The sequence below is a fragment of the Anas acuta genome, chromosome 21 (assembly GCF_963932015.1).
Source record: "Anas acuta chromosome 21, bAnaAcu1.1, whole genome shotgun sequence".
Taxonomy (NCBI): domain Eukaryota; kingdom Metazoa; phylum Chordata; class Aves; order Anseriformes; family Anatidae; genus Anas; species Anas acuta.
Genome location: NC_088999.1, coordinates 3,764,062 through 3,825,009, shown reverse-complemented (window position 1 = coordinate 3,825,009; position 60,948 = coordinate 3,764,062). Strand labels below are relative to the sequence as shown.

The following is a 60,948-nucleotide window of genomic DNA, read 5'->3' as shown; positions in this document are numbered from 1 at the left end:
GCCCCCCCCTTGCAACCAGCGACCTCCCCCAAAGTGCACCCCCCTGCAACTGGGACCCCCCCCAAACTACACCCCTGCACCCCCCACCCCTATTGCAACCTTGCACCCCCTGCAACTCGGGACCCCCCCAAACCCAAACCGTGCCCCCCCCCTTCACCCCCCTTCTCCCCCCCCCCTCCTCATCGGGGGCGGGGCCGCGCCCCCCCTCCCGCCGCCAGGGGGCGCCCCCCCCTTGCCCGCAGGTCCCGGAGGCGGAACGGCGGAGCTGGAGGGGGGGTGTAGGGGGGGGGGGGGGCAGGCTTTGTTGGGGGGGGGGGGGCGGTGGCGAAAGAGGGGGGGGGGGCCCGCTGGTGACGTCAGAGCGGCGCGGGGCCGCCGCTATTTGAGGCGCGGGGCGGGCGCCGGGGCCCCGCTGCGCCGCCCGCAGCATCCGCGGGGCCCGCAGGCGGCGGTGGCCGCCCCCCCCCGCCCCCCCCTCCCCGGGCCCCCCTCCCTCTCTAACCCTCCCCCCCCACCCCTTTACCCCCCCCCCTTCCCCAAAGCTCGCACCATGCGCAGCGCCCGGGCGCTGCTGCTCGCCCTCGCCCTGCGGGTCTGCGCCCTGGACACCGAGACGCCCTCCGGTGAGGGGGTTTTTGGGGACGGGGAGGGGGGAAGAGGGGAAGGGGGGGGTCGCTTTCGGTCGCCCCCGATCGCTTTCGGTCGCCCCCGGTTGTTTTCGGTCGTCCCCGAGCGCTTTCGGTTGCTTTTGCTCGGTCCCGGTTGCTTTGGCTCGCTCCCGGCTGCTCCAGCCGCTGCCTTGTGCGCGCCCCTCCGGAGCCCCGCGTTCCTCTGGGGGGGTTTTTGGGGGGGCTCCGGTCCCGGTGCACGGCTCTGCCCCCCCCCCCAGCCCGTCCCCGGTCCCGTCCCGGTGCCCCCGCAGCCTCCGCTCCCGTCCCCGTCGGGGCTCCGCCGGGTTGCGCAGCCTGGCAGCGGGGTCGGTGCCGCTTTGGGGAGGGGGTCCCCGGCGTCTGCGGGGGGTTTGGGGGGGGTGAAGGGGTCCGGGGTCCCCCCCGTTGTCCCCTCCGGTCCCCAGCACGGCTCCAGGAGCGCTGCGGAACAGGTGGCGGCTGGCAGCGCGCTCCGCTCGCAGCCCGGCGCTGCGCTGCGGGGTTATAATTAGAGCTTCCCCAAAGAATGTGTTAGTGTTTCTCATTATTTTTCCCAATTTCGACGTTTTCCCTCCTCCGGGCTTCCCTGCCTGGCCCCCAGCCTCTCTGCTGGGCTCGGAGAACAGCTCCTGGGGTGCAGCAGCCCCACTGTCACCCTCCCCAACTGGGGTACCCGTGGGGTCTGTGGGTTTGGGGCCGTGCTGGGTGCGGGTCTGGGGAGGTGCGGGCACGGGGGAAACTGAGGCACGGGGCAGAAGGGACTCGGTGCTGCAGCTGCCGGCTGCTGGGAGCCGCTCCCTGCTTCGGGGCTTGGCTTTGCCTCGCTCTTTCCTGTTTTCCTTTCACTTTGGGGCGCAGCGGCTCACCTGCGTGCAGCCCCGGGGTTTGGTGGTGGCCCCGCTCCAAAAATCATAAATAGTGCCGGGCAGCTGCGGGGAGCTCCGTCGGGCTGACCTGTGCGATGGGGAAACTGAGGCACGGGGCTTTGCAGGGTCCATTGCTGGAGAAAGGGGATTCTGCCCCCACCCGTGGTGCTGGGGGGTCCGGGGCTGTGCTGCTTCCCAGCCCCGTGTGGGTTTTTTTCCCCTCGTAGCATCCCAGTGTTGTCACGTCTGGTCTGCAGCAGCCTGTGTGGGGTGGTGGTAGCGGGGTCTGTGTCTGGAGCATCACGGCTTGTGGAGGGGATCTGTGCTGGGCAGTTTTGGGGAATCGTGGTGGTTTTCCCCAAAGGGGGGCTGCAGGGGAGCAGCGGGATGGGGCTGGGTTTGGATGGGGAAGGGGCTCGGGATGGGGTTTGCGTGCTCCCAGGCGAACCTCTTCCTTCCCGTGGGCCTCGGCATCCTGCCCCCGAGCTGAAATTTGCTGAGGATCGGCTCCAGCTCCAGCCGTGGGCAGCTGCGAGCCGGAGCCGCGCAGCCCCGAGTGCCTCCGCTCAGCGCTTCCCCTGCTACAGGCAGCGCCCGACCTGCCTCCAGCCCGCTGGGTCTCTCGCCCTCGCTGCAGCCGGCGGTTTTCCCTAAATCCCATCGTAAATCCCAGTGTCTGGGACTCAGTGACCCAGCTCCGTGAACCCGGACGGGTGCCCAGTGCCCTGGCCGCAGCCTGCCCCGTCCCCCTGGGATGCTCCTGGCTCCTCTCCGGAGCCCTTGAACTTTGGTGATTTGTTACGGATTTGTTAAAATTTCCCAGTGGCTGTATCATGCATATCAGAGTGTTTTTTTTTTTTTTTTTTTTTTTTTTATAGGGGAGGGTCCCTTTGGTGGCACCCCTGGGTGCTGTGGTAGGGGCTGCTCTCGAGGGGTGCCCCGGTTTGGGCTGCCCGTGCCCCCCAGCACCAGCTCGGGGTGCTTTCCAGCAGCGCCTGGGGCGCACGGCAGCAATTAGCAGCAATTAAGCAAATAAAATATTTGGGGTTGTAGCTTTCCCTTAGGAGGAGGTTCAGGGGGGAGCCCAGATCTGAGGTTTGGGGCTCCTCTGGTGGCACCAGGACGATGGTTTTGGGGTGGGCAGTGGAGGGGTCGGCACGGGTGAACTTGACCTCTCCCCTGACCCCGTGGCCGTGCTGTCGGGACTGGGTGAGCGCGAGCGGCCGCGTTCCCCTGGGTCAGGGATTGGGGTCGGGGAGCGGAACAAATCTGGCGGCGTCCCCCCGGCCGTTAACGGCCGCGTCTTTGTCAGCAGAGGCTGTGGGGACAATGGGGGATGCTGGGGACAATGGGGGATGCTGCAGCTCAGCGTCCCCACGCAGGGGTCAGGACCCCAGGGGCCGGTGCGGATCTGGGGGGCTCTTGTCGCCGGCAGCCCCCTCGCTGGTGCTGGGCATGGGATGGTTCCTCCTCCCTGCCTGTTCTGCTGTGTTGGGAAGAATTTTGCTTGCTGTTTTTGCTGCATTTTGAGGCTTTTTAAGCTGCGCTCCGTGCTGCTGTCGGGCACTGGGGTGAGGGCTGGCTGTGGGGTGCTGGATCCTGCAGCACCCGGCTGGTGCGGGCACACCGTGTCCCTCCTGGGGTGCTCTGAAAAATCCTGCTCATGGCAATGTCCCTGAGTGTGCCTGGGGCTGAGCTTTTCTGCTCCCGTGCTCCCTTATTTTTGGCTCTCCCGTGTGGTCCCCTCTCTGTAGGATCCGGACTGCACTGGGCTTCGCTGTCCGTGGGGGTGAAGCAGAATTTGGGGATGCTCGGTGGTGTCAGAGCCCATGGATGGAGCTGGAGCTGTGGCTCCATACCCGTGGTGGAGGGCTGCAGTGCTGCTTCTCTCCCCCAAAGGCTCGTGGATGCGTTTGCTTTGCTTTCACCCTTTTTCTCCCCTCTCCGGAGCTGGTGCTGCTCTCCCTGGGTCGTGTTTTCCCCGGCCGCGGGCGGGTGCTTGGACCTGCCCCGGGATCCTGGTGAGTCACCTCTTGGCCCGAGCTGAGCATATTTTCCTTTCTTATCCAAACTAAGACAAACCATCCAAATCCCAGCTTCCTGGGGACTTTTCCCTGCATGAAGCCAGCGGGATCAGCAGGATCTGGCCCCTGGAAGACAAAGGTGGCCGCTTGCTGGTGGCTCCAACCCCTGCCTCCCCACTGCCAGCTGCTGGGGATGATGTACCCCCGAATGCAAGGGAAGGAAGCTTTTTTTTTGCTCACAACCACTTCTTGGCATGGTGCATGAAGCCCTGAGCCCCCTGTCGCCCTGCTCACCCCCTGCTTGCTAGGGGACACCCCCCAAAAATCCCCTCCTGTCCATGACCCCCCAGGTGTTGGCTGCTTACTGCCAGCAGCCGTGCAGGGGTTAAGCGTGCGGGGCTGGAGGCAGGGGCAGGTAAATCCCTTCCGCATGCTCAGAGCTGGGAGGTGGCAGGGCTCGGGAGAGCCTTATCAACACAGCCCTGCCATCTGCCTGCTTAAACCTCCATAAATAAGCTTTTTAATAATCTATTATTAACATGCACTATAATTGTCTTATTAGACATGTCTGGGAACCTTTCGTTACTGCGTGATTAAATGTCAGATTCCCAAACCTCCTCCTCTCCCCGATGGCAGCCGGGGGGGTGCTTTGCAGCTGGCTTTGGGCACCGCTCCCGTGGCCGTGGGGTCCCCACTGTGCCCCGTCCACTGGGAGCCTCATGCAGGCCACGCTTCCACCCCGTGTGGGTTTGGAGGGGGTCTCGTGCCGTGGCCCTTGCCCATCCCAAAGGCTCGCCGTGCCCTTCCAGGCTGCACAGCCTGGGGAAACCGAGGTTTTTCCCTCCAGGCTGGAGCTGCGGCCCGGGGAGACCTGGGCGAGGAGGATTCCCAGTGCATTTCCCCCCCCCCCGCCCCGGGCTGATTGCCTCCTTGTTGGCAGCCTTAAAATAAATCCGTCCTGGAGACGGAGCGCTCTCTTTCCGCCGCAGATGGCCTCTTCAAACCCCGCTCCCTGGCAGAGGCTGCTGTTGATTTTTAGCGTGGGGACGCATCCGGGTGGGTGCCCGGACCTGGCACGGCCGTGGGACATCCTGAGGACACGGGGACCCGCTCGTCCTTGCTCTCACCCCCGCAGGGCAGCCCTGGGGAGGAAGAGGAGGAGGAGGAGGGACGGTGGGAGCTGGCAGGCGCCGCAGGGACTTCCCTCTTGCTGCCTGAGCTGCGCTGGGTGTTTGTCGAGCTCTTTCCTTTCCTGGCGCTGGGAGCGGCTTTTGCTACACCCTCTGCGTGGATCCAAAGTCCAGCACTGCTCCAGAGCTTGGGGACAGCCCTGTCCCCTCCCCAAGCTGGTGCTGGGGGAACACAGGCTGGTTGGGATCTTGCAGTCAGCAGCACTGCCCTCATCTGCGTGCTGTGGGCTGCGAGGTGCTGGCAGGGCAGTTGTTGGCTCCCTCCTGTCCCCAGCAGCTCCCCGGCTTCACCCGAGGTCCTGGGCTGGGCGTGATGTCCCGGGGACACACACACACACACAGGTCCGGGGGGCTCCGGCTTTGCTGCGCCCCAGTTCCTCCTCCCCAAAGCAGAGCCCATGGGGCTGCACCCCCTGGGGACCATCCCCATGCCCCCGACCCCAAATCTGGGGGTGCCGAGGGCTCTGCTGCGGCTTGGTGGCCGGGGCTGCGCCGTGCGGTGCCACTGCCACCAGAGGGAGCGGGGACACGGAGCTGCTGCAGCAGCCAGGTCCCCACGGCTGGGGACACCGCGTGCACCCCTCGGTGCTGGAGGGACCCCTTCTTTTGGGGTGGGGGGTACAGAGGTGCAGTAATGCAGCTGGAAGACAAATGTATTGTGGCTGGAGAAACACGGAGTTTATTTTATTTTGTGATTTGGCTTTACAAATACTGGGGAATCGCCCATAGCTGGGTGGTTGCAGCGGTGCAAAATTCCACTGCGGGGAGCCCCTTGCTCTGGGAGCCCCCCCCGGTGTGAGCCAGCAACTGCTTTGATTGCTTGGACACCCCCCTACATGGATCAGCTCTTGCTTGGCTTCGTTAAGTTAATGAGGGCTGTGGCTCGCTGGAGCTGCCATCCCAGCCCTCCCCGGACAGCACGAGGGGGCTGCGGTGACCTGATGTGCCGTAATGAGGCCGTGGTCGTGCTCGGTGCTGGTGGCCTCAACTGGGGCAGGAGAGAGGAGCCCTGGGGTGTCCGAGCCGTGCGTGCATCCCTGTGCATCAGCCGTCCAGCACAATTAGCCCAATTAGCCCAGCCGGGGAGCGAGCCTCGCTCCAGCCCAGTGCACTTCATCTATGATGGCACCGCGGGGACAAAAGGGCTGCTCCCACCCAGCTGCTCCCCACTGAGGGGCTTTGTCTTTGGGGTAGTGCCTGGGGTCTTCATGTCATTGGGGGGAGCCGGTGTTCCTGGGATGAAGGCTGTGCAGCATCACAACTGCTTGCCCGTGGAGATGGAGGCAGGCTGGACGGATGGACGGAGCATGGACAAACGGCATTTCCTTGCTTGGATGGACCTGGAGGTGCCCACAGAGCTGCTGCAGCTATAGGGGATGCTCTGCGGGGTGCCACTGGCCGTGTGCTCAGTGCCACCTCCCTGCGTGGTGCTGGTGCCCCCGGTTGGATGTCTGAGGGTGTCCCACGTGTCTCGTGTGCCCTTACGCCGAGCTGGTGGAGCCTGGGGGGTTTTGGGGTCGCTGGGAACCTCTGAAGACTGTGCTTTTCGTGGGAAGGAGAAGCCTGAGCTGTGACAGCAGGGCTTCAACAGCAAACTGCAACGTGTGCCCTGGTCCCGAGTCATGCAGAGAGCAAAGCCCTGCTCTGAGCTGGGCAGGGTGGCAGCGGGTGGCACCGTGGGGCTACGGCCATCGGCGGTGCTGCAGGGACCTGTTAGACTCATTAATGCTCCGTGTAATTAGCTGAATAAATGCTTCTCACATAATCATCAGCTGCAATTTGCCTGATGGTGGTAGCGGAGCAGGGAGGGCCCCTGGGGACTTTGCACCGGTGGTGGTGCTGCACGTGGGGGGCTGCAGGGCTCTCACCAGCCCTGCCTCTTCCCAAGGACTCTCCTGGTGCTGTTCATTTTTTTTTTTTTCTGTATTTTCAGCCTCACGGTCGCTGTCTGCCTCCTTGCTGAGTGATAAAGTCCCATCGATTTTTTTTTTTTTTTTGTTTCCATGACCAACAACCGGCCTGCTTTACTTTTGCATTAACAGCCTCAAACTAAAGCAGCGCATCTCTGCGTGGGGAGGAAGTGTTTCTCTTTATCACTTATTTGGTAACTCTCACCCGGGCTCTTGCTCATTTGCTGCTGCTTGCCTGGGGTGCGTGGGGCCCTATCCTGCCTGCTGGGTTCATCCCCCGGGCTCTCCAAAATCCCAGCCCTGATGAGCAGGTCCCTGCGTGGGAGAAGCTGGAGCGATGCAACAGACGGAGGAGAAAAGGGAGGCACGAGGCTGTGCAACGGCCAGGACGCAGAGCAAACCCAGCACCCAGCGCTGGGCTCGTGTTTTTATCCTGTTTGCAGCAGATCTCGGGGTTTTGAAAGCTCGGCGTTTTGCTTTCAAGGCGCTGGGTTCACTGAACCTCGTGGTTCGGTGCAGCGAGTTGGCCAGACCTCAGCCCAGCACCCGGGCACCTCGCTGCTGCCTTTTCAGAGGCCTTGGAAACAAAGTGGGGGAGCTCTGAGCTCGGCAGAGCCCTCCGGAGAGCTTGTTTGTATTCCGGAGGAAAGGGAAATTCAATTTTTTGACAAATGACACAGGCCATTTGCAGAGCAAACCTGGCTTTGCAGACAGCGCTGCGAGCGACGGAGGGGAGGTATTAAAAGCAATAAATAAGCTGTTGAGGGAAGGCAGTGGAGGGCTCTCGCGGCTCTGGATTTACGATGTGCTGGCCCCCAGCGACGGCTGCTCAGGAGCCAGCACCTGCACGGGGACCTGGAGCTGTTACCTGATGCACAAAGGGGCACGGGGGTGTGGGGCTGGGGGCTCGCTGTCCACCCCTGGCAGCACAGAGGGGGCATGGAGACCCCAAGAGTGCACTGCAGGTGGATGGGGTCCTGCTGAAACCCCCCACTGATTTTTTTTTTTTTTGGCTCAGCTGTATTGTGCACCTTTTCCTTGTTTTCCCTGCCGTGGGGGATTCTGCAGGGGGGACAAGCAGGCAGGGGGCTTGCTCACATCAGCCCCGTTGCCACCTTTAAGCCTGCGTATCGCTCTCCCCTCCTTGTTTTTCACGGCTCAGCCCAGCCAGGGAGGGTGATGCTGACCTGGATTTTGCAATGGGATGTGCTCCTGGTCTGCCCTGACCTTCCTCCCCTCTCCTTCCCCTCCTGCCCACTTCACTTACAGGGGCAGGATGCTTTTCTCCCCTTCGGGGCTGCAGCATGGGGTTGTTTTAGGGCTGCTGCAGGGAACTGAGCTCCTTGAAGCCAGTGGCACATGGTGACCATTTCACAAGGGTTGTCCTGTTGCAGCCCCCATCATGCTGCAGGTTCACGGCTCTTCCAAACCAGGAGTGGCCCTGCTCAGGGTGTTCTGAGGCCATAAATAACGGGGCTGAGCCCCCCTGGCACCACCATGTGCTCCATCACTGGAGGCTTTGCCCCCTGGTGTGCTGCTCCCCTCTGCAGCAAGGAGGTACCCGGAGGGCGAGAGGCTGCATCCCTCCTTCTAGAGGGGGATTTATTCCAGAAACCCTTTTTCTCCTTTGTTTTCCTGGCATGTTTTTTGCAGCTCAGGCTGCTAATGGAGCCCCACAAGACTGTGGTGCTGATACTGCTCCTGTGCCTGTCCCAGGGCTGCTCATTTCACCGCCCTGACCCATACTGGGGAGCATCTCCATGTGCTCAGGGCTTCCCATGTGCTTGTTGCTTCCCTAAAATCAGCATTTTGCCCATGTGCAGCCTTCACCACAGCCACGGGCCCCTGATGATAACGGGTAGGAAAGAGGCTTGAGCACCATTTTTTTTTTGCCATTTTTTTTTTACCCCCTCAAGGCCAGGTGGATGAGAGCTGCCTGCACGTCAGCCCAAGGGCTGTAATTACGCCGTGAGCAATCGATAACTGCAGGACGGAGGTTTCCAAAAGCCTGCGTTTGTTTTTCTTCTGATGCTGTAGAAGAGGCAGCCCTGACTTTGTTAATTAAGCAATGGTTAATTATGAAAGCACTCGTGTTGCAGCTCGGTGGCCTGCAGCCAGCCCCTTTCCACATTGCGTTCTCCCAGCGTTGCATTTTCCTGCATTGCATTTTCTCCCCAAAGGCTCCCGAGTGTCCACAGGGGGTCTGGGTCTCCCCGTCCCCACCCACGGCTCTGCGGGGCCTTTGCAGGTGAAACCCATAAATGGAGTCTTCAACAGGCCCAAAAACGGATTTATGACTTCTGTAGTTGCTGGTAGACGGATATTGTTCTCTTAGTCCTGCGCTTTCCAAACACCGAGGTTATCAGGCATAAGTGACTTATTATGCAAATCCTCTGTCTTAATATCTGGCTGTTCTCTCCCTGGAATTGCATTGGCTAAACCCCATGCGTTATTGGAGCTGCTAATGTTTACACATTAGCTTCTTTGGCTAATATACAAGGCTTCAAGTTGCAAATTGATGTTTCTTACAGCTGAGCAAATTATTTTTCTATTAAATGCAATATTTAAAATGATTTGGAGAAGCAAAACAAACTACTGGCAAGAATTTTAATGGAGCTGCTTTCCATATTCTTCTAATCAGCTTTTATCGGGTCCAGGAAATCAGTAATTTTTTTTAAACGTTTCTATTTCGCCAGAGCGGGGAGAGGAGGAGAGGCAGGGAGTGGGTTTGTTGTAATCTCCGGTGTGTGTAACGCAGGAGGGAATTTGCACGTGGCTGTTGTGCTTGTGTCCCAGGCCCTTTGAGTGTGCAAAACAAAGCTGGTTGGGTACCTAGCTCCGTTCTGCCTGAACTAAAGGAGCATTTAAGCTGTGGAGACTTAAATCAACGAGATTCGGGGCTTTGGGGGGCTGTGGGGCCATGGTGGTATGGGAAGGAGTGGCTGGTAGCCCCGAAGGCCGTGCTGCGTTCAGACAGACCTGGGCAGGGTTGGGCTGAGAGGAACCTCATTAAATTCAACGAGGGCAAGTGCAGGGCCTTGCACCTCGGGAGAAATAACCCCAAGCACCAGCACAGGCTGGGGGGGTCCCGCTGGAGGGCAGCTCTGTGAAGAGGGACCTGGGGGTCCTGGTGGGCAGCAGGCTGACCGGGGAGCAGCAATGGGCCCTGGTGGGCAAGAAGGCCCATGGGGGATCCTGGGGGCATTTGGCAGAGTGTTGCCAGCAGGCCGAGGGAGGTGATCCTGCTCCTCTGCTCGGCCATGGGGAGGGCACACTCGGAGCATTGTGCCCAGTTCTGGCCTCCCCAGTACCAGAGGGACATGGAGCTGCTGGAGCGAGCCTAGAGCAGGGCTATGGAGATGATGAGAGGCCTGGAGCACCTGTCATGGGGACGGGCTGAGAGCTGGGCCTGGTTAGCCTGCAAAAAAGGAGACTGAGGGGGGGGAGCTCATCAGTGTGCACAAATATCTGAGGGGAGGGTGTTGAGAGGATGGAGCCGTCTCCTTTTGGTTGTGCCCAGTGACAGGAGGAGAGGCACTGGGCACAAACTGAAGCCCGGGAGGTCCCGGCTCAACGTGAGGGGACACATCTGTGCCGTGAGGTGACAGAGCACTGGGACAGGCCGTCCAGGGAGGCTGTGAAGTCTCTCTGAAGATATCCAAAACCCATCTGGATGCCATCCTGGGCAAGGTGCTCTAGGTGATCCTGCTCGGCAGGGAGGTTGGCCCAGATGATCTCCAGAGCTCCCTGCCAACCTCGGCCATCCCAGGATTGTGTGTTTGGAGCGCGGCATCCCATTGCAAGCACTCCATGGGGATGGAGAGGTTCCCAGACCTGCAGCACCCTCGCTGGGGCTGGGGCATCTTTGCATATGGGGAGGGGGTGGAAACGAGAGCATCTGGCACGTGAGAGAGCTCTCGACCTGGGATTGCTGCATTAGGCCACAGAGGTGCCCGATTCCCATGGCTCTGGGGGGCAGTTCAGCTGTGGCCTCCCTTTTGAAGCCTCTATTTTAAAGCCTCCCTTTCGAAGCCTCCCTGCCTCCAGCGGCCGAGCCCCGGCGGGCGTTGGGCGGCCCGGTTGGCGCGGGCGCCTTTTCGAGGCCTCTCGATAAAAGCGAGGGGAAGCCCGGGGAGCGCGTCCCACAGCGCGGGAGGTTAAACAGCGAAGGTTTAAGTGTGTAATTAACTCCGAAACGAGAGCGGCACAGCCTCGGCGGATGAAAGAGCGCCGGGCAGGCTGGTGGGCAGGCGTCCACGCGGGGATTTAATGAGACGCCGCCAACTGCACGCGCACTTCTTCGTCCTTTCCCTCCCTCCTCTGCACGGATCTGTTGTGTCCCTGCAGTCCTCTGCTCCTTCCCTTTTGGCTGGGGGGGGTTAGGCTAATTTGGGATGCTCGAGCATCGTCTGGGCTGCATCGAGCCGTTGGGACCAGGCAGTCACGCCCTCGGTGGTATTTTTATCCGCTCTTGCTGTTGGAGCCGCTCCTCCCGTGGCGCTCGCTGCATTTAGCCCCGCGCCAAGCTGCTTTTACCCTGGCGTCGAACCAAGGCAGGGGCTGCGGTGTGGGGCTCTGTGCTTCCACCTGGGGATTTTTCAGGAGCATCTGGACCCGGAGTGACTCCTGCCAGCCACATCCCGCTGCCAGCAGCCTTTTGGATGGGTAAAACCATCCCTGTGTGTGCAGAAGGGGATTTTAGGTTGCGGGGAAGGCCTGTATTGGTCGTAAGCATGTCGATAAACCCTTAATTTGAGGGGAGCAGCTCAGCGTGGGAGCAGCCAGCTCTGTCCATGCCCTGCTGGACTTGTCGCAGCTGCTGGAGGGTGCTTGGGGTGCTGGGGTGTCAGGGCTGGGTGCTCCTTTTGGGGAAGAAGAAGGGGTGGGCAGATCCTGGGGTCTGTGCGGTGCAAGTGCAGGAGGAGGAGGCTGCCTCTGCCCCGCCGATGGTGGGAATGGTCCTTGGGAGCGGAGCCTTGGGGAATCCTTTTGTCTGGGACATGGGGCTCTGCAGCCCCAAATGCCTTACAGGGTCCTGCTGCTTTCCCTCTGCTTCCTCGGGCAGGATAAAGCAACCCCACGAACGACTTTCTCCCTCCTACAATATCCCATCTCAACAGACTTTGGAAGGAAACGCATGGGCTTTTTTTTTTTTTTTCGACATCACTTGGCACTTAAAAATTTCCAGCACTTATTTTGCCTTTTTTTTTTCCCTTTCCTTCATGGAAAATTTTGACAGATTTCTGCTTTTTTTTTTTCCCCTCCCATTAGGAAGCCAAGCCAAGCTTCAGGCTTTTTAGGCTCTGGCGGGGCTGGTGATGGGAAGCAGCCGGGGCCGCATCCGCGCGTGGGCACGGCAGGCGCGGCAGCGGCGGGGTCGGCGCTGGGAGCTGAGCAGCACAAACGGCCCATTTAGAGAGGGATTTGAGAAAACTGTCAGGGCTCCGCTCCTTCGGTCCTATGAATAGGAGAGGATGTGCTTTTAGTCTTTGTGAAAGAAGTTTCCCGTTCGCGTGGTTCTGGGGAGAAAAAGAGCTCGACGCTGTGGATGGTGCTTTAAAAAACTGAGTGTAAAAAGAGAAAAAGCCTCAAATCTGTTCTCATATATGAAAGTGTCGGGAGACATAAATTTTTTTTTTTTTTAAAGTCTTACAGGATTTTTTGCAGTGGTTTGACTTGGCAACGTGGCTGTTTTGGGGCTGTTTGCAGCAAAAAGGCATCCCTAGGTCCCCGCTGTAGCCTTGTAAGGGAAAATCCCCGTCTGGTTCCATCCCATTGCCCCCAGGGGGTGACGCTGACCCTGCCACAGTCCCAGTGGTGTCCCCACCATGGATGGCTTTGCACAGGAGACATCTGTCTGTGTGTCCCCTGGCTGCTTGGGCAGGGAGCATGACCTGCACCAGCCCTATGAGCACAAATCCCCTGGCAGCGGGGAGGATTAATTGATGTAATTTGGGGATAAAATAGGAAAAAAAGAACAAAACCCCCCAAAACACACCCTGGCCCAGGCTCTGCTTTCCTGCTGGCCTGTTCGGGGATGTTTGTCTTTGTTCTTTCTGCTTGCTCAGGGCTTTCCTAATGTGCCTGCCCTCGCCAGCCTAGGGGCTCATGTTAATTATCACCGGAGCCCCAGTGCTTGTAATCAGTGATTTTAGCAGAACAATGGGGCAGTGTTAATGAGCCGCCCTGGAGCAGCTCCCCAGAGCCCAGGGGCTGGCACACGGAGGGGAAGGATGGAGAGGGAGGGCTGGGGAAGGGAAGGATGTGGAGCCCCACAGCCTGGGGATGCGCAGCTTTTGGGTTTGCTCTTTGCAAGGGGAAAAAGCAACACCCCCCAGCTCACAAATAAAGGGGCATGGGGGTGCCAGCCGCAGCTGGGGGCTCGGCAATGGGCTTGTGGGGTGGGATTGCTGCTGGGGGTCTTGGCTGGGGCCTGGTGCTGGCGTGTCGGGCAGTGCACAGCTCATGGTCTAAGGGTCAGAGTGGGATTTTTGCCCCCCGAGCTGAGACCTGGCAGCTTGTTTCACTGCTGGGGAAACCCAATGGGAAGGGAGGGAGAGGCAGCTGACGGGACCTGTCCTCACCCGACCCCTGGCAGCGTTTGTGGCTGCACGGGGCAGCTCTGCTCCGCGTTGGCAGGAGTGAGAGCAGAGGGAGAGATGCCCACACCACTCCCCCTCTTTTGTGGGATGCGGCAGCATCCGTCCCGGCTGGGCTTTTGGGGAGGGAGCAGCTGGTTTTCGGGGGCACTGACACGTCTGTCTGTCCGCAGCGGGCTGCACCTTCGAGGAAGACGACGACCTGACCCAGTGCGAGTACAGCCAGGGCGAGGACGATGACTTCGGGTGGGAGCTGGTCCGCAGCTACATGATGCCGCATCTGACGGCCGACCTGCCCCACGGTGAGTCCCGGCCCCGCGGGCATCTGCCCCAAACCCATCCCCTGCCCCGGAGCCTGGGATGGGAAGCACCCCGTGGGGCACTTGGGTTGTGATTTATCCTCAGTTTTGGGGTCGGGGTGCTGCTGTGCCTGATGGCGAGGTGTGATGAGCTGTGTCCGTCCTCAGCAGGGTGCTGCGTGGCCCCGGGGGTGTCACAGCTTGGGGACACAGGGCCCTGCTGCCAATGCAGGGAGGTGTCCCCACAGCCCTGGGCTCTCCCCGCTGTGGTGCTGGGATGGCAGCAGCTTGCCTGGGTCCCTGCAGCATCTCCTGCGACGCGCGCCCAAGCTCGCCGTGCCAAATTCCCCATCTGTCGTGGAGTGCTACATCTGCAGCCCCTGCCCTGCCTCGCCAGCACGGGAGCCCCAAAATCCTTCTCTGACGGCACCTTCAGCAGCTCTCCCTGCTGGGGCATCCATCTGCTCGTTTCTTGGTGCTCGTGAGAAGGTCCCATCTCCAGGAGTCATGGCAAAGGGAGAAGTGTGTTCCTGGCTCTTGCACTGCGGGGAGAGGCTTTTGGCTGTGAGCTGGAGGATAAAAATACGAATTGAATTTATCTTCTTTTTTTAAAATCTCGTTGCTTTGGAGCCACTCCTTGTTATTTTTTGGGTCCAGCTCCTTCCTCCGATGCCTGGGCTCTTGGAGTGAGTGTTTTGCTTGGTGGCTTTGCTCATCCCAGCCCCATGCTGCATCCTGGTGTGTCCCCACTGAGCTGTCCCCATGCCCAGCGGCCCAGAGAAGCACCCAGAGGCCAGATCCCACCCTGAGGCTGGGCAGAAAGAGGGAAAATCTGGTTTGTAGCTGGAGAGCAAAAATGACTTGTCATTCACTGCCTCACAGAAATCTTGTCACCGCTCCATCAGCCTGCCTCCAGCCGCTCTTCTGCCTTGGGCTCGGCTTGCTTCTCCCTTCTGCTAATCCCTTCTTCATTTATCTTCTCCTCTTCCCAACACCTTTTTGATCCAGGATTTCTCCCAGCATCCATGGGGTGCATCCCTGAAGGCAGCAGCCTCCGCCGGCTCGGAGGGCTGGGGATGTGCCATGGGGCCAGCACGTGCTGGGCACCACAAACCAGCCTCAGCCACCCATGGGGGCTGTAGGGCTGCCGGCAGCTCCTCCCCGATAGTTGTCCAAATAATTGCTTTAAACCGAATTAACCTAATTTGTGCTCTGATGGGGCTCACCTGGGGGCAGCGAGATGGGAAACAGAGCTGGGGAGGGGATGCTGGGGATGGATGATGGCGAGTCTCCCGCCTGTAATTGGGGTTTCTGTTTGGTTTCCTGCTGTAATTTAAGAGCTGCGCTGAGCGGCTGCAGTTCAAAGCCTGGGGGCTTGTTGGGGGGCTGAAGGGGTCAGGTGGAGACCGTGCTTGGCCACAAAGCTGGGGCTGCTTGCTTTGCTTGAGGATGTAATCACCGATTAATGAGAAGTGGGGGCTTAAATGGAAGCAAAGAGTTGACCTGTTTATTCTGCTGAAGCTCAGGGGTGCGACCGTCTGCGGTGCTGAGCTACAAGAGCGTGTGGCAGGGCAGGGTCTGGCCCTGGGAAGTGCCCCCATCCCCGATGCTGATTGGGGAGAGGCAGGTGGCACTCATGGGGGTGCTCGGCCCCTTACTAGGGGTCCCCAAGAGCCCCCCCTGACTGTTTGCAGACAGGGGCACAAGGTGCAGGCAGCACTGTGCCTCTCGGCCCCCTGGCAGCGCGGTAGATGAACGCTATTTCACAGCGCCGTGGCCTCTCCAGGGAGCACTTTACAAAGGAGTCTCGTGGTCCTGGATTAAAATGAGTTTTTATTGGAGATCAGCCAATTTCAAGGAGTGCAGGATTTATTTGAGCGGATGCTGGCTGCCGGCCACCCGCCTCTACCTTTTCTTCCCTCTTTCTTTTTGTTTTCTTGTTGTGTTTGTTTTTTTCCTCTCTTTCCGTCTTGACTCGGAGGCTGCACCGATGGCTGCACCGATGGGCTGAGGTCAACTGTATGAAGTTCAGCAAGGCCAAGTGCCGGGTCCTGCACCTGGGGCGCAATAACCCCAAGCAGAACTACAGGCTGGGAGAGGAATGGTTGGAGAGCTGCCAGGCAGAGAAGGACCTGGGAGTGATGGTTGATAGTCGGCTGAATATGAGCCAGCAGTGTGCTCTGGTGGCCAAGAAGGCCAACGGCATCCTGGCTTGTATCAGAAACACTGTGACCAGCAGGGCTAGGGAGGTGATCGTCCCCCTGTACTCGGCTCTGGTGAGGCCGCACCTCGAGTACTGTGTTCAGTTTTGGGCCCCTCGCTACAAGAAGGACATCGAGGTGCTTGAGCGGGTCCAAAGAAGGGCGACGAAGCTGGTGAGGGGCCTGGAGAACAAGTCCTACGAGGAGCGGCTGAAGGAGCTGGGCTTGTTCAGCCTAGAGAAGAGGAGGCTCAGGGGTGACCTTATTGCTCTGTATAAGTACATTAAAGGAGGCTGTAGCGAGGTGGGGGTTGGCCTGTTCTCCCATGTGCCTGGTGACAGGACGAGGGGGAATGGGCTAAAGTTACGCCAGGGGAGTTTTAGGTTAGATGTTAGGAAGAATTTCTTTACTGAAAGGGTTGTGAGGCATTGGAACGGGCTGCCCAGGGAGGTGGTGGAGTCACCATCCCTGGAAGTCTTCAAAAGACGTTTAGATGTAGAGCTTAGGGATATGGTTTAGTGGGGACTGTTAGTTTTAGGTCAGAGGTTGGACTCGATGATCTTGAGGTCTCTTCCAACCTAGAAATTCTGTGATTCTGTGATTCTGTGACTCGTCTCTCTCTTTCACATAAAGAAGACGGATGGGTCTCTCCCACGTTGCAATCTTGCTTTTTCAGCTCGTTATTGTTCTTTTAAGGGAGAGTGGCGGAGAGCCGGGGCAGGCTGCGCCACCGCTGCCGTGGTGCTGCTGTGCCGGGCACCGGGGCTGAGATGAGGGTTGGAATTTGCTTAATGAGCACCCAAATAAAGCCGGTGCTTGGGTCAATCCCCGCATGAATCTGTTGGATGGGACAAGGGCAGGATGAAGCATGGGTCTGTTTTTTCGAGTGACTTTCTTTTCTGGGTTTGCATTGCAAAACCATCAGAAAGTTTTCTATCCAAACCCAGTAGTGGAAAAATCCCCCCGTGGATCCCTGCTTGTCTCTTCTACATCTTCATGCATCAAACTCCTCTGTGCCCCCTCCGTCGTCCCCACTGCTGCCACCCCGGTGCCTCTCCTTCAGCTGCAGCCCTGCTTTCCCACCGGCTCCTGCTGCATATCTGTAAAAACCTTGGAAAAAAATGACCTTGGTTTTGGCTGCTGGGCAGAGGTATTGGGGCATTTCCAAGCGCCCCGTGGCAGTGGCTGGCCAGCCCTTGATGCTGGGGCTCCCTGGGGAGATGCTCATCCTATGGCTCAGTGCAGAAATTGGGTGCTGGTGCACGCTTCACATGCCTGCCTCGCTGCCTCTTAATGGCTCTCTCCTTTTATTTTTATTCCCCTTTCTGTGGTTTTGTACAATAAAATCTCAGCAAGATGTGGAAGTGCTGGAGGGGAGCACGGCAGCGCCTCCAACCTCCCCGCAAATCGGTGCCGAGGCTGCTGGAGGTGCTGAGTTGTCCTTGAAGACCTGGTTTGAATCACAAGGAAGGGATGATGTCCCCAAAATGAGAAAACAAGGCTGGGGACCTTGCACAAGGACTTTGCAGGGACGGGTCCAGGGCTTCCTGCGTGCAGCCCATGCAGGCAGAGCTGTTTTTGCAGCTCAGACCTTCAGACGCGTCTCGCCAACAACTTTAGCCTAACAAATTGATGTTTTTTCCCGTCGGGAACATAGCTGGAAACTTATTTCTGTTTTCATTTGAAATATTATTTAGCGCTTTTGAGACTCCTCTGTTTCTCCGCCGAGCAGTTGGACTTTTCCCTAAAAGCCCACCTGAAAACTAAATTAAATTAAATTGCCGGTGTCCTCCCAGCCGAGCGGAGGGGCTGCTTGTCTCCGGGGGGGGCTGGCTCATTACTCGCAGTGACGAAGCGGGGTGACAGCCTGCTGGGCCAGCGTGTCAATTAAAACCAACCTTAGATTGGATTGAACGGCGGAGAAAGGATTTAACAAACGAGGCGCGGCATCGATCGAGCCGCCTGCGTTAATGGACTCGGCGCGGCCGGGGGAAGGAGGGACGCGGAGGGAAGGATGCTCGCAGGGCTGCCTCCATCCTCAGCCCAGCCACGGCCCCTTCCTGGGGCTGCTGAAGCTGCCTGTTTCGTGTGGGGTTTGCAAATCATTCCCCTCTCGTCATTTTTGGAGGGGATTTTTGCTGTAATGCCGGCATACGGACAGGGCTCACAGAACCCGGCTGCAATGTCGCCTTGTGCTCTGCCTGCTGGCATCGGTCCTGCCCATCCTTATGGCTTTGGGATGCTGCAGGGCAGGGATGTGGCCTCTTTGCCTCCCCAGCTCTGCTGGCAGCAGTAGGATAATTCTTAATTTCAAGCCCCCTGGGGCTGCCCATCCCGCTGGGACTGAGTTTTGTGGTCTCACCACCTCTTGGAGCTCCCCGTGTGCTCGTGCTGCTCCTGGGGGCACCCAACCAGGGCCATGCTGCCTTTGTAATCGGGCTGCTTTAAAAAACAACCAGAAACGGGCTGAAAATTGGAAAAATACCTGCGAACAAGCCCAGGTGAAACCTCTCCTTGTTCCCTAGCATTTAAAATACCCAACCTGCATGCAGGGGCTTCAGGTGGAGGCAATGCTGGGAGTCAACACCGGTCACTTTTGGGGAAAAGACATTGCAAAGATGCATCGTTACTGCCAGAGCAGGCAGCGGGAGCCTGGTTTTTCCATTTCAGCAACACCAGGAAAGAAAATCAAGGAGGAAAATGTAGAGAGTGGGAAGCCTTGCCAGAGGAGCTCTGCTGCCCTGCTGCACTCAGAGCCAGGGGTGTCTGGTCCCAGCTGAGCTAATGGACGTTCTCTGTCTTTAAAATAACTTTTCAGGGGGTTAATTTTAGTCTCAGTCTTGTTATTATTAGTTTTTTTATGTCCTCTGGCTTTGTTTTGTTTGTGGGCAGGAGGAAGGGCTTCAGTTATCGATGAGAGCCCGGAAGATGGGGTGGGCAGAGGTTGCATTTGGGAGATGTCTCTCAGTGCCAGCATCCCCTGGCCCGAGTGGAGCCGCTCTCATCTGTGCAGGAGTAATTTTTCAGGAGAGAAAGGAAAAAAAAACAACCAAATAAAACCCAGAAGGAATAGCTGCATACTGGCTTCCCCTCCGTCCATGAAATGCGTCTGTGTTATCTGAGAAACTAAATTTATTTCACCCTGGGCACCTGCCTGGAGAGGCTGGGATGCTGGGCAGCAGCGTGGATCGGTGAATATGGCCCAAATTTTGCTTTTTGGTGATTTCTTTCCCCTTTCGGCCACCCCTGAGCTCCATCCCTCTGGTTCCTAGCTCTAAAGGATGTCGTGGTGCGGTGCTGGTGCCGCTTTTCCCCAGGTGAAGATGGGGCCCGTTGGGTGCTTCAGGGCCACCCATGGGTGCAGCTCCCAAGGGCCAGGGGAGTTGGACGGGTGTCCCCCGGCCTTCGTTAGGCTCCGTCGGTGCCCATGCCCTGGTCGAGCCACTTGCCAGGGGTTGTTGGGAGAAAAGTGTGTGAACTCATGTAAATTAAACAGCGGTGAGAGCTATTAATAATTAAGGGGCTGCTGTCATGAAAACAACGGTTGACTTGAATAAATGGCCTGGCTTTGTTACTTACAGCGCCTGCTGTTATTAAAGTGGAAGGAATATTAATAGTCCCGTCCTTGCTGTGGGGTGGGGGTGAGGACCAGCTGTGGGACCCTGGGCTGCTCTGGGACTCCAGCGGGATTTTAGGGTACAGACTGGGTGGCAGATGCTGTGTTTTGGGTCCCCTTTGGGGTTTTGGTCCTCATGGGAAATCCTGGGTGGCCCTGGGGTGAGCATCAGCAGCTCTGGGCTCATTACTGGTGGCTTTGGGTATGGGGCGGAGTCTTTGGTGGCATTGAAGCCACTGATGGTGGCACATGCAGCAGGACCTGGTGTCCTGGGGGAATTGGGGCCACAAGCAGCCTGTCCTGGGGGCAGTGTGTCTGATCCTCCCCTCTTCCTCCGGCTGCTGGGTCCTATTTTGGCATCGTGCTGCTGCCTGGGGTTCCGGCATCCCTCTCTCCTTTAGGGCCCATCCTTGGGGTCCCCTCCCTCCCAGCTCCTTCCAACGGGTGCCGCCCTCCCCATACCCAAATTTAGGGGCGAGGCGGAGGAGAGAGGCACCGTTCCACGCTCTCCCTCCTCTCCCCCTTTGATTTCCCCCCCTCCCCGGCCACAGGCTCCTACCTGATGGTGAACGCCTCACAGCACGCCGCGGGCCAGCGGGCTCACCTGCTCTTCCAGGCGCTGAGCGAGAACGACACCCACTGCCTGCAGTTCAGCTACTTCATGTACAGCCGCGACGGCCACAGCCCCGGCACCCTCAGCGCCTACGTGCGGGTGACGGGGGGCCCGGTGGGCAGCGCCGTCTGGAACGCCTCCGGCTCCCACGGCCGCCAGTGGCACCAGGCGGAGCTGGCCGTCAGCTTGTTCTGGCCCAACGAGTACCAGGTGAGCCCCTCTGAGCCCCCCAAATGTGTTACAGATCCGTCTCTCCGTCACCTGCTGTCAGTGTGTGTGTAAAATCCCTTTGCTCAGGGGATGGGGTCGCCTCCAAAGGCTTGGTGCTGGGTTAGGGGACCCCCCAGGCCAGGCGTGACCCCTCTGTTCGGTGCCGCAGGTCCTCTTCGAGGCGGTGATTTCCAGCGAGCGCCGTGGTTATCTTGGCTTGGATGACATCTTGCTCTTGAATTATCCGTGCTGTGAGTAGGGGGTGGGATGGGAGCGGGGGCTGTGGGGAGGTGGATCGGTTGTGGGTGCTCCAGGGCTGGTGGCCCATGGGCCAGTCCTAGGGACAGTGAGCACCAGGGTGTCCTGTTGTCACCGGGGTGGGGGGCTCACCTTTCCTCGGGTACCTGCAGGGCTCCTTCTTCACCTCCAGCCTTGCTGGAATAGAATCACAGAATTGTTAAGGCTGGAAAAGTCCTCCAAGGTCATCTGGTCCAACCATCCCCTACCACCACCACCACCCACTAACCACGACCCCCAGCACCACGTCCAACCTCTCCCTGAACACCCCCAGGGACGGGTTCTCCACCACCTCCCTGGGCAACCCGTCCCAACGCCTGAGCGCTCTTGCTGAGGAGAAATGTCTCCTCATTGCCAGCCTGAACCTCCCCTGGCACAACTCGAGGCCGTTCCCTCTGCTCCTGGCACAGTTCCCTGTGAGCAGAGGCCGACCCCAGCTCCCCACCCCTTCCTTCCAGGCAGTTGCAGAGAGCAATGAGGTCTCCCTGAGCCTCCTCTTCTCCAGCCCAAACACCCCCAGTTCCCTCAGCTGTTCCTCACAGGACTTGTGCTCCAGGCCCTTCACCAGCCTTGTAACCTTTCTCTGGACACGCTCCAGGGCCTCGATGTCCTTGTAGTGAGGGGCCCAAAGCTGAACCCAGCACTCGAGGTGCGGCCTCACCAGAGCAGATACAGGGGGACGATCTCTTCCCTGGCCCTACTGGCCACAGAGCACAGGCTCCTAGGATGGGCACCAGTCCCCAACCTCAGGCTGGAGGTCCTGCCCAGGAGATCACCATGGGCTTACTGGGCCACGAAGATGCTCCTGAGCCCATCCAGTGCTCTCAGGAAGCTGCCTGCTCCAAGCTCATCTCCCTGAGGGCGGGTTTGGGGGCTTCAGCAGGACTTTGGGGCAGACGAGAGCCTCCTGACTCTTCCCTTGTGTCCCTCGGCAGCCAAAGCCCCCCACTTCTCCCGCCTGGGCGACGTGGAGGTGAACGCGGGGCAGAATGCCACCTTCCAGTGCGTGGCCGCCGGCAAGGCCGCCGAGGCAGAGCGCTTCCTGATGCAGGTGAGCGGGGAGGATGCACTGGGCTGGGGAGGAGAAGGACGACCCCATCCTCTCATCAGAGACATCCTTTGGGACCGCGTTGGGTGCCTCTGGGTGTCACACTGACCTCATGCCTTTTCCCTCATTGCCGGGCAGAGGCAGAGTGGCGAGGTGGTCCCCGCCGCCTCCGTGAAGCACATCAGCCACCGGCGCTTCCTGGCCACCTTCCAGCTGGACGAGGTGTCCAAGGGCGAGCAGGATCTGTACCGCTGTGTCACCCAGTCCAGCCGTGGCGCCGGCGTCTCCAACTTCGCCGAGCTCATCGTGAAAGGTGGGTGCTGCCCACGGGCGTCCCTCTGCGTTGTGCCACGGCTCCTGATGGCCCCTGGCTGCAGAGGGGTTTCTGTCAGGGCACCAGGACTGTGTTTGTTCTCTGTGACTGGCATGAGCTAAACTGTGCTTCAGCATAAAACCTGGAAACTACCTTTCCCGCTGGCCTTCATTTATTTTTCATTGCATTTGGTGGGAATTAATTAATTCTGGTGAAACTTTGTACTACCTTACTGAATGCTGGGCAGTGCATCTTCTAAATATAATTGAAGTTTGGTCAGGTGAAACCCTATTGCTGCCAAGGCTGCTGAAGAGATGCAGGGCACGTGGCACAGGCTGAAATTTAAAGATCAGCCTGTGCTTGCTGACATTTCAGTGTCAATCTCTTGTCAGCGTTTTGCTCATCCTCTGGGTGCGAGATCAGAGTTTGTCCTGTGACCTGACAGCAATGGGTTGGTTTGGGAGGAGATGTGAATGTGCTGCTTGCAGTCAGTTGTGGTACCTGTGGCTTGGGGTGCCGGGATGGGGGATGCTCTGGCTTTGAGAGGGGATGCTCCAGCTTGGAGAACCACTTCTCCTCTCTCTTCCAGAGCCCCCCACACCCATCGCGCCCCCCCAGCTGCTGCGGGCCGGCTCCACCTACCTCATCATCCAGCTCAACACCAACTCCATCATCGGCGACGGCCCCATCGTGCGCAAGGAAATCGAGTACCGCATGACCTCGGGGCCCTGGTCGGAGGTGCACGCTGTCAACATGCAGACCTACAAGCTATGGCACCTGGATCCCGACACGGAGTATGAGATCAGCGTCCTGCTCACGCGCCCCGGCGAGGGGGGCACCGGCAAGCCGGGACCCCCCCTCATCAGCCGCACCAAGTGTGCAGGTGGGTTGGTGTCCATGCAGTGTCCGTGGCTGGGAGCAGCGGATTTGGTCCAGGGGCTGTGGTGTGGCTTGGAGCATTGCTCCTCTGGATGTATGAAGCTGCATTTTGTTGACTTTTTAGGGCCAGCGCCTGGTTCCCATCCCTGGTGATGGGTGAAGGGGGCTGGGGACAGCTGCTCACCTCAGTTGCGGGGTCCCCAGTGCCGTCTCTATCTCAGGGCATCCCTAAAATTTCAGGACAGGCTGGCTAGTGTGTGGTGGCCACCTCGCAGCGGTCACCGGGGCTTGGGGATGTCACCGTCTCCAGTTATTGGGACAATGAGGCTGGTGGAGGCACCTCTGCTGCCCCATGGCAGCCATCTCTGGTGTGGGCTTCGCAGCTCTGGCTGAGCACAGGTGACGAGGTGGCAGTGAGGGGACGTGATCATCACAACACCATTCCTGCCATCAGCTGGGTGGCAATGGCAGTGGTGACAATGGGCCAGGACTGTACCCTGTTTTAGTACGTACACCAAAACAAGACAAAACTGGTGGTCCTTGTGCTTTGGAGCACTTATCCTTTCCAGGAATGAGCTTATTTTGTTGTTTTAAATCAGCTCAGCCTTAATGCTGTGGGTGGAGGGTCCCTGTCCCAATGGACGCTCCCTTTGGGGGTGATGCAGGGATTGAGCAACTCAGGTACCAGCAGCATCCTTCCCTCTGAGCTCGAATCAGCCACCAGGGCGTGGGGACGGGCTCGTCCCTATGTTGTCATCGTGCTGGTGACAGCGCTGTGAGCCGGTACCTTGTCACCTCTGGGTGCATCCTCCCCGTGCTGCCGCTGCAGGGTGCAGCCCATGGGGCTGGGACATCGTGGAGCTGGAGCACCGTGGTTCTGCCCATGCCTCTGACCCTGCAGGGTCAGCTTCTGACATCATTGGAGGAGAAGATCAGGAGATGCAAACCTCGACCCAGGGCCTGGCAGGAGCTTTTCTCCCAGATTAATTTTCACAAGTGTTCTGAGAAAGCCGGGCTTTCATTATTACCTTCAAGCCGATGACAGGTGCTGGTTGCAAGTGTCGGCGCCCCGTGTTGTGTTTCTGATGGTCCCAGCCTCCAGCCCAGGCTCCCTGCGCTCCTCCTGCGTGACACAGCCGTGGATTTCACTCCTGACCCAGCACACGGTGGCTTTGCAAGGGATGAAGCAGCCGCTGCTCTTCCACCTGAAAGGCAGCAACGTGTTGGTCACCAGCCCTGCATCCTCCCTGATGTCCCAGCCTGCGCCCTGCAGCATCTCTGGACCAACCCCTGGTGACAATGGGCTTTGCAGGATCCAACCCATGAGGACTCTGGAAGAATCCACTTAAAGGATAAATGCATCCTGCCCCGGGGCGAGGGGAGATGCCCGGTGCTGTCACCCGTGATCGACGCTGCCTGCATCCGTGCAGCTGCATTAGTGACTGTGAGCGCCAGCGGCTCGGTGCTGGCACTAATTGCGTGGATATATTCGGTGGTATCGGTGCCTGCGGACATCCTCGTTAGCTGAGCTCTTGCTGAATTGCTCTTTGGATCTGCACACGTTGGCCCGGGGGAGTCTGCTCCCCACTGACCACTTAAATACAGTGGAATGAAGAGGAAATGGGTTCTCCACGGGTGAAGGAGATGATGCGGTGTTTGGTGATGATTGAGGTGAAAATGATCATTTTCCTAGTTATGGTGCCAGAGGTGGGTCCCTGCCACCAGGCGTGGAGCAGACCCATCAGGTGCAGGCGGTGAGGATGTCCCGTGAGGACATCTGGAGCTGCTGGAGCATCTGCTGAGGATGGAAATGCCTCCTGCAACCCTGCACTGCTCCAACTCCTTCGTGGTGCAAATCCCATGGGAATTTGCTTTGTGCACACTGCTCAAGGATCTGCTCTGGGGTGAGATAGGCAAAAGCATCTGGTCCAAGCCCTGCTCCAGCAGGGCCACCCAGAGCACGGTGTTCGTGACCATGTCCAGATGGCTTTTGAAGATCTCCAAGGAGGAGGCTCCTCAGCCTCTCTGGGCAACCTAAGGCAGGCCACAGGGCAGCAAACTGGAACCACTTTTGGGGTCAGGGTTGCTGTCTGTGCACAGCTGCTTTGCTCCTACACCACGGGCTTTCCCTCTGTGTGCCTGAAGCTAGGTGAACACGCCCTTAGTGTAAACCTCTGAGCGATGTGTTCTGACTCCTCTTTCCCCCCGGCAGAGCCCATGAGGGCCCCCAAGGGCTTGGCCTTCTCCGAAATCCAGTCGAGGCAGCTGACGCTGCAGTGGGAGCCGCTGGGCTACAACCTGACCCGCTGCCACACCTACACCGTCTCGCTGTGCTACCGCTACCTGGTGGGCAGCGGCCACAACCAGACCTTCCGCGAGTGCGCCAAGATGGAGCGCAACGCCAACCGCTACACCATCAAAAACCTGCTGCCCTACAAGAACATCCACGTCAAGCTCATCCTCTCCAACCCCGAGGGCCGCAAGGAGGGCAAGGAGGTGACCTTCCAGACGGACGAGGATGGTAAGGGCACGCGGCGGGTTTGGGGAGGGTCCCCGAGGTGTTCCCTCTGCTCCTTTTTGGGGGGCACAATGGGAATGTCTCCTGTGGGGAGGCGAGGGTGATGCAGTGATGGCAGAGAGGGGGAGAAATGCTGCGGGTGTCCCAGGGGAGTCGGGTGGTGATGGGGCAGCACTGGTGTTCTGGCAGAGCAATGTCCTGCATCGCCCCAGGAGCGCTGTCCTTGTGGTGTTTTAGCCCGACTCGTCCCCAAGTGGCGGGTCCTCCTTCATCCCTTGTTGTGGAGTTGAAGCCTCGCAGGAACAACAACTGATTAAAACAATTAATGCTTTGCACTTCGGGAACTCCTTTCATCTGCAGGGCTCAGGCTGATCAGTTTGGCTTTGCTACGCTCCTTGGTGAGCGCCGTGAGCCAGAGGTCAGCGCGCTCCCGGCACAGCTCTGGTCGGCTTCCCCAGCACTTCTCCCCAATTAAGTTTGTTTTCAGGGGGATTTGGGTTGCATACGTGTGCTCTCCTTGCACAGCCAAACCATTTCTGTTCTTCCTGCTCGACCCAGCTCCCTATCCAGAGGTACCAACAAGGGGCAATGTCCCTGTTGGGGTGTGAGGAGCCTCGGTGTCCCCAAGTGGGTGCAGGGTGCCAAGCGTGCCCGCAGCATCCCTCCCTCCATCCTTTCCTCCCCACTGGCTCACTCCGACTCGCCCATCACGCACCATTAACTCTCTGCAGCACGAATGGGGAACAGACCACATAATTGGGAAGAAATTACCTGCTTGCTCCGGGGCAAAGCCTGTTGCCTATGCTTAAGCAACCCCTCGCATAGTTGTTAATCTCCGAGGCACTTTTTAGGATCAAGAATCAGAATTAAGGCAGAAGAGCTGCAAACTCAACTGGAGTCTTTGGGGTCCCACTTTAAGCTCTGAATGCTAAAACCAGAGCGATTTCTTCGTGCGTCCCATCAGCGCTTTGTGTGCCCCCAGACCTGAGCCTGCCTGCCCGTGGGCGCCCAGCTCCACGCTTTATTTTCCGTCTCTAATTGCTTCAGCTGTTTGCACTGTGCTGTGACTGCTCCAGCTGCTTTCCTATTGTATATTAATACAGTAGCTCCAGATGTTTTTGTGCTATCCTGTAATCGCTCCAGCTGCTTCCCTCTATGTAGATTAGCCGGGGCTGGCTGCTTTCCCCTTGGATCGAGCGTGGTGCAGCGAGTGCTTCCCGTCCCAGGAGGGATCCATACATCTCTGGGTGCATGGATGTACTGCAAACATTACACGTGGGTTTGGCCCAGCTACAGGACTGCGCAGTTTAGCTAAATTAGCTAATGACCGGGTGTAAAGCTCGGCTCCTACTGCTCCCAGATTCCTGTGGCAGGCTTGCGGAGGAGCAGGGGCTGGTGCCTCGGCTGTGCTGGGCCACCTCACAGTGTGGTGGGGACATCCCCACCTCGGGCCCTGGGTCCCATGGGACAGGAACATCTTTTTAAGCAACTGAACGTGGTGGGAATGGGCTGAGTCTCTCCCCCTGTGTGCTCTGTGGCTGAGACTGGGTAATGATGATTTGAGTTGCCAGGGCTGGGTAATGAGCTGCCACACATGCAATTACAAGAAGGTAGCGAAGGCTCAATAATAGGACCTTTGGTTGTGTTTTATTTGGCTTTTTTGTGCTTTGTTTGTGAAGCACTGGGGTTTTTCTTGGAGAGTCGTTGGAAAAAAAAGACCTGGCTGGGGGAGGGCTTTGGTTCCCTGGGCTTTCCTTCTGCCCGTCCTTCCCCTCACCTCTGCGCTGAGCAGAGCTGTGTGCAGGTGCTGCAGCGAGCCAGTTCTCTCCCTTGCAGGCAGGGTGCAGGCACTACAAGCCAGAATAAAAAAATACAAACCCATAAATAGAGGTGTAGATGGATGGCAGGGGGCTACACACAGCTGGCAGCCGTTGTGCACCAACGCTGGTCTGATCCCAGTGCATGCACAAACGCATGGTCCATGGGAACATCCCCGAACAGTGGGATTTTTCCCCAAAAAAAGTAGAAAATAGCACTGCAAGTGCGATTAGTGCTCACGGACACAGCAGAGCACATCGGCCAGTGCTGGAATCCAGAGGTGGGCACCTCCGTGTTGCTTTATTTGTTTGCAGGAGCGATGTATACTGATACGTACACACTACTCCTGCCCTAAAGGTTTCCGGAAATTTAATAAGCGTCTTGTGTACACGTGTAGGACATGGTGCCTGTGATTAAATTAACTTGTAAATCAAGTGGAAATTGTGTATTTGCACGGTGGGAAGCATGCGGAAGGCAATCCCTCTCCCTTGGCCGTGTAATTAGATCTGAACAAAAGCTGAAAAAAAAAAATAAATAAAGGGAAGATGGGGAGAGCTGGCACCCGGTCGGAACAGGCTGCTTCCATGCGTGTGAGGCTTGCATGGCTCAACCTGCCCGGACCCAAAGCGCAGAGCTGAACGAAGCTGTGCTGAATATAAAGCTGTTGGCGATGCCTTGCCTGGAGTGCGTCCCACCAGGGGCTGTTCCCAAGCTGCTAACGCTGCCCTCAGTCTCTCCTGCGCCTCCAGCATCCCTGCGGAGCATGGTAGTTTGTTCTGGGAAGCGGGTTTAGTTGCTCCTGAAACGAGGGGGTGCGTTTTTTCAGGCAGTGAAGTGTTATTTCTGCCTGGGAGTAATGGGAGTACTGGTCTGTGCCAAGCTCCTGTCCCTCCTCAATAACCCCCTTGGGTCTGGGAGGGGAGGAATGGTGGAAATCCATGGTAAATAAGGGAATATTGATCCTGGCACCTTCACCTGCTGTAATTACTGGTGGGTGTTACTGGTGGTGGTGGTAATAGTGGGGAGTGCAGGGGGGGTTATATCATGGGGGCAGTGCCAGCTCCAGCCCCAAGGATGCGTCCCTGGGGAGCACCAAAGCACCCGGAGAAGATCCCCACAGGGCTCGTCCTCACGTGGGCACCTTCCCTTTCCTTCCCCAGTGCCTGGTGGCATCGCCTCCGAGTCTCTCACCTTCACCCCGTTGGAGGACATGATATTTCTGAAGTGGGAGGAACCGGTGGAGCCCAACGGCCTCATCACGCAGTACGAGGTGCGTCCCAAGCCCCGGTACCCACGGATCTATCAGAGCTCAGCAGCTGCTGGTGGCTGCAATGGGAGCACGGGTCCAGCCTGCTGAAATCCTCCTGGCCACAGGGTTTGTGTCTCCTGGGTCAGCTTTCAGTGCCACTGTTACTATCCAGCAGTGACTTTTCCAGTTATCTTCTGATTTACCCCAAAACACAGACACCTGCTTTTAGGGCTGCTCCTGCGGGTGAATCCCTGTAATTAATCCCTGTAATTAATTCCTTTTGCCATGCCGTCAGCTTTTGCCCTCTCGTGATGCCCTGCCCTTGTCCTTCCAGATCAGCTACCAGAGCATTGAGTCCTCCGACCCGGCGGTCAACGTGCCCGGCCCGCGGCGCACGGTCTCCAAGCTGCGCAATGAGACCTACCACGTCTTCTCCAACCTGCACCCCGGCACCACGTACCTCTTCTCGGTGCGTGCCCGCACGGGCAAGGGCTTTGGGCAGACGGCGCTCACCGAGATCACCACCAACATATCTGGTATGTCCCCTGGGCTCTGGCGCCGAGTGCTGCTGGGGTTTTGAGGAGCTTTCTCCTCTGGCACGTTGGTGGTGGCAGTGCCAGAGCATCTGTAGAGGTCCTGTGGGCTTGGCTGTTGCTTTTCGAAGGATGCTCACGGTGCTGTGCCCACAGCCTGGGACTGCATTTGTGTTTCTGATCTATGGTTAGATCAAAAAATGTCTTCGTAGTTTTTTGGCCATCACCTCTTCTCCAAAGCGGTGCTGCTCTGCATCCCTGCTTCCTCCTCCTCCCTGCTGTAGGTTCAGGGGACAGCCTAAGGGAGATGCTCCGCGGGGCTGCGTGGCAGAGCTCCCTCAGACCAGGGAGCACGTGGTGACCAGCAGGATGGAGAGGGCAGTCCCCTTCTGCTGGGGGTCAGGGTCACAAGCAGATCCCAAAACAGATCCCATGGCTGCGATGTGTCCTGATGGGGGGGCACTGAAACTGCAAAGCAGTGCTGACCATCACCTGGGGCCCACGGGGCTGTGCTGGGCACGGGGGGATCCTCTCCTTGCCTTTGGGGTGCTGCTGCCCCTTGGGGCGATGCTTGTGCCATGCCAGAGGTTGGACGGGGTGATGTCCCCACGCATACTGAGCGCATCCCAAGGCTGGAGCATCAGTCCAGGTCGCATCCTGCTCCATTTCCTGCAGCCCCCTCCACGGTCCTCTCCAAAATGCAGCACTCGCTTAGGCCCTGGGGAATTCTGCTCGTGCCTCAGTTTCCCCGTGCAGGCGGCCACGGGGCTGTGGCTCACTCCTGCCCGCTCCCTTTGCAGCTCCCACCTTTGACTACGGGGACATGCCATCACCACTGGGCGAGTCGGAGAGCACGATCACGGTGCTGCTGCGGCCGGCGCAGGGCAGGGGGGCGCCCATCAGGTAGGCAGGGGGCTGCGGGGGGATGAGGGCACGGCGGGCAGGGCAGAGCCGTCCTCCCAAAACTAACCTGCGCCCGCCACCCCCCAGCACCTACCAGGTCATCGTGGAAGAGGACCGGCCCAAGAAGATCAAGCGGGAGCTGGGCGGCCAGGAGTGCTTCCCGGTGCCGCTGACGTTTGATGACGCCGTGTCCCGTGGCTCCGTGCACTATTTCGGGGCCGAGCTGCCCGCCAGCAGCCTCACTGAAGCCAAACCCTTCACCGTGGGGGACAACCAGACCTACAGCGGCTACTGGAACCCGCCGCTGGAGCCCAAGAAGGCGTACCTCATCTACTTCCAGGCCATGAGCAACCTCAAAGGGGTGAGTAGCCGTGTGGCAAACTGGGGACCTCCAGTTTGCCACCAGCCCCATGGGGTCCAGGGGGTGTTGGAAAGTGGGGCTTGCTTCAGATCCTTTGCTTTAGGTCCTCCTGCTGGCTCTTTGCTCTTGGTTCCCGTCACTCGGGGCCACCCTGGGGTGCGTTGGGAGTGCAGCCGGGTGCTCCCTGTCCTACGTGGAGCCCGTGCACCCACTGGGGTGTGCGTGTCCCCTGCCTGGTCCTGGCCATGAGTGCTGGAACTGGGGGCATCCAGCCTCAGCCCTGCTGCTGTTGGGGCAGATCCACGTTCCCAGTGGCTGATCCTCGGGTGAGAAAGGACGATTTGGGAACCAAGAGATGTCTGCACATTCCTGAGCCACCAGTTCACCAGATTCCCAGCAGCAGTACCCGGATCCGTCTGTCCCAAGCTCTGCTCCCCATCTGGGCTGATTTCTTCCAAGCTGCCTTCAGGACCCCCAGGAGACCCTCATCATCCTCACATGCTCCAGCAGCTCCTGGTCCACCCTGGGGACGAGCTGCGAAACGTGAAGCTGTGGCACCGTGGCAGCATCTCTGTGCGTGGCTCCACATGCTGGCTGCAGCTCCCTTCTCGCTGGGAAGGAGCTGAATTTTGCATCCTCCTCCTCTGGGATCGTTCACACCTCGCTGGCTTGTAATTAGAGCTGAGACAGGCGGCAGCATCTCGGCTCTGGCTCGCTCAGGCACTGCTGGATAACTGGTGCTTCATAACCTTCCTGCTGGGAGGCAATGGGTTTGTGCTGGCTGCTGTCAGGCGTCGCGAAAAAGCTGCCTCCCAGCTTGGGTTTGTCCTGGCTCTGGGGCCAGCTGGACCACGAAGCAGGAGAAGCCAGACCTGGCACCTCCGGGAGAGCGGTGCCGTGCCAGCCACCCCAGGCACCTCGTGCGGGCAGATTTTGGCATCGGGCTGCAAGGACAGAGTGGGTTTGGCAGCGCCGGTGTCCCGAGGTGCTGGAGGAAGCTCAGAGAGGAGAGCTGCGAAAATGGTGGAGTTTTTTTTTCCAACAGAGATCAGATACATGGAAAAACGGAATATCTGAGCTCAACCCCCAATGCAAATGTGAAAATTATTGGACAGCTGAGCGTGAAGCCCTCGCAGCAATGTTGGCAGCACGTGCAGAGCACCAGTGATGGGGTTTGAGAGCTTTGATCATAAATAAAAACCCCATGAAGCTCTGAGTGGTGACCTGGGGTGTTCTGGCCATGGCCAGCAGCTCGCTGGTGACCTGCGGGTGGCTGGGACCACTGGGGTCCCTCCAGGAGCTCACTGGGGACCTTCACTTTGCACCTCCCTGAGCTTTGCTCCCCCTCTGTGCCAGGAGTGACGGCTTTGTTAAATCAAAGGATGTTGGTTTAGAAGATGCTGGGGATGGATAACTCATTGGGATGGATAACTCCGTGTGCCCCAGAGCTCCTTAGGCTCAGCAGTGGGTGCTTCAACACAAACCACACGGGAACTCCCCCGGTCTGGGGGGGGCAAAAGCATCAACAAAGCAGGTTTGCATCCAGCCAGCCTGACTCCTCGTCTCTTTCCTCCGCAGGAAACCCGGCTGAACTGCATCCGCATCGCCCGCAAAGGTAAGCTCCCTGCTTTCTGCAAGATCCCTGCTCTGGCAGCTTGACCTGGGGTGCTGCCGCACGGTTGGGTGCTCGATGCTTTGGTAGAGCTCAGCCCCACGCTGCTGGGAGGGTGTGTGGTTGCTGCTTGCTGTCTGGGGTGTTTTATTTTTACCCTTGGCTGAGTTTTTTTTCTAATGCTGTTATTGAGGTGGTGCTGGGGCTGGTTGTGCTGGATGCTGAGCGCAGCGAGATTGTGTCTGGGGTGACAAAGGTGGCCCAGAGAGACCACTTTGCCCCCCGGGGATCGAGAGGTGAAGGGAGGTGCCCAAGGCACTGCGGCTCTCCAGGCTTTTCCTGTAGCATCTCCGCAGGGATAAAACATGCAGGGAGCTCAGAGCATCTCACGGGGAGGAATTGCGGAGAACAGAGACTTCTGGGCTCTGTTGCCTCCTGCTTTGCACCCCCTGCATGTAGAGGAGAAGTTGCACAGCACGTTGTATGAACATCACGTAGATGTTATGTAGGAGCTGGATGCAGTGGTCCTCGTGGGTCACTTCCAGCTGGGGGGATTCTGTGAATTTCCTTCCCCTCCCCCAGCCATGTGGGAGGCAGGGGATGGTGCCCAGCCCTGGCAGGGGCCAGGAGGGAGCTGAGCACTGATCCCTGCCCCTGCTTTCCCCTGGCAGCTGCCTGCAAAGAGAGCAAGCGGCCGCTGGAGGTGTCGCAGCACTCGGAGGAGATGGGGCTGATCCTGGGGATCTGTGCCGGCGGGCTCGTCGTCCTCATTATCCTCCTGGGAGCCATCATCGTCGTCATCCGGAAAGGGTAAGGGGAACCCGCGCCTCCCGTCTGTCCGTCCGTCCTCCCAGCTCCAGCTTACGGGGAGATGGCACTGACTGGGGGTAACTGGACTGGTGACCTCCTCCCAGCACAATAGGGGGGAATTTTGAGGTTTCCCATTTGCTTGCCCTGCCCCATCCAACCCTCCCCTGCCTGCCGGGAGCGTGGGGAAGGGCTGGTGTTGATGGCTCGGTGGTGTTCTGCCCGCCTGGGATGGAGGGAGATGCTGAGCACCCGGGGCATTGCATGGATCGAGGACATGGAATAAACCCAGGCACAGCAGCAAAGAAGGCTGTGTCCTGCCTGTGACACTGGGCGACCAAAGGACAAAGTCCTGGGATGCCCCCTCACCCTCTGCAGCTTTGTTCCACCGCTCTCCCCCGTGTTTTCCAGTCTTTTACTGCTCCTTCTTGGCTTCGTGCTGCTCTGCTGGTTCTGTAGGGACTGAAATGCTGCAGCTTCAGGGGTCCTGGGGTGGTGCTGAGCCCCTCTGTCACCATCCCTGTGCTTGAGGGCACCGGGACGAACAGGGCTTCCTGCTCCCAGGCTTGGGCAGGAGGACGCGGGTGCTCATTTTAATGCAGAAATACTGATTTTTTTAGTAGCCTCCAGTTTTTCTGGCTCTGAGACGTTCCAGTTCCTGTGCGTGCTGGAGGGGAGCCTCCCAGGGCTCTGCTCCCTGGGGACCCCAAACTCCTCCTGGGAGGGGTCCCTGTGCTCCCCAGCTCGAGCATCTGCCTGGATGCAGCCGTGGCCATTTCAGCCGGCTGATATTTGGGAAGCTCAGTGGGGCAGGAGGGAGGAGGACGAGGGTTTTCCAGGACACTCATCCCCGGGAGCACTGGGGCCGTGGCTGCTGCTTTTTGCTGGAGTGCAGCACCCTGGAAAGTGGCCTTTTAATGCGGGGGGCTTGAAGCAGCAGAGCCGGGGGGGGGGGCATTAAAAGCCGGGCTGGCCCAATGGGGAGAAAAGGGCAGCAATTAAACATCGTCCCCGTGCCAGGCACAGGAGCGAAATAAGGAAAGAATGCGAATGGCTGGGGGGAGCAAAACAGCCGCAGCCCATGCAAAGTGCAGAGCTCTTTGGTTATCACCTGGAGGGATTCTTGCTGATTTGTGCCAGCTTGAAAGCAAGGCTGCGGTGTCCCCTCACCGCCGTGCTGCTGTGCAGGATCGGCCCGTAGCTCCCTGCCTGCCCGTGCATGCGGTGTTGGACCTGTCCTGCACGGAGCAAACGCCGCTGGTGCTGCTGCATTTGAAGCCCTTTGGTTTCTACAAGTGGTGTTGCTGGGTCAGCGGGTAGAAAACCACCGCATTTCCACCGGTCTGGGGCAGGAGGAGGAGCTGCTTTGTTTCAGCATCCTGGTGTGAACTGATGGAAGGGGGCCACAAATCAGCTCCGGCACCGAGGGCCCCGAACTGGGGGCTGTCTGGAAGCCGGGACTGGCTCATAAATCTCCTCCGGAGCATTTTGCTGTTGGAAAAACGCTGACGTGGCGCAATGGAAATGTGCCCCCAGAATCCGCCTGTCCGTAATGAATGGTGACAGGCAGCGGAGGCTGGAAACGCGGTGCCCCAACCCCACTTCTCCCGACTGGGGAACGAGCGGGCTGCCTCCTCAGCTCCCTGGGGAGGGCCTAAATTCTTGACGTGTTTGCAGCTCAGTCTCACAAAACGGGAAATATCCCCTCGGACACCTCTCCACCTGCCCTGGGACCGTGGTGGCCACAAGAGCCGGTGCTTGGCCCCGCTGCCAGGATGCCCGGGCTCCTGCAGGTGCAAAAGGGGAGCCAGGTTTCTGCTGGGAGCATTTAATTTCCTGAGCACTGAGGAGGGTTGAAGTCCCCAGGGCTTCGTCTGACAGCTCCAGGCTCCCCAGTAGTAACTCACAGGCACATGCAGCCCGTTACCTGCCCTCCAAGGCTCCCTGCCAGGTGCAGGGAAGAGCCGCCCTCAGCTTCCATCCCGTGGTTTGACGCTTTATGGAGCAAAAAGAGAATGGCCCCGTGGGGAGGGAGGGCTGGAGAGGAGGGAGAGCTCCTTGAGCTGCTCGGGGCCCGTGCCCATCGCTTCCCTCCCGCACCGTGCCCCCGAGCCTCCTGAGCCTCCCTTTGCTCTGCCGGAGAAAAGCTGCTTATGCAATTTCTGCCGTTCTCTTTGCACGCCTGCCAGGAGGAACTACTATTCTTATTCCTATTACCCGTAAGTAATTGTCATTCTCTCCCCCTCCCTTCCTCCTGCCCCCCTTGCTCTGCTGCTCTCCACTCCAACAAGTCCTTTTCTCTGTCAAGTGCGTTTTAAGGGCCTCTTTGGCTTGGGAAAATAATGCTTCTGAGCTCGTTAGAGACCAAAGGAAGCGTAAGCAGGAAGGGCCAGATACCCAGCACGGCTCTGCTCCTGCTGGGGCGGCTGATGCTTGATTGAATGCGGAGTTTTGGCAGCGTCCTGCAGGGTCCTGTCCCCACCAGGAGCTGTGAGGTCCCTTGGGTGATTTGGGTTTGGGTCTTCTGCTTGTCCTGCCCGCCCTGGTGACAGAGGGGGACAGAGGATGGGTGGTTTGGAACTGCTCCAGCCAGCGAGGGGTGCTCCATGCGGGGCTGCAGCTGGCTCGGGGCAGCAGAAAACCAAAGCAGCAGGGGAAAAAAATCCATCCTGGTGCCCGAAGGGTCACTGGATTGGGGACCTGGCAGCACGGCCAGCACAGCTCCGCTCACCCCCACTTCTCCCCTCCCATCCCGCTGCAGCAAACCCGTCAACATGACCAAAGCGACCATCAACTACCGCCACGAGAAGACCCACATGATGAGCGCCATCGACCGCAGCTTCACGGACCAGAGCACGCTGCAGGAGGACGAGAGGCTGGGGCTGTCCTTCATGGACACCCACAACTACAGCAACCGGGGTAAGGACGGGGAACCTCGGCGTGCCCAGCTCTGGAGCAGCAGCAGCAGCACGCCCAAATCGGCTCCTCGGCTCCAGCAGGACGTGTTTTGTGTCGCTGTGCACAGCTGCGGGGTGTGGAGGGTTAAAGAGCCACAGCGTTCATATCAGAGGGAGACTGATAACTTCACACCCACTGGAGGATGCGTCTCGGCGCTGATTTAGTTGTAAAATAACTCGTTCAGTGCCCCAGTTTCAACCATATGCTAATAACATCTGTTACAGTAACTCCAAGATGCTGCTTACACACAGCTCCTCTCCGCTGACTGCTGGATTAATATGATTCCTGGCATTGTCTTGCAGATAATAGAAGCCCAGAGGGCAAACTTTTCCTCCTTTTAATGCATCCGTATAGGTGTATTATTTTTCAGTTACGCTCCTACTGGGGTTTCTTGAAATGCTCGTAACCGGGCTGCTTTGTACGGAGCTTTTCAGGGCCAGGAGAGCTGACTGCGCTGGGTTTCTTTTAAGAAGGGGGCTGAGGGGCCCAATCCTGTTCCCACCTGGGCTGGAGCTGCTTTTCTGATCATCTCTGGGCTGTTCCCCATCCCTCTGCTCAGCTGAGGGGTGGAGAAGGAGACGTGGGAGGCTCAGCCCCTGCTGCAGCCGCACTGACCCCAAACTATTGCTATTTAATGGGGATAAATGCCTGGGCTGCTCCGTAACCCGCTGTGGGCTGTTCCTCAGCCTGCCTCAGTTTCCTTGCGTTTAAACCAAGCCCCTAATGCATTTGTAAGAAAATCTAAGAGGCTCCTCAGCGTTTGGTTGTGCAGATCCCAGCCTGCCCGGAGCTGCCGGCACATCGCAGTTCATTTCCCAGTAACCCCAAAGGAGAACGTCTCTGCGCGGGCTGCACAGGGAGCAGGGGGATGTCGGCATGAGCAAGGGGTGCTCCCTGCATCCAAGCAAACCCCATAAAAAGCCTGGCAGCTGTGTGAGCGAGCTGGCACGGGCGGTTTTTAGAAGTGTTGTTAGGGAAACCACATCCAGGGCTCACCGTCGCAGCAGAGCTGCGTGCTGGTGCTGTGGGATCCGCGCCGGCCGCCTCTCCTGGCAGCAGTGGGAAGCATCAGTTCTTGCCCAAACCCCAATTTTGGGATTCCGTCTGCTGGCCAGGCACACGGCTGTGTGGGATGCTGGTAATTACATGGCAAAGGCACGGACTGGGTAAAACACTGTATGAACATGCCCGTTAAGCAGCAGCAAAGCCCGTTGTGTCGCTGCTAGCAATAAGGCAATGGGGTCCCGCAGCGAGGAGAATTAACCCTTAGGCTGGGCTGGAGACGTCGGCAATGCAATTCTTCGAGGTGGGGCCTCGAGTGGATATCTGTGCACGTAGCTCTTGCTGCTCTGAGCCCTCCAGTCGATGGGAAATAAGCACCCGAGCCCCCTAAGACCTTGCCCACTGGTTTTAAAGAGCTCTGCTGTGGTCCAAGAGGTGTTGCCCCCCTGATGGCCATGTTTCTCCCCCTCCACTTGCAGGTGACCAGCGCAGCAGCGTGGTCAACGAGTCCAGCAGCCTCCTCGGGGGCTCCCCTCGTCGCCAGTGTGGCCGCAAAGGGTCCCCATACCACACCGGGCAGCTGCATCCCGCCGTGCGCGTGGCTGACCTCCTCCAGCACATCAACCAGATGAAGACGGCCGAAGGCTACGGCTTCAAGCAGGAGTATGAGGTGAGAGCCTCACGTGCCAGTGTCTTGGGGAGGGTGGGTTTTTGGATGGACACGTCCCCTGTGATGTGGCATGGCATGGGGAGGACCCCTGTGCAAGAGGATGCTCCAAATCTGGAGCTGCGGTTCTCTGGAGGGGAGGAGGTGGGTGTCCGAGCTCTCTGAGCTCTCTGGGCATCCTGAATCACTGGGTGCTGTCAGCACGTGGGGTGTCCCTGCTTTCTGGATAGTCTGGATCGGGTTTCTGGTGCTGGCAGCTCAGGATTTAGTCAGATGACACGAGCCCCAACAGCTCTGGCAGCCATGCAGTGAGTCACCCAACATCTCCTGCTGGGGCTGGGGACGCTTCTCCGTGCTCAGGTCCTCCTGGGCAAACACCCGGCGGTGTCACCTCCCTGCCACCTCCTCCCTCTCCACCATGCCCTCCCTGAGGAAGAGCAATTCCTCCGAGCAATTCCACAGCAATCCAGCAGCTCCCGAGGCCGTGGCGAGGCTGCAGGGGAAGGACGTTCCCCAAGGGTCACCACTCGCATCGTGCCCGTCCCACCTTGTGGGGCTGCAGCTCTTGTAATGGAGCGCGGTGTTCGGCGCGGCTCCGCTGCAGCGTGCCCAGCAGTGTTGATTTCCTGACTCCTCGGTGTCCCACAGATCCGGCGATTGAAATTTCCCAGGGAAATTACTGTTTAATGTTTAGTTGTTTCAAGTGCAGGAGCTTTTTTTTCCCCCCCTTTTCATGTATTGGACAAACCAGGGCTGGCTATAATCATTAGTGCTCCTTGAAAAGCTGCTGTATGTTCTTGGAACTAGTCATTTGAAAGCACTCAGATATTATGGGAGGGGAGAAAACATGTAATTTCCTTCCACTTTCCTCCTCTTATGCCAATCTATGAATGTTACTGTTATTACACACAAACCTGTTCTGTGCTGGGGAGAGAAAGGGGCTGGGGAGATTAAAAAAAAAAAGCTGGGAAAAAAAAATGGGCAGCATATAATTTGCTGGAAAATGGGGCATTTTGTGGATGCAACAGAAGCATGGAGCTGGCAGAGCTGCTATGGAGCTGGCGTGTCTGCCCCTGCGCCCTGGGGAGGGTTTTGGGGCTGGGGGTGTCCCCAGAGCCCTGTCCTTGGGTTGTGACAGCCACCTCTCCTTGCAGAGCTTCTTTGAAGGCTGGGATGCTTCGAAGAAGAAAGACAAAACCAAAGGGAGACAGGACCACGTGTCGACATGTGAGTGCCTGTAACAAAGGCTTGGGTAGCCCAAAGGGTGTGAGAAGCCTTCTAAAGGGCTGGTTGGTTGGTTGGTTTGGTTTTTGGTAACTCTCTGGTCTGTGGCAAAGAATAAACTGATGGGGTTTGGCTGGTTGGGGGCAGCAGAAGGCTTTGCTCAGCGGGGCTCCAGGCCTGGGAGCTCCCGTGGGATCAGCACCAGTGCAAACAGGAGGGCTGGAGCTGGGAGCAATTGAAGATGGGACGTTTTGGGGTGCTTAAACAGCGGTAACACCCACAATATGGCTCTGGTGCGCCCCGGGGTGCTCCTGGTGTGGGAGTGCAGGTGGTTGGGGGTGACGCAGGGGCTACACGATGCTCTCTGCACGTTGCTGCAGGGATGGGGACCCACCAGGTCCTCCAGGAGCCCTGCTGCTGCTTCCCCCTGCGGCGTGCTGCTCTCTGGAGCTTTGTCCTGGAGCTGGCACTGCCCAGGGCCCCGTTTGACACTGAAGGTGGGCAGGTGACACGCTGTCCTGTCACCTCCTGATGCTACCCTCTCCCCTTGCCTCCCAGATGACCGGCACCGTGTGAAGCTCCATCCTCTGCTGGGAGATCCCAACTCGGATTACATCAACGCCAACTACATCGATGTAAGTGGGGACGGGGCCGTGGTCCCCTCTGGTTGGGGCTTAGTGTCCCGTGGGGCCGTCGGGGTCTGTGCCCTGCAGGGAGCTGAGCCAGGCTGGGCTCTGACAAGCCTGGTTTATATCCGTCAGAAATTTCTGCTCATTTCTGTCCCTGTCCCGTGCAGCTGCATCTCTCCCTTCTCCTCTGCTCCTCTCCTTCCTCATCCCCTTTTCTATGCTCGCTGTTCTTGCCATGGTCCCAAAATTATTGCCTACCCAGGATATAGGATGCAGAAGCTGGAGGGGACACAGGGATGGGCTGGTGGCTCGCCCTGGGCTCAGGGGGCAGCAGTGCTTGAATTTGGGGTACCCCGGTACAGCAGTGCTACAATTTGGGCACAGCTCAGCCCCCAGAATGACATCCCAGTGCCTCCAGCAATGCCAAGCCCAGGGGAGACTCGTGTCTCTGGGCTCTGGTGGAGGCTTTGTTAGGCACTGAGTGAGGAACAGCTCAGGGGGGCTCTGTGGGCTCCTCACATCTTCTGGAAGCAGCAGCAGATCCCATTCTTCCCTCCTGTCCAGAGGACATCATCCAGCAGAGGAGTCCTGATGCCACTGTGATGGGCTCCCTGTGCCCGAGCAGTGTCCCTGTGCCTGTCCCCGTCTGTCCTTCCTGCCCCGTGGCTCTGTCCTGTCTCTCGAGCTCTGCCTCACTAATGTCTGTCTCTGATCTTTCTTTCTTAAACCTGTGTCCAAACGGGATCGTTCAGATTCGGATTAACCGAGAAGTAAGTAGATGGTTCCCTGCTCCCGGGCATGGGGCCGTCACCCTGCGTAAAGGTGTAGGATAGTGCCCGTGAGAGGCAGGCTTGGTAAAACGTGTGGACCGAGTGGGAATGGGGGGAGAAACAAAGTCAGGGGCAGTCGTGGGCTGGGCAGTTCCCATTGGGTTCTTGTGGTGGTGTGGGCGTACTCAGCAGTGATGCTGGAGGATCCTGGGGCGTTTTGGAGGTGCTGTTTCAGAAGGGGGCTGCGGGCTGGGGGGTTCACAAAAGCCTTTGCTGGCATGGGGGAGATGAGATCTGGGCCAGGACAGGGTGCTGGGGCAGCACCGGGCTGGTGGCACGGCCAGCCTGGGGACCTGCTGGTGGTGACAGAAGGGTTTGGTGGGGTGGTGCTCGAGTGCCCCACGGCCCCCCCTGGGCCTGACGCCTCTGCTTCCCTTGCAGGGTTACCACAGGTCCAACCACTTCATAGCCACCCAAGGTGAGTCGACCCTTCTCTTCTTTCTCTGCTGGATTTAGCAGCTGGGTTTTGTCCCTGGGGTATTTAACCTTCTGTTTGTGAGAAAAGGGAAGAAACGGGCCAGTTTTGGGGCCAAATGGGGCAATAGCAAAGCCGGTCAGTTGTCCTAGCCAAAATATCCCCAGGACCACATTTTCCACCCCTGGCTGTGCGGTGCTGGCCAGCTGAGGATCCCCCAGCACCCAGCCCACACAGCTGCCCCCTCTGCCCATCCCGCAGGTCCCAAGCAGGAGATGGTGTACGATTTCTGGCGCATGGTGTGGCAGGAGCACTGTTCCAGCATCGTGATGATAACCAAGCTGGTGGAGGTGGGCCGGGTAAGCCTCTCCTTCGCTCCTTCCTACCCTGTGGCTCTGCAATCTGCTCCACAGGAGCCGAAAAGCCCATCCTGTCCCCTCCTTGCAGGTGAAATGCTCCAAATACTGGCCGGATGACTCCGAGATGTACGGGGACATCAAGATCACCCTGGTGCAGTCGGAGACGCTGGCGGAGTACGCCGTGCGCACCTTCGCTCTCGAGAGGGTACGCTCCCATCAGCCAGGAACCTGCCCGACCCAGCAGGCAGAGGACAGACCTCGGGCATCTTTAACCATTCTCTGTTAACATTTACCAAAACCCTCTTAATTTACCCCAGCGTGGGGCTTTCTGCATCTTTGGAGGTGCCACCTCCAAGCCTGGAGATGCTGGGACCTCCTCCCTTTGTGCTTTTTGCTGCAAGCCCTGTCCTGGCCCTGTGCCCTCTGCCTGGGCACACATCTCAGCTCTGCTTTTGTTTCTGTGGTCAGTGGTGAGCATTGAATTTCAGGGTGAGCGCCGTGTAATTGCAAAGGAGGATGAATGATGCTTTTTCCCCTCCAGGCTGCGGCGTGCGTAATGTGGCAGTTATTTTCCAGCGTGGTACCTGGGGATGGAGCCGGTGTAATTCACCCCTTAATCTAAAGGAACATGAAATTACTGTCTAGTTAGGAGGCAGGTAGAAAAGATGCTCATGGAACAGATCCAGATTGCCCCAGGGCTGCTGCTGCCTTCTCTGGTTGTTTTTAACCCTCTTGCAGCTGAGGAGGAGAGAGCTGTAGGGCTCCTGAAATGACCAACTGTGGTGTGGCTGGGAAAATCCTCGATTCCAAGGGAAATCGGGTATTTGGGTGGCTGGGGCAGGATTGTGCCCTTCTCCGCTGTAAAGACCTTTCTAGCATCCCTGCTGCAGGGGTTTTGTCCCAAGGGTTTGCACAAAGCAGCCAAAGCAGCCTCAGGGGCTGCTGCTGCTGCTCTCCCCCATTGCAGTCCCCAGCTTCATCCAGCATTCATCTGTCCATCCGTCCTCATGCCGTGGTGCCCTTCTCTTGCAGCGAGGTTACTCGGCCCGGCACGAGGTGAAGCAGTTCCACTTCACGTCCTGGCCCGAGCACGGCGTCCCCTACCACGCCACGGGGCTGCTGGCCTTCATCCGCCGCGTGAAGGCGTCCACGCCGCCCGACGCCGGCCCCATCGTCATCCACTGCAGGTGGGCACGGGCACCGTCCCCATCCCACGCGGGTTTTTGGGTTTTTGGGTTGTGCACGGGGCGGCACGATGCGTCACAGGTGGATGCTCAGCCTTTGAAAAGCCTGGAAATTGTACGGTTCAGCAGTAAAATAGGAAATGTGCAACGAAAGGGAGGGCTGAGGCAGGAAGGAGCTGGGGTGTGCAGGTGGGTGTCCCCATGTGAAGGCAGCGAGCTGTAAGGAGTCGTCCTAGGGCTGCGGGTAGCTTGGGGTGGGTGGCAGAGAGTTATCTTGCTGTGGGTGCTGCCCCAGCACCCTTGGGTGCTGCCCCAGCTTTGTCCCCATGGGAGATGGTGGCACAGAAGGATGGGTGGCTGGGCCACCAGCGGTGGCTGTGTCGGGATGCTGGGTTTGCCCGGAGGGAGATGCTGGGTTTGCCCCGTGGGACAGCGCCTTTCCCTGTCCCCACAGCGTGTCCCCGGGTCTGGCTGTGGGAAAGCAGAGCTGGGAGCAGTGGTTTTCTGTCCTCACGCAGGTGTGTGACAGGTTAATGGCTCTTCCTTAGCTGGGCAAACAAGGAGGAGCCGGTGAACGGGAGGGATTTTTTATTTGATTTCTCCCTGTCAATTGCCTCATCAGTATTCATTCACTGGCAAGAGCCGGTGTGATTAGTTCCCATAGTATGTAATCGCTGATAATCACGACGAATGATTCATCAGCCCCAGAAATTAGGATTTCACTGCGGAGGACTTTGTGGGGAAGGAGCAGGGGGGCGGCTCTGTTCTGGGGGGCTCAGCCTCTGTCGCTCTCTGGCTGCGGGGCCGAAGGTGCCAGGATTTGGACTGCTGCCTGCTCTGGCTGCAGGCATCGGGGCACGGTGCTGAGCATTGGGGCACGGTGCTGAGCATCCTCCAGCAGCACCCTTTAGGGAGGGGTCCCGCAGGACTGTCGGCACTCAGGGCTGCCGGGTTTGTCGCAAAAATCGTGGATTGCAGCTGTGTGAAGGCGCTGATTCCCCTTTTCCAGGAGCTCCCACGCACAGCCCCGGCCCTGCAGCAGCGTGTGGGTGTGTGGAGGGGGTGGGTGAAGGGAAAGCTGGGCTGAGGGCTGCGTTACGGAGGCGTGTGACATCCTCCAGCCCTGCGCAGACCTTGTTGGCACCCGGGGCTTCGTGTGGGTGCCACGTGGACTGGGAACATCTCTGCTTTGTTTTCCCTTTTTCCTCCAGCGCTGGCACGGGGAGAACCGGCTGCTACATCGTCCTGGATGTCATGTTGGACATGGCCGAGTGTGAGGGCGTCGTGGACATCTACAACTGCGTGAAGACGCTGTGCTCGCGGAGGATCAACATGATACAGACGGAGGTGAGCAGGGACATGGGGTGGGTCATGCTGCCGATGCCAGCACCTCGCAGAGGGATCGCTCTCACTCTGCCGTCCCCTTCCAGGCTGTAAAGTCCTTCCAGCCTGGTGCATCACCAAAATCGTGTCCCAGGGAAAGCCAGCACCCATCCTGTTGTTTTTCAGCCTTTGTGGGGTGGTTTTTCTAGGGCTGGCAGAGCTGCAGCAGGAGCACGAGGCAGTTTGGCTGCCCGCAAGCAGAAGCTGCCCTGGCTTTGCACAAAGTCATCTGGCAGAGAAGGGGCTGGGCGATGGGGGAGGAGGAGGAGGAACCTCCTGTGTTCACTGCCCAGCTCAGCCTCTTCCCTCCCCAAAAGGAGCAGTACGTCTTCATCCACGATGCCATCCTGGAAGCCTGCCTGTGCGGGGAGACCAGCATCCCCGCCAGCGAGTTCAAGCCCACCTACAAGGAGATGGTGAGGATAGAGCCGCAGAGCAACTCCTCGCAGCTGCGGGAGGAGTTCCAGGTGAGCGGCCCCGAAACCCCCACCGCCCCTCCCAAACTCCCAGCTGAGCCAGGAGGGGATTTGGGGACCGGTCCCAGCAGGGATGGAGCTAAGGGGAACGTGTCTGCCTGCAGACCCTGAACTCGGTCACTCCCCACCTGGACGTGGAGGAGTGCAGCATCGCCCTCCTGCCCCGCAACCGGGAGAGGAACCGCAGCATGGACGTCCTGCCGCCCGACCGATGCCTTCCCTTCCTCATCTCCGTGGACGGAGACAGCAACAACTACATCAACGCGGCCTTAACCGATGTACGTGTGCTCCGGGGGGGGGGAAGGAAGGGGCTGCTTTGGGTTCAGGGTCCCCACGCCACGCTGCAAACCTCCCTGGATGGTGTGTGGGCTCGGAGGTGGGATGTGGCGAGCCTTGGTGCCCTTGTGGGTGGAAATGCTGGGTTTCTTGGGTGTCATTGGTATAATTTCAAGGGTGTCCCTCTTGGATATGGGGGCCCTGGGCTTGCAGAGGGGATGTGGGGAAGCCTGGTGTGGTTTTGTGGCTCGCTGCTGATCCTGCAGAGTGGTCAGTGCCTGTGCAGCCCGCAGCATGCAGCCTGAGCCCCCCTTTCAATGCAGGAGTGGGCACACTGCAGGTGGTGGGGTTGTCGTAGGCTGTGGGGTGGCTTTTCATGCCAAACCCTTGCTCAGTGTGCACTCACAGTGCCTCGTTTCGTACAAACGCACAAAGGTGTGGGCACGTGTCAGCCCCAGCCTGTGCAGGAAGGGCAGGAACCAGCATAGTGGGGTCCCTCACCCCTTCTTTTGTGCAGTGGCATCTTACTCGTCTCAGAAGAGCTTTTCATCGCTCACAAAAGAAGGTCAGGGCACTATCTTCATTTATTTCATAGTGAAACTGGAGCATGGAAGGGAGACGGAGCTCTGGCAGGGGGTTGTTAGCACCAAGCTTCCCTGCGTGCTGCCAGCATCCCGCGGCGCGTGCTTCTTGCCCCTTCTGCTGCAGTTCAGGGGGCTCCAAAGTGGCCCCAAAGCCACCGTGCGTCCCCTCGTGCAATCAGAAAGGCCACCCGTCATGGAAAAGCTATTTCCTGCCTGCCAGTGATGGCGAAGCAGAGCAGAGAGGTTTGCTGCAAGCCCGGAGTATGGAGTGATGGGTCATTTGTCACCGAAACCACTTTCTGGAAGCGAGCTGGGTGCTTTGGCTGAGCCTCGCAGCTCCGCGTGCCCCGGGCAGCCTCCCCTCCCCTGCCTCCCCCCAGCACCTCCGAGCACCTGAGCAGCAGCACCTCCTCGCTCAGCCCTGCGTTTTTCCCCCAGATGGTGATTTATCTCGCTGCGTCTCTGTACAGATCTTGTACCTGCATTTGCTTGCAGCAGGAGCAGTTCCTGCGCCGGAGGTGGCTGCTTGATGGCTCCGGAGCAGCAGCCGGCAAATGGAGGCTGTGGCGATCGTGTGCTGGCAGCTTTGTTTTCAGCTTGCTTGGGGTCTGCACATCCATTTTGTGTTTATACATCACTGAGCCTCTCTTCCTTAATCTCTGCTGCAGGGACTGCCCGGGTCAGAGAATACATTTCTATACAGACACAAAAAGCCCTTTGGATGAAATTCTTGCTGAAGGGCTAAAATCCATTTCCCTCTTTAGAAAACAAACAAACAAAAAGTCTCATTTTCTTTTAGTGCCAAAGCCATTAGCTCAGTCAGTCTGTCCGCCTGGCAGATCCATGGTCCGTGCTGCCCACCGCTGGTGCTGAGCACGGTGGTGGCACCGGCAGAGCCACAGCACCGTCATTGACCCTGGTGCAAAAGGAGTGCGGGTGCTAGAGGCACGTATGGTTACTAGGGGAGGATGGAAACCTCGTCACTGCTCCTGTTGTGCTTGGGGAGGTTGTGCTTGGGCACAGCCAGTCCTGCTGGGAGGGTGCTGGCACCCAGCTGAGCTTCTCTGGGTCCCCGTTGGGTTTGATGGAGAGGAGGGACCCCAGTTTCCTTTCTGGAAACCTCCGCTTTCTCCTTTTGCCTCTTTCCCTCCCTCTGTCTGTAATTTGAGGGGTGGTATTTTAAGGAGCTGAAGCGGTTTCTCCTGTCTCTAGAGGTCTTTCATTCTGGTTTCCTTTCCCCCCTGAAAATAAGCTGAGCCGGTTGTCTCTGCTGCTTGGGGTGCCCAAAGGTGCTGGGGCGCAGCGGTGGTGAGGCCGGGGGTGATGCAGAGGCACTTTTACTCAGGGCTGGGGCCACCCAGCTGTGCTTGTTCTAGGATCCAGAGTGATTTCTCTTTCCAAGTTATGTGTGCAAAACACCTTTCCCTGCTAGATATGAGAGCAGAAAGCTGATGCTTCCCTCCTCACCAACAGCCTGGACCTGGTTTGATAGCATCTCCTGGCACCAAGACCAAGGCCAATGCCAGGGAGGCCAGTTCTGCTCCAGAACGGAGAAAATGGCTTTACTGGCACTCAGCACCCTTTTTTTTTGGGGTGTGACAGCAATGGCTTCAGTGCTGCCGCCATATCCTTAGTGGTGCCCATCTTCCCTCTCCGCAGAGCTACACCAAGAGCGCTGCCTTCATCGTCACCCTGCACCCGCTGCAGAACACCACGACCGACTTCTGGCGGCTGGTGTACGACTACGGCTGCACCTCCATCGTCATGCTCAACCAGCTCAACCAGTCCAACTCCGCCTGGGTGAGTGCTGCTGCTGGCCCTGCAGGTGGCCCTGGCCTGCTTGACATTGGGTTGGCGTTGGGTTGGCGTTGGGTTGGCGTTGAGTTGGCGTTGGGTTGGCGTTGAGTTGGCGTTGGGTTGGCGTTGTGTTACTGTCCTATAATCTTTGTGGATACCCAGAGGAGATAAAAAGTTAACAGGAAAGGGGAAGTTTGGGATTAAAGAACTGATTCTATCCTCCTTTTACAAAAAGGGAAACTGAGGCACGGGGATTTCCCTGCTTCTTTGAGATGTTTTGGTTCAGCTTGGCACAGAATGGGACTCCCCTGGTTCTTTTTTTTGCTGGGATGCACCACCAGGACCATGTTTCTCCAGCAAGGTGTGTCCTTCCCTCTCTCCTGCCTTGAGAGGGTTTGTGGTTTCCTTGCACACTGTCAGCCCCTCCAGTGCTCTGCCCTGGCAGGGGTAATTTTTCGGTGCCAAGTCATCAGGTGTTTGTCTTCCAAATGACTGGTGACTTGTGCGTGCTGCTTTATAAATGAGCCTGCTGCAAAGTGGCTGTCCTGTGGCTTTACGGTGTTGATGGGATGTGCAGGTCTGCTGAGCTGGAGGGAGATGTCCCCTGTCACCTGTCCCCTATAGAGAGGGGACAGAATCCCTCACCCGAGGTGGCCAGGGAGCTGGAGCCACAGCCAGAGCAGATGTAAAAGTCCACTCCAGGTCTGTAACGTTAATTCAGTGAGGAAACTTGCTGGATTTTACATAAAATTACCCTTATGGATGCTTAATGGATGTCTGGAGAAGACTTCATTAGCCGGCTTATTTGATGAGGTGAGATCAGATACACGATGTAAATGACCCAGACTGGCAGTTGTATCATTCATCACAAGGACACGGATGCAGCACTGGTCCTGAGTGGTGTAAATACAAGTGGTGTAAATACGAGTGGTGTAAATGGAAATACAGCAGGGGTGCCACACAGGAGCAGCGGGCAGGTCCAGCAGGGTGGGTGCCCAGTGCGTTTTGCCCCTGGATTCACACTTACCCTCCTGCAGGGGGGACAAAGTGCCCCTTCCAAGCCAGCCCCGTGGCAGTGCCACCATGTCACCGGCCTTCCACCGGGGCCACGCATCACCTCTGCAGCAAAAGCATCAGCTGTCAGCTGAACCCTGCTGCAGGGAACCACGGCAAGGGATAAAAAAAAAAAAAAAAAAAAAAAAGAAAAAAAATCACATTTATTTTTTCCCTGTGCACCTGTTCTTTCAACCCCTAGTTCAGAAGTGCCCAGCAGGAGCTGCCTGTCCCCGTCTCCATCCCTGTCCCCATCCCCTGCAGTGTGGCGGGGCAGCTGCTGTCCCACGGCACCATCCTGGCAGGGTCTCCGCCGTTTTTCTTCATTATTCAGCCCTGTCTCTCTCTCCGGACATCTATTCTTCAGGGATGTCTGTGTTACAATATTTAGCTGGGTCTTAAATGTTTACCAGTTTAGGACCAACAGCTAATAAATCAGCCTTTACAGCAGGCAGCTTTGAAAGGTGACTTAGAGGGTATATCCCTCACTTGAACTATGTCTTGCCGAAGGAAGTTTTAATATCCAAATTATAGCTCTGAGTCTAGAAGGCTTAGAGATCTTGGAGATTTATAGCCCCTATTAATAACCAATTATTTCTCAAACACATTTGCCATGCAGTTAGGCCCAAGCCGTTAGATGGCCTGAAATGCTAAATGTTCTGTTAAAGTGCGGTGACAAACATCATATATTTTGTACTGCTGCTGCTTTCCCAGCTGTCAGGGTGTGAAAACAATCCCAGCCGTGACCCTTGGCCGGAGCCATCCATCAGTGCCCCGCAGGACACACGGGAGGGACATGGCCCTCCCTGGGCTGTTGGCTGCCACCGGCGTGATTTTGGGGATGTCCTGGCCATGGGCTGAGGGTCCCCATTGTCCCGTTTGCTGCTGGTGGCAAAGCTGCTTATAAAACCAGAGCAGCCAAGCCCTGCTCCATCCCAGTGCAGGATCAGGCCCGGGGACCATCCTGCCCCCTCTGGGACCAGCTGCCCGTGGTGTGAGGTGCTGTGCCCGTGTCCCCGGTCACGGTGCTGTGCCTCTTCTCCCCGCAGCCCTGCCTGCAGTACTGGCCTGAGCCCGGGCTCCAGCACTACGGCCCCATGGAGGTGGAGTACGTTTCGGGAGCGGCGGATGAGGACATCGTGTCCCGGCTCTTCCGAGTGCAGAACATCACGCGGGTGAGGCACGGGGTGGGTTGGGGTGGGCACGGGGTGGGTCAGGGGGCTCCACGTGTGGCTGTGTGCAACCAGGTTCCCCCCGTGCGGGTAACTGGAGGAGCTTTTGGGGAGGGCTGGGTGGGTCTGGGGAAGGGCTGGGGCACCTCAAAGGGCTTTTTTATGAGAGTGAAGACCCTTGGAGAGCAGAAGAATGCACCTGGTGAGGCCTCGCAGCCCTGGAGCTTGGTCAGGCCAGGTAACTCACCCTACAAACTACCCAACCTGTGGGTGCTGCCGTGCTCTTCAGCCCAACCCAGCTCGTCCAGAGGGTGCAGCACCAGCTGCCTCCTGGCCGAGAGGAGCCTTCAGTGCTGTTGGCTCCATCCAACCGTCCTCCAGTTCCCACATCCCTACAAGATCACAGAATCATCTAGGTTGGAAGAGACCTCCAAGATCACCCAGTCCAACCTCTGGCCTAACACTGACAAGCCCTCCACTAAACCATATCCCTAAGCTCTACATCTAAACGTCTTTTAAATACCTCCAGAGATGGTGACCCAACCACTTCCTTGGGCAGCCCATCCCAATGCCTAACAACCCTTTTGGTAAAGTTTTTCCTAATATCCAACCTAAACCGCCCCTGGCGCAAATTTAGATCTTAGACAACTCAACAGAAGACCTTTCCCATCCCCCTGGAGGTCCGTCTGTACCCCACTGCCTGTGCACCTTGGGACAGAAATGCCCCCCAGGGTGCTGTGTGCTCTCTGGGACCTGCAGAGCAGTTTTTGTTTGGGGTGAGACCTGCCCAGGATTTTGTGTCCTTGCTGCAGTGTTTACTGCAAGCCCGGCTTTCATGCTTGGTCAGTTTGGCTTGCTTTTAAATGAGGAGAAATGGAGTGAAATTGGGAAAGGACACGGATTGTGATGAGCAGCACGTGTGGGTGCAGAGTTTCAGGCAGGGAAGAGCTGGTTTGACTGCAGAACCTGGCCGGGAAGAGGTGATGACCCTGAAGGCTGTACGTCTCCCAGTGCTGAAGGGTTTAGGATGATGCTCTGCTGATGGAGGTCATCAGGCAGAGGGAATTTGGGGAATGTCTGGGCTCGGAGGAGGCAGTTTCTGCCTGGTCTGGAATCAGGGGGTCTTTGTTTGTGCCCCCCATGGCAGCATCTGGCCCTTCCTGGGTGTCAGCCTGAAACCCTTTGTGGCTGGTGGCAGAATACGCCCCTTGCTGAATTAAAATGCAGTGCGATCACAGTCTCTGGATCCGAGCAGAGGTCTCCCCAGGGAGCAGAGCGCCGGAGGAGCACTGCTAAATGCAAGGAGCTGCTTCTCAACGAGCCGTGCCGGCTGCTGGTGGCTGGAGGGGAGCCAGCTCCGTGAGCTGAGCCAGAGCTGTCACCTAGAGCCACAGAACCAGAGAGTGTCCCGGGTTGGAAGGGACCACGAGGGTCATCAAGTCCAACCCCTCGGTCCACACAGGACCAACAAAAAATCAGGAGCACCTAAGCTTCAAGATTTATCTTGCAGTTTTCCATAGTGGGCTGTCAGAGGAGTTTCGTCCTGGTGCCCAGAGTATTTCAGAGCAAGAGCCCCACATCTGCTGGGCTGCAACCTGGCCTTGTTCAGCTCCCTGAGTGTAATCCTCCTCCTGCAGCCTGCTAACCAGATTAGTTTCAAGGCTAACCAGCTTACCAGGGTATTAAGGCGTGCTGCCACCACGTCCCAGTTCTGTGGGTGGCAGCTTTCGCTGAGCTCCTGGCTTCCAGCGAACACAACAAAACGTGTCCCCTGGGGATCCTCTGCCTGCGAGGTGAGGATGTGATGGAGAAGCCCTGGGGGAGGCTGAGATGGCAAGTTTTGTGAGATACGTGGACAGCCTGAGATGCTGCTGGTCAGGGGAAACCACGTTGGTGGTGGGACTGATGGGTCGGTGTGAGCTGGGAACCATCCGTCTTGCTGCACCAGGAGAGGCTTTTCCTCTTTTCCTCTGCTATTAATAAATGGCAAGAGCCCTCTGTGAATCCTCCAGCGGAGGAAAAAGAGGGCAGCAGAGGGAAAAGAGAGGGCACATCCCATTACTGTGGGATCACGTTAATGAGGTTTGCTTTTCTAGTTGCAGGAGGGGCACCTGATGGTCCGGCATTTCCAGTACCTGCGGTGGTCGGCGTACCGAGACACCCCGGACTCCAAGAAGTCCTTCCTGCACCTCCTGGCCCAAGTGGAGAGGTGGCAGAAGGAGAGCGGTGATGGCAGGACCGTGGTGCACTGCTTGTGAGTGTCCTCTGGAGAGGAGCGGGCTCTTGCATGGGGGGAGATGCCACCAGCTCATTTGTCCACAGTCCTGCCAGAAATTCTTCTAAAAAGCCCTTTCCAGGGTAATTTTTGTGCACAAAACCCCGCACGCTCTGCTCAGATGGGACCCAGCACGTTCGCAGATTGGTAGAGACAGCAGGCGAGCCTTTAATCAAAAATTAATTACGGCCTCGTCTGTCTTCATTAGCCAAAGGATAATTTGAGAACATGCTTTATAAAACACCAGCGTTGTGCTCGCTCTTCCTCTCCCCAGTCCCCATTGCTGTCAGGGATCAGACGTGACCGTGTCGGATGGTTTCACCCCAGGGTGAATGATTTTGCCGCGGCACAGGTCTAGCCCTGATGGTCCAAAAAGGCATTTTCTTGCTCTGTTTTGGCTCTTGTGAGGAAGTAGGGTCCAGTCCAGGTCCCCCACTTTGCAGGGGGCTCTGGGACCTCTCCTGGGAGGGGAGGGATGGGCAGAGAACGGGGGGAACTGGATGGCGCAGGAGGATGCTCAGGTGCCATCCTCCTGCCATCACCACACGTGCTTCTCCCACCAGGAACGGGGGCGGCCGGAGCGGCACCTACTGTGCCTCCACCATGATCCTGGAGATGCTCAAGTGTCACAACATGGCAGATGTCTTCTACGCTGCAAAGACCCTCCGCAACTACAAGCCAAACATGGTGGAGACCTTGGTAAGCATCAGGCACTGCCAGTGTCTGTGCTGGCTGCTGCTCCCCGTGAATCTGCCTTCCTGCAAGCCTCTGGCAGAGTGGCGAGGTGCTGGGGGATGCATGCACCCCAAAACACCTTGTTTCCCACCCCAAACCCAACTAGTGATTGGGGCATCCTGCAGGAGCATGTCTTGGTGAGTTTCCCAGCAGGTTGGGCTGGGTGGGTTGGGTGAAAGCCTCTTGAAAGCCACCTTGGTGCTGCCTTCATCTCACTGTGCTGATGTGCCCTTGGCACGGGGCCTGCCAGAAACCCACCCCTGGTCTAATAGGGCAGGTTCGCAGGGGTGACAGAGCACTGGAGCAGAGAGGTGGTGGGGTCTCCTCTGTGGATCGTCTTGGAGATCTTCAAAAGCTTTCTGGAGACATGGCTGTGGGCAGCCTGCTCTGGGTGGCCCTGCTGGAGCAGGGCTAGGACCAGATGGACCCAGAGGTCCCTTCCCACCTCAGCCATCCTGTAGTTCTGTAACTGGGTCTCTTTGGAGGGTTGTGGGGCTGGGAACAGGACAGGTCACTTGCTGCCTGCCTGGCTTGGCCGAGCTGAGCCTCCGACAGCACCCGTGTGCCCAGGGGTGTCCCTGGGGAGGTGACACATGGTGCTGGCTCCTTGTCCCCATCCTCGGCTGGAGCAGGGGGTCTCCTTCCTGTGGATGTGATTTAGAGAAAACAGCCTGGAATTAAATTCACCCAGCCAGCTCCATGGGATGGTTTCGTGCTGCCAGGAGGGGAGCTGAGGGCTGGGAGGTGAAGCCTGGAAAATTCCTGTTGGAAATACAAAAGGGAAGGGCGTTTTGAGCAGGATGCCTTGGTGGGCAAGCTGCTGGGGGCAGCGATGGAGCCACGTTTCGTTTGGGGAGGGTGAAAGTTTTGTGCCCTATTCCAGGCCCCCGATGGCAGGGTCGGGGAGGGAGCAGGCACGTGGCCGTCCCCATGTGTCCCGTGCTGGGCTGGTGCCTCGTGGTGGTTCCAAAACAAGCCAGCCAGAAATGTTTACCCTGCCTGGATTATAAAATCCCTAAGTTGAGAAATGAAATGGTTTTGAGGGGGATGTGATTTGCATTAGGAATTAAAGTGGAGAAGAAGGTGAGGGAGGGGACCGGGGAGCGGAGGGAGAGCCGCAGCTAATGGAAAGATGATGTGACAAGCATGAGGCCACCAGCCCCATTGGGCTAAATTGCCACGGTATTAAAAAAGCGACATTTCGCATCAGGACATGAGCGTCCTCCAGCCTCAAATGAACCTGAAACAGCTATTCTGGGAATCCCAATCTACCGGAGCTGCTGGAGGCTGGATCCTCCCCCGGTGTAAGGAGCCGCAGCCCCGCAGAGATCAGCCGGAGCAGAACATTTCCCTCTGGATCCAGCTTGTGCTTTTTTCCCCCTCTGCTCACCCGTGGGGGGTTATTTTTATATTATAATAAATGGAAACAATCCCTTTTCTTAATCCAGAAGCTTTATGTGCTTTTAATCTAAGCTGCCGCAGCCTCCTTGCTTTGAAGCCCCTCTGCCCACTCCCACCTGGGGATAACGGGATTTGCACGCCGGGGCTCAAGCTGCCATCTCCATAATGCTGCCGAGGATTTGGGGAGATGAGGGGACCCAGGATGCTTCCACCCAGGGGCATCAGAAACCTTAATGGTTTCCATTTTTTCCCCTTCTTGTTGGATGTGTGAAAGGAGCAACATCTCATGGGGATGGACACTTCGGAGGTCTGCGCTCCCCCGTAGTTTTGTGTGCTATAAATTGTATGAGGACAGGAGAGCACAAGAACAGGTCAAGTAAAGGAGGACGAGGATAGACAAAACAGCCTTCGTGAGCCCAATTTTAGTGATTTTGCTATAAAAATAGGAGCCAGCTCTGTTGGGCTTGTCCTCGTGCAGTCAGGGAGCCAGGTAGAGGGAAGCAAAAAGTAAAAAGTGCCTTGGTTTCAGGGAAGGCTCAGCCCTGGTGCAATTAATAAACCAGATCCTCAAGCTAAGGGGATGTTCAGTCCTTGCCCTTCCTTCTGGGGGAGGTGAAGATGCCCTGTGCCCCCTAAATACAGGAAAATCAGTGCTGTTGGTGTGTTTGTGTCCAACGGGTGTTTCATCCATTTTCCCCAGCAATGGGCATTGTTTGCTAAAAGAGTTGTTTGTGGCAGTGTTGTTTTGGCAGGAGCTTTATAGGGGGACAGGAGAGGGAGGAAGGCCCTGGTGAGGTCCTGTAGAGCTCGACAGCTTTTCCTTAGGGCTGCTGAAACTTGTTTTGCCTTCGAACGGGGCAGCTTTGAGAAACAATTCGGGATCTTAACTCTCCCCTCTCTCTCCCCGAACAGGAGCAGTATCATTTCTGCTACGACATAGCACTGGAATACCTGGAGTCGCTGGAGACCAGATAGCACCTCGCCAGGAGGGCGAAGGCAGGGGGCTGCGTAGGGTTTGTGCCAAGCGCGCAGGTTTGCGCTCAGACGTTGCGTTAGTGCTGAAGGCGAGGAGGGGAAAAAAAAAAAACAGCAAAGGAGCGGATGCAAACACAGATCGAGAGCAATGAAAGGACGTGGGGATGCGTTGGCCGTTCTCCATCTTCATCCTCTGCTTTCCAAATCCCCTCCCCTTGCTCCAAGCTCGTCTGGGTGGCCGTGGGTCGCTGCCACAGCTCGTCCTGTCCCATCCCTGTGGTGGTGTGGGGTTGGTGAGCATGAGAAGTTGCCCCAGAGCGCTGCCTGGTCCTGCTTGAACACATCTGGAACAGCTGGAGAAGACCCCAAGGAGGGGAGGAAGAGGACAGAAGGATGTGAGCCTGTTTCCAAGCAGGGCAGGATGGATATTTGGGGAAAAGACGTTGTTTTTAAATCGTATGTGGAGTCGAAGCTGCTCTTTGAGGAGCCCTGATGGCCGCCGGTGGGTTTTGCCCTTTTCTGGGGACCTTTTTTTGCTCTGTGCTGGAGCAAAGCCCCTAAAGGCAGCTCGTGGATTTCTGCCCGCTCGCCACGAGTCTGGTTTCCACTGTCGTATTTCTGTGAGCTGCGCCCCTTCGTGCATCCAGCCGTGGATAGAGCGGGGACGTGGGATGGGAGGCAGGGGACACACGGTGTCCCTCTGCGGGGACCGGCCTGGAGCCCTCCCGATGTCCTTGCAAAGCTTCAGAAGTGATGTTTCCCCCGTGGCTTGTCTGTCTCCATGCAGTTGTCTCCATCCATATCAATTATCCCCTCCTGGAGGGCTCTGAGTGCTGGTGACAAATTCCTGGTGCCACCCAGGCAAATGCCTGGGGCTGGGGCTAAGGGCATCTGATGCTTTTTGGCTTCATCCAGCTACAGGCAGGCAGGAGATGTCACTTCTGCTGTCTGTTGTAATAATTGTAGGGTTTTGTGCTTACTGGGGGAAGCCAGGTTGTCCTCGGGCTCGGGGAGCCAGCTGTGGTCGGGGTTTTCTCTCTGCACATGGCCCCACAAAGGTGCAGCGAAGAGATGCAGGTCTGGGGGCTGCCCCGCAGACTCAAGGAGCTGGGGATCTTGATTGTCTTGATGGCAAGACCCTTGACAGTCCTTTTTGGTGGGTAGAGAAGAGCAAATAAGAAGCTGGCCTCCGTGTGCTGGAGGTTGCCTATGGACACCCACATCCTTCATTCCCCTGCATCCTCCAGCCCCAGCTGCCCCAGGCAGCAGACCCTTTCCAGCCCTGGTGCATTCGCACCCCGACCATGATCCAAAGCCCAGGCAGATGCCTTTTGGCTGGACCAGGCCACAGCGTGAAGGTCTCGGAGCCAAAGGGGCTTCACCCCAGCTGTGCAAAGCCCAGAGAAACCTCCACCTGCTTTCCAAAGGCGGAGGGGGATGAGGTAAATCTCCTCTCCACCTTGGAGGATTTATTCTTGGGGAGCCAGTATTTGCTACTCGGTTGGGAATAAGCTTCACTGCCCTGAGCTGGATCCTGCACCTCTTTCGAGGGGACTACGGTGGCACTGGAGCATGTCCGTGGGTTTAGCCCAAATCCTTGGCGTTCCCGTGTTCCCGCTGCCTAATTCGCACGGCTTGACAATACCTGATCCAAGGGCTATACAACGTGTTCCCCTTTGTTTCCATCCGTGCTGTGTGCCAGTGCTGTTTTGTGACCCGATAGTCTCCTCACCCCGACACGGGCTGCTTGTGGCAGGACTTTGGGTAACGTCAGTGTATGGAGCAAGTCGGTGTCCTCGTCCCAGCCCCTTCTCACTGCCTGGGGACCCGCAGGGTGCTCTGCTGGGCACTGCTCGCAGCCGGCCTGTGGCCAGAAAAACAGGAGGAAAAAAAAAAAAAAGAAAAAAAGGAAAATTTGAACCCCCCTTTAGTCCCGATAAGGTAGAGGCTGGTGGAGTTGTATATATGTTTTAAAAGTGAGATTTTTTTTTTCCCTTTTCTTTTTTGATATCTCCTTGCTGGATGTCTCTGGGTTTTTAGGGCATCTCTTGCAAAGGGCAGACTTTGACATCAAAGTGCTATAAAAACCGACCCATCTCCAGCTCCTGCCGGGATGCTCACGTGACACAAGGCAAGGACAGCCTGTACATAGAAATATATATAGAGAAATATATATATATAAATATAAATACTGTTCTTAAGATGGATAATGTTTATTGGTATTACAGGTTGGAGTGGTGCTTTCTTTTTTCATTTCTAATAAAAAAGAAAAAAAAAACAAAGAAAAAAAATTAGATCCCAAGAAAAAACACCAAATTGGAATGGTTTTGACCCTGAAAACTTTGGCAGTATCCAAGAGCTGCTGCCAAGGGGCCTGGTGCCATGAAGCGGCTCCACCGTGGAGGGGACGTTGGGGGCTGTGCGGTGGGGACTTAGGGGTGGCACGGGAGGGACACGTCTGATGTGGATCGTACCACACACATCCAGCTGTTATCTGTTTAATTTTTATTTTTTTAATTATTATTTTTGGCTTTCTTTCCTTTTAAGAAAATCAGTTGCATAAATAAATGTTCCAAATTCGTGATGGCCTCTGGGTTTCTTTTGCTGGCCCTAGTCTGGGACCTGTGCTTTGGGGAGCCCTGATGCACTGTGCAGTTTAAAAACAACAACAAAAAAAGAAAAATATAAAGATACAGCTGTATCATGCTTTGTTCAAGGATATCTTGGGGGAACCCATTTGTAGGGCTAGATTCTGGGATTGCAAAGCCTTCCTTGCACCAAGGACAGGGCTGCCTTGTGCTTGCAGAGCTTTAGGGTTTCCTTCTGAGAGCAGTATGGTGATGTCTCAAATGAGGTCCCATGGGTGAGAACTGCAACTCCCCCTCCTCAACCAGCTCAGCTGGCTCTGACCCAAACCTCAGCAGCATCCCCATCACTCAGGGCAGGCTCTGAGTCTCCCGGGGCAGCCCCTGGGATGATGCTTTGTCTCTCTTTTGCCTCTGGGCCGATTTTCCATCCCTCTCTTTTCCCAGAAAGCAATCAGGGGGCTCCGTGGAGATGCTGGGAATAGAAAAGAGGGAGAGGGACCGGTCCTGGGATTCCCAGCGATGGGATGGGCCGGTGCTGGGACAGGTGCACAAAGCAAGAAGAAACTTACCCTGCCCTTCCCAGCTGGGAAGTGAACAGCTATTGTAAGGAAAGCCTTCCAAAGAAGAAAGCTCCTGCATTGTCTTTGGTGATTTATTTATTGCAAAGCAGCCTTTAGTTTAATGTGTTGTGATATTAAACACTTCCAGTAACACTTGAGTCTTAATTTAATGGAGACCAAGGAAAAAAAAAAAGATCTAATTGACTTGTCAGGACTGTTTTTCATCTTTAATTAAGGTTCGTGAAGGATGTGGTAATTACATTTTATCAATAAATAATAAAAAAGGGGGATAATGCAAATTAAAACCAAGAACCACACCTGGGAAGGGCTGGGGGTGTGCGCGGCACCCTCAGGCTGCGGGGTCTGTCCTTGGCCAGGTGTCCCCAAACCTGGCAGTGCTGTCCTGGAGAGGTGGCAGTGTCACCGTGCCCACCCCCTGGTCCCCTCCCTGCTGGTTTTGGGTTTTCCTCGAGCCGTATTTCAGCCACAGCTCGTTGGGTGCTCGCTGTCACCGGCCGCTAACGATGACAAAACCTTTCCCCTGGGTTTATGAAGGCCATCACTCGCTCGGTGGCTCCGTAATACAAACAGCAGCTGCTCCGCCAGGACCGACGCGTTGCCCTTCTCCGCCGTGCCCCGTGAAGGTAGAAGAGGAGCTTTTCCCCGGGGACAAGGGGTGGTGGCAGTGTCCGGGTCCCAGCCTGGCCATGGGGCACAGCGGGGTGGCACCTGGTGGCCAGCTGGGGAGGGGTGCGGTGTCCTCCGTGGGGTGATGGGGTGGCGGAGGAGGGCTTTTGGGGTCAGGACAAGAGCGGGGACGCATTGCCTGCAGCTGGTGGCAGTGAGGACCTCACTTTCCTGCCTTGTTTTATCCCCACAACATCTCCAAGACACGCGGAGAGCCCGGAGCACCAGGCAGCCCGCACCACCCTGCGGAGCCGGGGCAGGACCTGGAATCCGGGTCCCTGTCCTGTGGAGAAGTCCCTCGTGTCCCAGCACATCCCAGTGAGTGACAGGCTGGGGACAGGGTGGAAAGGAAAGCCTCAGGCCCTGGGCACAGCCACACGTGCCCGGGTCTTGCTGCCCCTGGATGGATTAGAGCTACTTCAGTGGAGTGGTTTGTCTTTCAATACTGACTGCAAACATGCTGCCTGAAGCGCCAAATTTTGGTTCCTAGGAACTGTTCCTCATCTCCTTTGTGCCCTTACGCGCAGCACAGCCGGCAGTGATGTTACTGGAGATGACCTGGATATTCCTGTTCCTTTCCCAGCCTCATTCCCTAACCCGGGCTGGGTGTGCAGGAGGTGCTGGCTCCATCCCCTGCTGGTGTCCAGTGGTGGCAGGCGGGGTCCCCTGAGACCCCCATGCCCCCCATACCCTGCATGCCCCCCTGTCCTCCCACCTGCAGGGACTGGTGCTCCCTGTGGATGCTCTGCTCCATCCTCTCCATCCATGGCAAGCGTCCTGCAGAGGTGGCTGTGATGAGACCACGCAGATGGCAAAGCTTTGGGCTTGCTCCTTTGTACACGGCGTGGTCAAAAATTGCCTTGAACGAGGGTGGAAGGAGGGCTGGGGGAAGAGCAAGCTAACCCTCTCCCCCCAAATTAACCTTGGCAGATTAATTCATGAGAGCGAAACCCAAATTCAATTAGCTAGAGCAGCTCATTTATCGCCTGTGATTTATCTGCTCGTGGCTCAGGTGGGGCTGTCACCTCCATCCCCTTGCCATCGCCAGCCTCTGAGTGCTGGTGCCTTTCCGATGGGCCTGGAGGGGACAAACGTGTCACAGCTGTCCCCAGGGCACAGCCACTTGCCCAGGACAGCCGTGCCACCCATCCTTGGAACAGGAACCCAGCTGGGAATGTGATCCCAACCTCCAGGAAAGCCCCAAATCAGCCAAGGTTTCACCCCTTAGGAGATGTAAGAGGAAAGTTCCCTTCTGCTAGCATCAAGAGAAAAAAAAAAAGCCCCCACGAAATACTGTTTTTGATTTAAACCCTGGGCTGTCCCCGTCCATTGGCAGCCAGGAATGGTGCCCCGGCTCCCAAATTTCATCTTCACTGGGCAGTGGCTGCAGGAGCCAGAGCCTGCAGGAGGAGGAGGAGGAGGAGGAGGAAGAGAGTGACACTTTGCTGTGATGTTTCCCCCTTTGGTTGTTAATCTGGGGCTGCCCTGACCCCATGCAGCCACGAGCTGGGGTTCCCCCCAGAGCAGCCCATTGCTGAAACCTCTTTGTTCACCTCTTGGCAGCTCAGAGCAGCGGAGCTTCAGACAAGCACAAAGCAGCAGCACGCTGTGGCCACAGCTGCTTTTACAGCATCAGCTGCTGATAAAGATCCTGCAAGTCCTCCTGCTGAAATGTCCCTCACTTTTGACTTGCAGGAAAGAAAAAAATAATTACACTTCTCAAATTGAGCCATTTCCATAAAAAAAAAAAATCCAATTCCCCAGGGGAGGAAATATGAGTTAGCACTGACGTTGCTTGGTTCATTTTTTTGGCAAGAGGAGTGGAGGGATGGAGGGATGCTCGCGGCACCTCCCTGATGGGCACAGCGAGCGGAGGCTGCAGTGTCCGGCGAGTTGGTGGCGTGGGCACCGTGCACGGCTGGAGCTTCCCCATCTCCCCAGCGCTGCAAATACAGCCGGGTAATTTATTTAAGTAGCCTTAATGGTACTGCAATCTATATGCTGATGGTGTCACCTCTAAATGTGCCATCGAAAGGCTCAATGGGAAGAATTTGTATTTCGAAATAAATATTTCCTCACGGTGTGCAAAATATCTAATCATGTATTTATCCTTAAGTACTTCCAAAAGTCAACATAATTATTCTAGTCCCATTAAGTTTAATTTGCAGTAAATTATGCATTTAGCTTTAAGTTGAGGTTGCTGGTTAGAGTCAAGATAAAGCTCTTGCTATTTATAAAGCAGTATTTCAGCACGGATACCAAATACAAATGGCTGGGTGAGAAAATCCTGCCCAGAAAGTTTGGGGAGAATTTGAAATAGGGAGGCAAACGCGGATCTGTGCTGCTGAAAAGCACACGAGCATCCTGCAGCCGGCTAGGTCGAGGTCCCGAACAGCAACGGGGGCTGCCAGGAGGATTTCACTCCAGCTAGAAAATGTGACAGTGTTCTCAGGACGTGGTTTTGTAAAAGAAATGAATCACTGAGCTTTCCCTTACTGTTGTGCCTTTGAGGTTCATGGGGCAGGGAAGGTGTTCCTGCTGGAACAGCTTTTATCTGGGATTTATCCTCAGTCTCTGGTGTCCCTGCAGGTTAACGGCAGCGATCATTGATCCTCCCCTCCCTGAGCAGCCTGAAGCCCTCTGAGTCCCTAGAAAATCTCCCATCCATGGGCTCCTCCTTCCCTTCCTGATGCTGTTGGAGCTGGTGCTCCAACCCACGTGTCCCTCTGTGTTTTGGGGCCAACAGCCAAGTGACATTTTTCTGTCCAGTCCCAGGAGGTGACGAAGCTCCTGGGTGGGTTTCCGTGCCGTATAGACACGGTGGTGGTGCTGGTGGATTGCGAAATTGTCCCTTTCTGGTGGGCTGGGAGGTGGTCCTGTGGGTAAGGCAGGTGGAGGGGAATGGGGCCGGCTGCTTGGTTTGGTCAGCAGGACTTTTGGGGACTTTTGGGACAGGATCTCTGAACGCTTCCCCTCTTTGCACAATCTGAGGTGACCTTGTCTGAGGTGGAGCAGATGGGCAGCGACCCGGCATCGCTGGGGAAGGGCTCAGGGTGTCCCTGTGCAGGGCACAGCCTCTGAGCCCGTGCTGGCATCTTGCTGTCACCTTGGGGACAAAAACCCCGCTGTCCTGCCTTCCCCTGAGCCAGAGCTCTGGGCTGAGGGCTGCACGGCGCCGAGCAAAGCGGGGCTGGCTCAGGGC

General features: G+C 57.4%; 1 protein-coding gene across 4 annotated transcripts; it reads left to right on the top strand.

The window, feature by feature from the left end:
- The first annotated feature begins 326 nt into the window (after positions 1–326).
- Positions 327–56,202, top strand: PTPRU (protein tyrosine phosphatase receptor type U). Of its 4 annotated transcripts, XM_068657689.1 has the most exons (32): positions 327–623; positions 13,413–13,541; positions 19,907–20,178; positions 20,348–20,429; positions 21,411–21,526; positions 21,662–21,836; positions 22,426–22,719; positions 24,928–25,236; positions 28,212–28,321; positions 28,635–28,836; positions 29,634–29,736; positions 29,824–30,097; positions 31,676–31,712; positions 32,381–32,519; positions 34,706–34,735; positions 35,278–35,435; positions 36,956–37,146; positions 38,298–38,370; positions 38,926–39,002; positions 39,749–39,766; positions 40,208–40,244; positions 40,503–40,600; positions 40,689–40,805; positions 41,633–41,787; positions 42,996–43,131; positions 43,485–43,634; positions 43,748–43,921; positions 46,163–46,303; positions 48,403–48,528; positions 50,622–50,779; positions 51,364–51,499; positions 53,849–56,202. In XM_068657689.1, the coding sequence occupies exons 1-32, from the start codon at positions 551–553 to the stop codon at positions 53,909–53,911; spliced, it is 4,353 nt and encodes a 1,450-aa protein (XP_068513790.1). In that variant the 5' UTR covers positions 327–550; the 3' UTR covers positions 53,912–56,202. The 4 variants fall into 4 exon arrangements, with proteins under 4 accessions (XP_068513790.1, XP_068513791.1, XP_068513792.1 ...); XM_068657690.1 differs by lacking the exon at positions 39,749–39,766 and having other exon boundaries at positions 328–623; XM_068657691.1 differs by lacking the exon at positions 34,706–34,735 and having other exon boundaries at positions 329–623.
- The last annotated feature ends 4,746 nt before the right edge of the window (positions 56,203–60,948 follow it).

What these genes read in the sequence shown, in the direction of transcription:
- PTPRU (XM_068657689.1), top strand. Translation starts at nt 551, where the DNA reads ATGCGCAGCGCCCGGGCGCTGCTGCTCGCCCTCGCCCTGCGGGTCTGC. An exon ending in ATCGTCGTCATCCGGAAAGG is followed by an intron (nt 32,520 to 34,705) that starts GTAAGGGGAACC and finishes CACGCCTGCCAG; the next exon opens with GAGGAACTACTATTCTTATT. An exon ending in CAAACATGGTGGAGACCTTG is followed by an intron (nt 51,500 to 53,848) that starts GTAAGCATCAGG and finishes CTCCCCGAACAG; the next exon opens with GAGCAGTATCATTTCTGCTA.